The 54,604-nt window shown below is 32.6% G+C and overlaps 5 protein-coding genes across 6 annotated transcripts; 2 read left to right on the top strand and 3 right to left on the bottom strand.

Annotated features, from left to right (window-relative positions):
• Positions 1,927 to 3,878, bottom strand: LOC104772183 (piriformospora indica-insensitive protein 2). Its single transcript, XM_010496828.1, has 2 exons — positions 3,553 to 3,878; positions 1,927 to 3,049 (listed from the first exon to the last, which is right to left on the bottom strand). The coding sequence occupies exons 1-2, from the start codon at positions 3,766 to 3,768 to the stop codon at positions 1,994 to 1,996; spliced, it is 1,272 nt and encodes a 423-aa protein (XP_010495130.1). The 5' UTR covers positions 3,769 to 3,878; the 3' UTR covers positions 1,927 to 1,993.
• Positions 4,181 to 9,287, bottom strand: LOC104772171 (protein CROWDED NUCLEI 2-like). Its single transcript, XM_019243431.1, is given in 10 exon segments — positions 4,181 to 4,592; positions 4,733 to 4,910; positions 5,148 to 6,402; positions 6,405 to 7,053; positions 7,348 to 7,431; positions 7,519 to 7,581; positions 7,583 to 7,790; positions 7,875 to 8,128; positions 8,336 to 8,545; positions 8,848 to 9,287. Coding segments are annotated over 10 exon segments (3,462 nt in total). The 5' UTR covers positions 9,178 to 9,287; the 3' UTR covers positions 4,181 to 4,361.
• LOC104772140 (probable phospholipid-transporting ATPase 11) lies at positions 11,112 to 16,319 on the top strand. 2 transcript variants are annotated; one of them, XM_010496788.1, is made up of 12 exons: positions 11,112 to 11,585; positions 11,671 to 12,120; positions 12,196 to 12,754; positions 13,142 to 13,481; positions 13,563 to 13,673; positions 13,775 to 14,051; positions 14,160 to 14,248; positions 14,371 to 14,479; positions 14,571 to 14,786; positions 14,869 to 15,093; positions 15,180 to 15,371; positions 15,469 to 16,319. In XM_010496788.1, the coding sequence occupies exons 1-12, from the start codon at positions 11,190 to 11,192 to the stop codon at positions 16,117 to 16,119; spliced, it is 3,615 nt and encodes a 1,204-aa protein (XP_010495090.1). In that variant the 5' UTR covers positions 11,112 to 11,189; the 3' UTR covers positions 16,120 to 16,319. The 2 variants fall into 2 exon arrangements, with proteins under 2 accessions (XP_010495090.1, XP_010495097.1); XM_010496795.1 differs by lacking the exon at positions 13,142 to 13,481 and having other exon boundaries at positions 12,196 to 13,094.
• On the top strand, positions 23,442 to 23,984 carry LOC104778705 (uncharacterized protein At4g04775-like). Its single transcript, XM_010503149.1, has 2 exons — positions 23,442 to 23,603; positions 23,682 to 23,984. Exons 1-2 carry the CDS (start codon positions 23,442 to 23,444, stop codon positions 23,982 to 23,984), a joined length of 465 nt encoding a protein of 154 aa, XP_010501451.1.
• LOC104778704 lies at positions 24,275 to 26,228 on the bottom strand. Its single transcript, XM_010503148.1, has 6 exons — positions 25,795 to 26,228; positions 25,508 to 25,743; positions 25,280 to 25,363; positions 25,088 to 25,207; positions 24,441 to 24,988; positions 24,275 to 24,343 (listed from the first exon to the last, which is right to left on the bottom strand). Exons 1-6 carry the CDS (start codon positions 26,226 to 26,228, stop codon positions 24,275 to 24,277), a joined length of 1,491 nt encoding a protein of 496 aa, XP_010501450.1.

Here is a 54,604-nt window from a genome sequence, read left to right as displayed (position 1 = left end):
AAACCGAACCGAACCGAAATTCTTCAAATACCCGAATGGTTAGTAAAAATCTATATCCAAACTAACCGAAACCGAACCGAACCGAACCGACAATTAAATGGTTAACCGAAATATCCGAAAACCTAGAAGATATCAAATATTATATACTTAATATTATGCAAAACTATAAAATAAACTTAAAATATAAATTATTTCTAGATTCAAAACAATTAAATATTTTAAATAATCAATATATGTAAATGTTATTATTTTGAATTTACAAAGTTAAATACTATTTTGTAAAATTGAATCAATATTTTTCCCTTTTTTGTATTTTTGTTATTGTATATTTGGTTAATTTTGGTTATATTCGGTTAGTTTTGGTTATATTTGGTTTATTTGGTTAATGTTAATATAATTTATGTTAGTTATGGTTATTTATTTAAATAACCAAACCGAAACCGAACCGAAAGAAACCGAACCGAACTAAACCGAAATTTCATAAATATCCAAATGGTTATTATATTACTATATCCAAAATAACCGAAACCGAATACAACCGAACCGAAACCGAATGGTTAACCGAATGCCCAGGCCTAAGTTCCACACACACAAAACATATCTCGTTTCGTTTTTTCGTTGATTAAATTTGTGATGGATAATTTATCAAAAAAAACATTTGTGATGGAAATGACAAATGAGATACGACAAGATATATAAAAAACCAAAAGTCATGTTTGAGATCTTCCGGATTCTACTAAAGACCAAAAAGGAGGACATTAAAACAATATCTTATTTTAATTATGCATGTATTAGTATTCATATGTAATATACTAATACTTCATTTTTTTTTAAAAACACTATTATCTCAGATATAAATGTGAAAATCTCACTTCTTTGCTACCTTGCTACATCATCCACAAACAAAGATTTCTAACTTTTTCCTAGTTCATTTGTTATCTACCTCTTTCTCTATAATCATGGACATCGATGAATAACTAAGGACTAGGTAGGAGGAGCCTAGGATTAACAAGATTTATGTATTTTCGATTTATAACCAATGTATTAAGTGGACTGGTCCGATAGTTCAAACTTGGAATTCCAAAACACCACCAAGTCGATCAAAACTGTTTTTAAAGATCGGTGTATTGAAAAATGAACAAGAGATGGCCTACGATGTCTCAAACAACAAATCAACTGTTTGATTTCATTGGACTCTTTGTAACGTTTGAGAAGTGTTTCTGTGAATTTTTTATTTGTTTGTTGACATTATCTCGTTGGAAGAAAAACATTCAGACACACTATTCGTCCCATCAAACCAACAAGTTAGTAAATTTCCATATTTAGTTGTGTTCCTTTGTTTTGTTTTTGTTTTTGTCCACAATTCTAGAACATTTTGGGCTTCTTTCCAGGTGCCTTCACATTATGTGTTCTTCTTTCCCATAACACTGCATATGATTATCTTATCTCACGTTTATTTATATAATATATAAATGATCGATCGTCTCTTTATGAGACATGGCGAGAGCAATTATTCGTGTCAAGTCTAAGTCTATATGTTGGCATCTTGCTCGTACTTTACTCCGTAGCACTGTATTAAATAGTTTCCTACAAACCTTTTTTGTTTTCTTTGTTTAAGAGCTTCATAGTGATTCATCATCCTTCTTCTCTAAAAAATGCATACACAAATATGAAACTTTAAATTTATCAAATCATCGTTAAGGCCCATGAGCGTCGTGCTAATAACGCGAAACCTGCATGGGCCAATTTTTCAAATTTTATTTAACACCTCAAAATCGGCCTAATAAGACTTTTTTTTTTTGGAGGTCGTCCACATTCATAACGTTATACCATTACAATAAAAGAAATTTCGATGAGATTGATAAATATTCTTACATATTTACCAAAATGAAAATTAACATAAAAATGTAGATAGCTTGAGGAATCATGACTTCAACTCATCTTTCTAGTTTCACGTTTGTTGAATCGCCAAAGTTGTCTTCTTCATACTATTCTAAGTGCATGGCTTCACCCCAAGAGGAAGTACATGTTTATGAGATTCTGAGATCACCATCTCAAATGGTTGGCAAAGATTTGGATTCTTTGAAGCTTTGAATCTTCTTCCCATCTTCTCATAGAACTTTCTAGAGAAACTAAGCTCACCTGTTAAGTTGTTTCCATCCATGTATAGAGCACCAAGACAAGGCAAAGCCTCAAGCTTCTTTGATGGAACATAACCGGTTAGATTGTTGTTGTTCAGACCAAGAAACCTCAAGCTTTTCAGGTTGGTTAGACCAGATGGAATCTCACCTCTCAACCCCATTTTGGATAAATCCAAAACTACCAAATTTTTCATCTTTTCCCACTTTGTTTCCATCATATCCTCTTCACCCATTGGATTGTTTGATAACACCAACTCCGTTAGTGATTGAATCTTTTCAATGTTATTGGACAGCCCACCATAGATTCTGTTCTTCCTCAGATCCAAAAGTGTCAAATTCTTCAATAGCTCTAGTTCTTGTGGTAACTTCCCTTCTATGAGGTTATTACTTAGGTCAAGCTTGAGCAATGAAACCAAATCTCCAACAGATGAAGGCAATGTCCCTGAGAAAGAGTTGCGGCTCAAATCCAAGATCAAGAGGTCTTGTAACCCACTGAAACAGTTTGGTATCATTCCCGCGAATGAGTTCCCTGCGAACACAAGCTGCTTTAAACTCTTTAGGTTGCAGATACTCGCCGGTAGTTCTCCATCGAACCTATTTCCGAGAACCACCAAAGACTTCAGCTTCGTGAGATTGCCAATTGTATCAGGAAACTTCCCAATGAGACCGGGATTAGATCTAAACTCAAGTGATTCTAAGTTGGATGCAAAGTTTATCCAGCCCATTTTAGCTATCACCATGGGAGAGATAAAGCAGTTGAAGAAGGAGAGAGATCTTAAGTGCTTGAGCTCAAATAACTCTGGCCTTATCTGAAGACTTGAGGAGCAAGCAAGTGAGTTATCATAAACAAGCCCTAAACTTAAACCTGTGACATACCACAAGTCATTGTAGATGTCACACGAAACACCCTGGAACCAAAACAAAAATGTTTATTGTTTTTTTTTCAATGTTTGGATTTTCGGAGGAGCACTTAGCTGCAAATTAAAAAAATGATTGGTGGGCCAATGAACATATAATTGTAACAACCATTGAAACATTTAAAGAAACCCCAAAAAAGAGATGTTACATGAAAATAGGATTCACTTTGTTGCTTTGAAGCTTTAAACTTCACTATCCGATTATGGAAATTTTTCAAAGGGGACAAAGCATTTTGAAGAGTTATTTGAGACAGCTAGAAAACAAAATCTTTACACAGCATTTCACAATCTTTTTCGAAGTTAAGTTTGAATGATTCAACAACATCTAAAGCTCAAAAGTTTCTACATCATCATAAGCTCAAAAGTTTCTACAACATCATAAGCTCAAGCTCTTCACTATCTTCAAGAGTCTATGACAATTAAGGACTTAACCATACAAAACATGAATGTAAAGAAACGAAACAAAGGGTTTTAGGAAAGATTGCAATAAAAACCTGAATTGGAGTCCAACCACAAGGATCAGGATAGAGAGCAGATCCGTTCCAAGAATCACCAACAAATCCTTGAATCGCAGAGTACAAGGCTTCTCGTTCTCTTTTGTCCATTGGAGCTTCTTGAGAGTCAGTTACTTCAGGTAATGATTCATCTCCGGTACACCTGAATAACAGAGATAGTAAGAGAACAGAGTAAAAGAACGTTTGCCACAACATTGTTTGTTCCCACAGAGAACAAGAACAGGAGAAACAGAGCGTGTGATGTATATTGTCCTCTTTCTATTTGGGTTTTGGGTTGGTTCTTGTTATTATTTATTGAAAGGAGAGCAAGAGGTCGTTGGGAATCAATAGCTTTTCTCATTACAATTCAAATGGTTAAAAAGTAAAAGAAGAGAAATTTGGTTACATGTTCCTCTTTTGTCACATAAAGTAAAGGTTTCATTTGTTCCCATAACCATACATACATGCACATATGGAACTTTCAATACATATAACATACAATATGTATATGTAATAGAGCATGCAGAGAAGCACAAATATCAAAGCGTTATTGAATTTAATGTTGACAAAGATTTTTCTTTTAATGTTCTGCTTTTCTGAAACTAATCCTTTGACATTTATTTATTCGTAATCAATAATATCCTTCAGGATTCTGGCTTTTATGTTCTGTCAATACGAAGTACATCATTTAAACACACGCCTCTGCTTCTAATTCTCTAACTTCAGTACTGCACCCCCTACCAAAAGGTTTTCTTTGGATCCACGAAGCTACAAATGGTTTTACAAAATAAATGTGAAAGTAACATCTCCTAGATCATCCAAATCTTCTTTCTTATGGATCCTTCACCGGGTCTTGGTGATTCATCATCATCATCTTGAACTTCATCTTCTTCTTCATCTCCATCTTCATGTTCCTCATTTACTGTTCTCCGGTTCTGACCATCTTCATGGCTCATCGTGATATTAGCTATTGGTTCCGCATTTGCAACTGAAACACCCCCATTGTTATCAGCAGTAATAACATCTGCCAATGTTTCAGCCTACCATAGATATAACCAAATTATTAAGCACATATAATTGTTTTTCCTTGTGCTAAATTTATCGGCAAGGTTTTGGTCATCCAAAACAGTTTTGGCAAGACGCACGTTGTAAAACTCTTAAAAAGGGAAGTCTTTCTTACCATCACAACTCTCTCCACCTTAACTTCTGAAGTTTGTAATCTTCTAGCTCGAAGTGACTCCACCACCGATTCACAAGTTTCTTCCACATTGTCCTTTGATGGCGCAGAGGGAACAATGTCTGCATCATCTTCACCACCAAATGCCGTATCTTCAACATCTGCTGGATCTTGGTCTACACTGTTCACTCATAAGATTTTAGGCAATCAATGAACAAAATTAAGACACAACAATGTGAATAATAAAGGCTATACTACACGTATATTATATAATAGTGATGTTGGACTATACTTTTTTACCTACCGAGCTAAACTAATGCAAGGGTCCTTTACTCTCTATCTCGACATATCCTAATTAAAATCATGTGAAGCTACAGTAAAGCCTTAAAACTCAATGTCACAATGTTAGGTAACTTACGTCCTGTTCCGCCTCAGATTGTAGCGTCTTTGGCCAGGGGTTTGTGGTAAGACACCAACTGTCTGTTGTCTCTTGCGTTGTCCACCCGTAGCAGTATCCTCAATATGCTGTCTTTTCCTTCCACCTCCACCTGTTGTCTTCTCGCTAGTAACAGACACACGACCACTCAATTCATCTTTAAATGATTCTTCAGGGCCTGCATGCTTGACCGAACTTTTATGATTCAAAGGAGCTTTGGTTTTTCTAGGTCTGCCACGTCCGTGCCTCGCACTTTGAAGCTCAGACAGCTGAGAACCCTCAGAAATTTCTTGTACTCTACTGTCTGTATATTCCTCATCCTCCTCCGGAATTGAGCTACTAGATGGAAGTGGTTGAAGATCAATTGGCGGAGGCTTTTCACATTTTGTTTTCATATTAACTGCCACTGAGGAAGATGGACGCTGGTCAGACTTGCTTGTGTTAATCCCATGTTCAGCTCTTTTACTTGGTGAGAAAATTATTGAAGTGCATTTCTGCAGTATCGACATGTTGGGCCTTCTAGATCCCCCACTTCCAGAGGCATCCCCGTCTTGAGATTTCTTAATATTACAAGAGTCAGACGCATCAGAGCTCCCTGGAAGATCACTCAGAACTCTACTAGGTGGTAGTATAGCTTCTTCTTCATTATATGGTAGTTGGAGATCAGAGAGTACAAAATCATTCGCCAGTTGCCCACAATTCCCACATACCTTGAGCTTTTGAACAAATGCTAGAAAGCGAGATCTTTCACGGGCAAACACTTCCCTACGTTTCTTGAGGTTGATGCTGAGTGTACTAAGTTCAGTGATGTCATTATGCATCTCTAATTGCTGCTCTTTCAGTTTCTTTTCGTGCTTTGCAATCTCTTTACTATCCTTTTGGAGAGCACTTCTTTTGGACACCATTTCTTCCATCTCCCTATTCAAAGCCTGCTTCTGGTGATTGATATCACTAAGCTCTTTCATTCTTTTGTCCTCGAACTCAGTCAGTCTGGTTTGTAGATCTTCCTCGTCTTGTTCTTTCCTTTTCTGAAGTTCAATTTCAAGATTCCTTCTCATCATTTCAAGATCCTCAATCACCTTAGATTGCTCAAGTTTGGCTTTTTCATGTAAAGTTGAGCGTTCATGTTTCATATTGGCTTCAAATGATGCCCTCTGCAGTCTAATATCATCCAATTCCTGCATTATCTGTACCCTCAAAGCACTCTCTTCTTTTTCCAATCTTTCTCCTTCCAGCTGAACCTCTCAAACTTTGCTTTTTCTTCAGACATTCTTAGTTGCTCTTTCCTGTATTCTGCTTGCTTTTCGTCCAATATTTCCCACTCCTTTTCAAATCTCTCTTTCTCTTGCTTCAGATTTTCAACTTCCTTAGAAAGAAACTCCTCATGGAGTCTACATTTCTCTATCTGGGACTTGAGTTCGGACTGCAGTCTCAAGTATTCTTCCCTCTCTTCTTTCTTGATTTCAAGACTTTTGCATTCTTCTTGGATCCATTCCTCCTTTTTCATCATCTCAGATCGGATTTTTTCAGTTTCTTGCTGTAAGTCTTCCAGACTATCCTTATCAGAAAGCAACTGTTGCTTTTCCAAACTTAACTTTTTCTCCTCAGCTTGTATGATTTTTTCTTTTTCTTTGATAGTTTTTGACTTTGCTTCGAGGTCCATCTCCTTTTCATTCACTCGGTCAAACTTCTTATTCATTGCTTGACTCCTTTTCTGGAGCTTCTCCTCACTGTGATCAATTTCAACTTTCTTTCGTTCAAGTTCTTCTATCTTCCTTTGGAGTTCCTTGTCGAGAGATTTTCTTCTTTCCTCACATTCCAGTTCAAATTCCAGCATCTTAGCAGCCAATGCCTCTTTCTGATCATCAATAAGCTTTTGAATTTCTGTCTGTTCAAAGAAACCAAACCAAAGCTTTAATAATTATAAATTCCGAAACAACGAAATCTATTTACATGATTCTTAATTCAAAGCCATGAACTGAATAGGTGCATTGTTGTTAATAGAAGATTATATACAAGCCGTCACTCAAACTTGTTCATCACCAGATATGCAGTGTTCCTACAAATATGGACTAAATAGAGAAAGAAGGCTTGATATCACATTATTATGTTCATTATTCTTTTATATTTCCACTACATAAACAGTGTTCAACAAAAATAAAAAGCATACCCTTAGACTTACCCCTTCTCTAGCAATGAGCTTCTCATCAAATGCTTGTAACTCCTTTTCCTTTTTCACTAGCACACTGTGGCGTATGTGAGCTTCCTAGGGTAAACACAACCATAAGCAAGTCATATAAGAATAATACATAAGATTAAAGAAGCCATTTTCACATAGTTATAATAAACTCACATTCTCTTTTGTAGTCAATTCTTCTAATCGTTTAGCTATGTCCTCTTCGCTTTCCTTACACTTAAGACATAGACAAATGAACCTTTTTATTGGATTCTTCAAGTTCCTTTTCTTTTAGCTTCAGTTTGTTTTCTTTTTCATTAATCTTTTCCTCTCTTTGATTCAGGCTTCTTTTTTGCTCAGACATTGATTCTTCCTTTTGTTGAAGCTTTTTCTCCCATTCATGAAGGTACTCTCTTTGCTTGTGGAAAGTCCCTTCATATGGTTCTCGCCTGTGGTGCAATAACAATAACATACACGTAAGACTCACAAAAATAATTGAGCTTTTCAGAAGTATATCTAATATTTTTATTTACTCTTTAGCAAATGAAACACGCTCTTGTTGCAGAACACTTTCACGAGTCTCCACTTCCTTCAATCTCATTTCCAGCTCGGAGCGCTTTCTAGTGGCCTCTGCGAGTTTGCTTTCAGCAGAGTAAATCTTGTTTTCCACGTCTGAAGATCTCCCGTTAACACTAGCAACCAGAGCGTTTGCTTCAGCTAATTTAGCTTCAGAAGTGAGCCTTGTCTCGCTATTCTCTTCTTGAACTTCACGAAGAGCCTTTTCAAGCTGCAAAAAAAAAAAAAAAAATACAGAAAAAAATAGATAAATCTCTAAGAAATTCAGAACACAAATGTAGTAACACACTACCTCAGAACAAAGAGTCTAATGTTTTAAGGAAGCTAAGCAGAAAAGAGGAAACCCAGACATCAATGTGACAAAGAACAAACATTAAAAAAAAAAAAAATCCATAATGTGAAATCCAAAGTATCATACCTCTTCCACACATTGCTTTTCAAGACTCAAGGCTTTTCTCAAGTTTTCTTCACGTTGTTCGATAGTCGTCAACGCATAGAGATGTGACGACTGTTCCCTTTTAAGGATTTCTTGAGCTTCTTGGAATGCCTGAATTAGCTGTTCATGCTTCGAAGCCCACTCTTTGTTCTCCATGAGAAGAAGCCCCATATTGTGCTGGTAGCCATATAACTGCACAGAAGAAACAATGCTAAAAGATTGAAGCCTTTATAGTTGTGTATTTATAAAAAAGTGATAAAAAAAAAAGGAGAAAAAACACTCATTTCAACTCTCGGACAGCTAAAGGTTACCAATTGCCTCATAAACCCCACGAGAGCAGCATATCAACCCAATTTACATATCTACATTATCAGTTTTAACCCAAATGTTCTACTTGCAGCTATGGTCCTATGGATTCTCAAAGAAATAAAGCAAACCCAGCAACAGAATAATATCAAATCATACAAAATAAAGGATTCATAAAAAAAGGTTACCTCTTTTTCGAGCGTCGAGACCTTTTCAAGAAGAGCTTCTCTATCTTTCTCCTCCATCGAAGCCTCATTCAACAAACCCACCTCCCTAAACCTTCTCCAATCACCCATATCCGTCGTATCATCAACCTGAACTCGAGGAACGACTTCTCCGGTGAGTGATCCAATCGGAAGCGGCGGAAGAGTCGACATTACTAGGTCATCGCTGAAAGCAACCGCTTTTCCTTTTCTATCAGCGGTCCTTGGGTTAGTAACACCGCCGATTTTGTGCTTCTCGCTTCTCGGCGTCGTCATCGCCGGTGACATCCACGGTTTCTTCTGTGGCGTGAACATAGTTTGAAATTGAAACTAACAACAACAACAACAACAATTTGGAACCCTAATTTCCCAAATTGAAAAAAAAAAAAATCTCTCTTTTCTTCTGTCTGACAACACAACGGCTTTATGAAACTTTAAATCCCGATTAAAAAACAAAAATAATAGTAAAGTAAAATCGAATAGTGAAAATTGTAAATAGTCGTCGGTTAATGGGTAAAAATGGTAAATACAGCCGCGAAGAATACGGATTTTGTTATCATTTACGATGTTGTTATTGGGCCTAAAAAATAGTTTTATGTAAATCTGAGCTAGAGCCCAATATAATTACTAACCCATAGAAGCTCAATATTATATGATGTACTACCTACCAGTCTAGCACGTTAGAGTTGAAAGATAATTAAAAAAGATGACCACTTGACCGCAACGGACGGCTGATGTGATCATGTGAAAGTGAAATTTTGTTTGTCTTGTCTTTGTTACGTTATCTGAAATTAAATATTCTTTTATGCATCATTATTGTCAAAAAGATTATGACTATTACTATTAAATTACAAGTTAGTTAAATGTTCCGTTGCTCTGTCACACATGAGATGAGATGATGTGTTTGAATAGTCGCGCAGCCATATGATAATGAGAGAAGTAGGTGAGAGAAGTATTTGCTGTGCAGATGTGTGACTATATTAATCGCATGAACATATCGTGGTAATATGTAATTAATTATTTTAAAACAATATCAGATCTGATCACATGTATGTAAATCATGGACTGTGTAGCGTAATAATATGATGTTTAACTATGGTTAATCAGCTCTTTTTAAACTATGATTTAAGTTCATGATCGGTTACTTGAGTTATAATTAAATTGAGACTATGGAAACAATAGTAGTATATTATTATTTGTTTAATAAATTATCACTAACTAAAACATGCAAAATAACCTAATATTATTTGTTGTGCAGCTCAACAAGTTCGGCACACTGCTGGAGCTAGATTACAAAATTGTTTAGCCAAACTTTAATCATTCATTGATATTAAATATTTAAAATTAATCCGCATTATACCAAACTGGCTATAGATTATGAGGTGGAAACTAATTTTCACATGTGTTGCTAAAGAAAGAGGGTCAGAAGATCAATTTAATAATCAGGAGATCGAACCAGAGATAGCCTTCTTATCTGGCGAGGATCACTGAATATCAATTATTTTTAGTTTGATTGATAATAACAGTAAACAAAAATATACTAATACCAGTCTAATTCTTACGTTTAAGATTAGAATCAATCAATTTAAACATCAAATTTAATTCACTAATCTTCTTTAGAACATTAACATTAAGAGGAAGACACCAGTATACATTTCCTCTCTTCTTGACTCTTCTCTTTTCCAAGAAGTTTTCAAAAGAAATATTTATTAGTAACCATCCATCAACGACTTACGACTTCGTCGACGGCTCATTCACACACATTCGTTCCTAAATTTCTTGAACAAGGAAACAAAAATAGCAAAAATCGACAACTATAGTTTGAAATCATTATTGATTCTTCTCAAGACTTTACAGTTTGAAATCATCATTGATTTTACTTTTTTCATTTTTGCCAACTATACATTGTTTACAAACCTATTTTTTTTTTTGTTAGTTACATTTTCACTGAAATAAAAAAATTACTCAATTCCTTCGTACCAAGAACATATATATATATTTTTTTAATTCAACAATAGAAAACTCCGTCAAATAAAATAAAATAATACGTTGAAAGTCGTCGTTCAAAGTTGGGTTATTAATATATTTTTATTTCCATAAACAAAAAAACAAAAATACACTCGTTCCTCTTCCTTTCCATAAACTAAAATCCAATGTATATAAAAAATCACACATCAAAATTACACATTTCTCTTTCAAATTCTTCTTACAAAAAAAATCTTAATTCTTTCATTCTTTTTTCCTTTTTCCACTCTCTAAATTTTTTTTTTACATAAGATTTTTTTTCATTTTCAGACACAGAGAAGAAACAAACAACAACACAAAGTATGACAAAGCGTCGCGGGAGAAGAAGATTACATCTAAGCAATATATACGCATTCAAAGGTCGTAAATCTAGTTTTCAAGAAGACCATTCTCAGATTGGAGGACCTGGTTTCTCACGCGTCGTTTACTGTAACGAACCTAACTCTCCGGCGGCTGAACGACGCAACTACGCCGGAAACTATGTCCGGTCTACTAAATACACCGCGGCTTCTTTCATACCCAAATCACTCTTCGAACAGTTCCGTCGCGTCGCTAATTTCTACTTCCTTGTCATCGGAGCCTTATCCTTGACTTCTATCTCTCCTTATAGCCCCGTTAGTTCTCTGTTACCTCTCGCCTTCGTCATCGCCGTGAGTATGGTTAAAGAAGCTATCGAAGATTGGGGTCGTAAAAAACAGGTCTTTAATCAAAATCTTCAAACTCTTTGTAAAAATTAAAACTTTAAACTTTTTTTAATTAAAGTTTTGATTTTTACTGATTTAGGATATAGAAGTGAATAACCGGAAAGTGAAGGTTCACGACGGGAATGGAATATTCCGGCAAGAAGAGTGGAGGAATCTTAAAGTCGGAGATATAGTGAGAGTTGATAAAGACGAGTTTTTTCCGGCGGATCTTTTGCTTTTATCGTCGAGCAACGAAGATTCGATTTGTTACGTAGAGACGATGAACCTTGACGGAGAAACCAATCTGAAAGTGAAACAAGGTTTAGAAGCGACTTCATCTGTTTTACATGAAGATTCAGATTTCAAGGAGCTAAAAGGTGTTGTGAGATGTGAAGATCCAAATGCAGATCTCTATACCTTTGTTGGAACTTTACATCTGGAACAACAGAGATTACCATTGTCGATTCAACAGCTTCTTCTTCGTGATTCCAAGCTTAGAAACACAGAGTATGTTTATGGAGCTGTTGTCTTCACTGGACATGACACAAAGGTATTAACTTTAAAGATCTCTTCTTTACTTTGTTTCAGTTAAGATTTGTGCTGAGTTTGAAAATTTTGAAAACAGGTGATTCAAAATTCAACTGATCCACCATCTAAGAGAAGCAGAATCGAGAGGAAGATGGACAAAATCATCTACGTGATGTTCGGTGTTGTGTTTTTGATGTCTTTTATTGGTTCGATTGTATTTGGTGTTGAGACGAGAGAAGATAGAGTGAAGTCTGGAGGAAGAACTGAGAGATGGTACTTGAGACCAGACGATGCTGATATCTTCTTTGATCCAGACAGAGCTTTTCTGGCTTCGGTTTACCATTTCTTCACCGCGGTTATGCTCTACAGTAACTTCATTCCCATTTCGCTTTATGTCTCTATCGAAATCGTTAAGGTTCTTCAGAGCGTTTTCATCAACAATGACATTCTTATGTACTACGAGGAGAACGATAAACCTGCACACGCTAGGACATCTAATCTCAACGAAGAGCTTGGGATGGTTGATACGATTCTATCTGATAAAACCGGTACATTGACTTGTAACTCCATGGAGTTTATCAAATGTTCTATAGCGGGAACTGCGTATGGACGTGGTATAACTGAAGTTGAAAGATCCATGGCTATGAGAAGTAATGGTTCGACTTTGGTTGGTGATGAGTTGGATGTTGTGGTGGACCGGTCTGGTCCTAAGATCAAAGGGTTTAATTTCGAGGATGAGAGGGTTATGAAAGGGAATTGGGTTAAGCAGCGAGATGCAGTGGTTTTGCAGAAGTTTTTCAGGTTGTTAGCTGTTTGTCACACGGCTATACCTGAAACTGATGAAGCCACTGGGGCTGTCTCTTACGAAGCTGAGTCTCCTGATGAAGCTGCGTTTGTTGTTGCGGCTAGAGAGTTCGGGTTTGAGTTCTTTAGCAGGACGCAAAACGGGATTTCTTTCCGTGAATTGGATCTTGCATCAGGGAAAACAGTTGAAAGGTTTGTTTTNACTGAAGTTGAAAGATCCATGGCTATGAGAAGTAATGGTTCGACTTTGGTTGGTGATGAGTTGGATGTTGTGGTGGACCGGTCTGGTCCTAAGATCAAAGGGTTTAATTTCGAGGATGAGAGGGTTATGAAAGGGAATTGGGTTAAGCAGCGAGATGCAGCGGTTTTGCAGAAGTTTTTCAGGTTGTTAGCTGTTTGTCACACGGCTATACCTGAAACTGATGAAGCCACTGGGGCTGTCTCTTACGAAGCTGAGTCTCCTGATGAAGCTGCGTTTGTTGTCGCGGCTCGTGAGTTCGGGTTTGAGTTCTTTAGCAGGACACAAAACGGGATTTCTTTCCGTGAATTGGATCTTACATCAGGGAAAACAGTTGAAAGGTTTGTTTTGTGTTTCTTATAATGAGACTTCTTGACAGTTTCTTGATGTAAAAAAACTAACATTCCTCTGTTTTTTTACAGGGTGTATCGGTTATTAAACGTTCTTGAGTTTAACAGCGCGAGGAAGAGAATGTCTGTTATTGTGCGTGATGAAGATGGGAAGCTTCTGTTACTGTCCAAAGGAGCTGACAAGTAAGTTTTAACTGACCATCTTGAGAGATTATTATACATTCTTAGGCTTTTTTTTGTTGAGGTCTATTGACTTTTGTGGAATCTTGTGTTATTGTGTGCAGTGTAATGTTTGAAAGACTTGCAAAGAACGGGCGTTATTTCGAAGAGAAAACTCGAGAGCATGTTAATGAATACGCAGATGCAGGGCTAAGGACATTGATACTTGCATACCGCGAGGTTGATGAGAATGAGTACATAGAATTTAGCAAGAACTTCAATGAAGCTAAGAACTCTGTGACAGCGGATCGTGAGAGCTTGATCGATGAAATCACGGAACGAATGGAACGAGATTTAATTCTCCTCGGTGCTACTGCTGTTGAGGACAAACTTCAAAATGGGGTATTGCTCTTTTAAGACTAAAGTTCTTAACAGATTTTTTTAAAAATGTTTTGGTATTTAGGTCGAGTATAGGAGGACTATAACAGGTTTAACTTGATTGTGGTTTAGGTTCCGGATTGTATCGACAAGCTAGCTCAAGCAGGGATCAAGATTTGGGTTCTAACCGGAGACAAAATGGAGACTGCAATCAATATCGGGTAAGACTAAGTAACAGAAGGGATAAAGATTTTTGTTTTTTTGTTCGTATGTCTGAATCTATACATTGTTCTTAGTGTGTTTGTTACACATTTTCTTACATTTTTTTACGGAATCTCTGCAGATTTGCTTGTAGTTTACTAAGACAAGAGATGAAGCAGATCATCATAAATCTTGAGACACCACACATCAAAGCATTGGAGAAAGCTGGAGAGAAAGATGCAATTGAACAGGTAATTTTTATATTTGTAATTCAAACAGTAATATGTCTTCACTATCTTTTTAATCGAGGAGATTGATATATGGACCGACTGATGTTTATAGGCATCGAGAGAAAGCGTGGTGAGGCAAATGGAAGAAGGGAAAGCTCTACTCACAGCATCAAGCAGCTCGAGCTCTCAAGAGGCCTTTGCGTTGATCATTGATGGGAAGTCGCTAACTTATGCCCTTGAAGATGATTTCAAGAAGAAGTTTCTTGATTTAGCCACAGGATGTGCCTCTGTTATTTGCTGCAGATCATCACCTAAACAAAAGGCACTGGTAATGTCTTTTCCCACGGAAATGGTTTTTTTTTACTGGCTCTAGTATTGCGGATTTATTAATAGAAGATTTTTGCTTTCAGGTTACGCGGTTGGTCAAATCTGGAACCGGCAAGACAACTTTAGCTATTGGAGATGGAGCAAATGATGTTGGAATGCTTCAAGAAGCGGATATTGGTGTTGGAATCAGCGGTGTTGAGGGAATGCAAGCGGTTATGTCTAGCGATATAGCCATTGCTCAATTCCGTTACTTAGAGCGACTCTTGCTTGTCCATGGTCACTGGTGTTACAGCAGGATCTCATCAATGGTATACAATTTCTCTCTCTCAGAAACATTCTCCAAATAAACTCTATGCATTTTTCTCTAACCTGGCTTCTGTTTTGGCTCTTGCAGATTTGTTACTTCTTCTACAAGAACATAACTTTTGGTGTCACAGTGTTCTTATACGAAGCCTACACATCCTTCTCTGCTCAACCCGCATATAACGACTGGTTTTTATCGCTTTTCAACGTCTTCTTCTCTTCACTTCCCGTCATTGCTCTTGGAGTTTTCGATCAAGATGTCTCAGCTCGCTATTGTTACAAGGTATATCCAAGCATTACCCTCCATAAACCCTACACAGAATCAAAAATTCCTCTGATACACATCACTGAGTGAAGTTCGTTTTCCGTTTTATTTGCAGTTCCCATTGCTATACCAAGAAGGAGTAAATAATCTTCTTTTCAGCTGGAAGAGAATCATCGGATGGATGTTCAACGGAGTCTTTACTGCGCTAGCCATTTTCTTCCTTTGCAAGGAATCTCTAAAGCACCAACTCTACAACCCTAATGGCAAAACTGTCGGCAGAGAAATCCTCGGCGGGACAATGTACACTTGCCTAGTCTGGATCGTCAATCTCCAAATGGCTTTAGCCATAAGCTACTTCACTTGGGTCCAACACATTGTAATATGGGGCTCAGTTGCTTTGTGGTACATCTTCCTCATGATCTATGGAGCCATGGCTCCTAGCTTCTCCACAGATGCTTATAAAGTCTTCATCGAAGCCCTAGCTCCAGCTCCATCATACTGGCTCACCACTCTCTTCGTGATGTTCTTCGCTTTGATCCCTTACTTCGTCTTCAAGTCAGTTCAAATGAGATTCTTCCCGGGATACCATCAGATGATTCAGTGGATTCGGTACGAAGGTCATTCTAATGATCCCGAGTTTGTGGAAATGGTTAGACAGAGATCGATTCGGCCCACGACTGTTGGTTTCACGGCTAGAAGAGCCGCAAGTGTACGGCGGTCCGGTAGGTTTCATGAACAGCTAAACAAGAATTTTATCGCTTTCTGAAGAGAGGTAAAATAGAAGTTTCTCAGTGTTTGTGCATATGTACTTCAGTACTTGTATATATATATCAGGGGAAAGTTAGGGTTCTTTTTTATATGTTGTAATTGCTTGCCAAAAAAGGCAGATTAAAGGGTTCGCTACACTCATATTTATTTGTACGTAACATGTTTTTTAAAATGTCGATTACGATTTGTTATTCTATTTATAAGTTCATTGTATATATAATTGATACTACACCTTTTGCTAATACTACATTTACATATACATGCTAAACAAAAGGAAAGTAATATTTTACACTGCCGATCACTACTGAGACGCTTGTTTACAATACACAACCAAACAAAATAACAAATTCGATGTATAATTATAGATTAGAATAATGTAGACAAAAAAAAAAATGGGAGATTCTCAAAAATAACACAAAAAAAGTTTTTTTTCCAAACTTAGTAAAACATCTCTAAAATTCTAAAAATAGCACTAATTAATCTTTTAAAATTAAATTCTAAATTCAAAATACTAAATCCTACCCCTCAAAACTATATTCTAAATGTGAAGTTGAGAACCCAAACATAAAAAACAAAATTCTAAAAATTAATTTTAAATATTTTAATGTATTAAATTATGTTATTTTTGGAAATTTATGAAATGTATGCTATAGTTATCAATATAATTTGTTTTAGTGCTATTTTAAGGTATTTCTCAAAAAAAAAATTATAGATTAGAATATTGCAAGTAGGCAAGTATTGATCAGCGAAAGTTATAGATTAGAATATTGCAAGTAGGCAAGTATTGATCAGCGTTATTCTTTTCGTCTTATGTATTTTATATCTTGTGTGTATAAAACTATAGTGTACTATTAAGTGCTATTGAGTTCGTTTTTTTGGAGAGACAGTCAGAAAGAAAAGAAAATACGAGAGAGAAAGAGCAAAATAGGATCATCAGTTTTCGAAATACTTATTCTCTGGCTACCACGTCACTCTCGATCGTATCAACATGCAAAAATTAAGTTGGACATTTTTTCGCATGATTGTCAGTAGGCTAATTTTTGTCCATTTTCTTAAGGACTCATTATGCAAAAATTTAATCAAAATTGTGATTTTCCCAAATTACAAGCCGTAGCTCCATCTATAGTCCATCAACTTGTTGGAATTGGCAAAATCACCTCGATGGAGAGTAAAAGTTGTAGTTTAGATAAGTCCAACTTTGTGAGTGCTTGTAAATCATAGACATGATTATACCCCAAACATGTCTTATAACAAGTGCAATAAAACTTAAACAAAAAAATAAAAATAACAAGTGCAATAAAAATCCTAATTAAGTGATGTTAGATAGATTGAGTCAATATTGTTTTTGATAACGTGATCTTAAGTATCATTGTTAAATGTATTGGAACTATCAAGGATAACCTCGTTCACGAAAAAAATCCAATTACTTGAGTCTAATTAACTCCTTGGCTACAAGAAAGGAAAACACATGTGGAAAGAAGTCGGTCTAAGATGCGTGAGAATAGATAGGGACTCAGAGGAATGATGGTACTCGAGTCAGAACGGAATTAGTATAATCCCATATCACTTTTTGGGTAAAATTTGCATTTTGGATAAAAAGAGTTCAGGTAAAAAAGCTTAAGTTTGTTTCCAAACAAAAGCAATGACAATATATACTAATTTCCTTAGTTTAATTACCATCCTGGATGTGTAGTGGACATTAGTCAATACACACTAACAAGTGATGCTTAATTCCACGCAATCAGTTTAACATGTCATGTCACTTGGGCTTTGTAAGCAATTGTTATATAAGAAGTGGTATAGTATATATAATGTGTTTGGATGAGTGTCTAGGTTTCAACTTTCAAGAGCACCTATTCTTGATCTGGACCTGGACTTCAAATTTATTCTCGATCAAGGTGAATTTGTCATTCCAATTAGAGGGTCTCCTTCTTCAAAAACATAATTAAAATAAGGCCATGATTGTATTAGTAGTTTTTGGGTAAATTTTGATTTTTGTTTTTCTAAAAACCAGTTTTACAGCCTTTCAAGATTTTACAAAATTGGATTCTCTGAAAAATGGGGAATCAAGTTTTTGAAAGATTTAATCCATTTTCAAATAAAAACCAAAAATCCTTTTATATTGGTTTCTCATTCTCTTCTCCACGTGATTCTTTTTCTTTCATTTTTCAATGTTTATTTATTTATTTATTTTTTTTTTAAATTTTTTTAGCAGAAACCAAAAACCAAATATTTAAAAACCAAAAACTAAAATCTAAAAACCAAAAGCTAAAACCTAATTTAAAAACCATTCCATTCATGGCCTAAAAATAAGTAGAGGCTCTAAAGACGGGCAGGGTTGTAGTTTAACATGTCATGTACACTTGGGTTTTTTTGTAAGCACTTGTTATTTACACTTTTGGGTTGTTCACAGTACGCCACAATGTTTACAAAAAAAAAATGCAAACAAAAATAATATAACGGTAATTGCAATTTGCTTTGCTTACGGGGACTTGAGGTAAATTCCAAAAGATAACCAAAAAAATGAAATTGACATGTATGGGGTTTTATTTGCAAACCTGAACTCTTTGCACGTCATTGTCAACATTTCAGTCATTATGTGTTATTATAAGAAAATCAGAGGAAGTTTCGCTTTTGATTTTATTAAAGTTAATTTTTTAAGAAAAAATTATAAATAAATGATCTTTTTTCTAAAAATTTAGCCATATACACTTTTTTTTATAAAAGTTTGGTTAAATAGGTTTTATTAATCGAAAATAGCCAATTATACCCTTAATTATTTTTTCAGATAAATTTTGTTGTTTTGGGGCTCCATCAAGTGGGCCTAATTTATTGTTTTGGGTTTTGACAAATTAAGAAAAATTTCACTTTGTCGAGACAAAGTAAGAAACTAATTACGGTAAAATTTTTTTTCTAAAAGGGCTAATCGAGACAAAACCCTTCCGCCGTATCTCACCATCGTCACCATCTCGTCGTCACCATCTCACCGTCGTCTCTCACCGTCGTCACCATCTAACCGTCGTCTCTCACCATCGTCACCATCTCATCGTCGTCTCTCTCCATCTTGACCATCTCACCGTCGTCTTTCTCCATCGTCACCATCTCTCTCCATCTTCACCATCTTCCGCCGATTCGATTTCTTCACCGTCTTCCGCCGTCTATCCATCTTCACTGTCTTCCACCTTCTATCCATCTGCTTCTTACTCGTTTTGGTGGTCTCCTCTTCACTATATCAAGCTCAATCCAGTTGAATTTTTCTTCTCCATTGCTCCTTGTCGATCAAATTGGGTATGTTAATTGTGTTTTTTTTTTTCATGTTTAAATTTTGTCCTTGTTTAATCTCGATTTCAATCTAGAATTGTCTAATGATAAGTAAATTATTAAATTTTCAGTTTGGATTTCTCTTAACCATGACTCCATGTTTATCGAATTTGGTATGTTTAATTGTGGAATTTTTTTGGGAAATTTTAATTTTTATCCTTTTGTAATCTCTTTTTCAATCCAGAATTCAAATGAACATCAAAGTTGTTTATAGAACATCATAGTTTTAGATCCGTTTAGCATATTGACCATATAATTCTTGATTTTTTTTTGCATGTTGATTATTATTTTTTGTATTCTATTGACTTTAAAGGAAAAATTGTGTACCAGGATTGATGAAACAAGATCGATAAAGCTAGTTAACAAGAACAAGAGTGATCCGTTTAGTATTCTATTTTTTTTTTCAAGTTTCTGTTAGCAGCTAAATGATTAGTAGTCATAGTTTTCTTGTTCTTAAATCATACTTTTAGTAATCTGTTTTTTTTTTGTTTTGTAAAATTGAAGTCTCATATCTTTGTTGATTTATTTCAGTTTTGGCTAATTTATACTAATTCATTTTTTACTTTTTTCGGCAGGAATGGAAAAGAAGTACCCTAAACGGCTTATGGAAGATGGAAGCGAGCCACAAGTTGGGCAGATAAATAACACTTGTCGAATGTCAATCTTACACAAAATCAAGAAGGCATTACCAGAAGAGTATGAGATAGTGAAGGGTGATCCAGTTTTCGCATCTGTATTTGCATTGTATGAGAATGGTCTTGGGTACTCAGCTCGGTTGATACACAGCATCATGTGTAGGCAGTTGGTGACTAAGAGAAGACATGAGCTGTGGTTTGTGTTTGGTAAGAAGCCGCTTAGATTCTCAATGCAAGAATTCCATGCAGTTACTGGTCTTAAGTACTCAGCCGATTTCAGTCATGATTCAGAGAGTTGGACAGATGATAATGGGTTTTGGAGCAAATTGTTGAAGAGAGGTGGTATCATTACCATTCAAAACTTGATGAAGACCCACCTTGAAGCAGCTCCATCATGGAGAAAACAAGAAGATAGAATTCGGTTTGTGTATGTTTGTGTGATTGCTGGGTTGGTAGTGGCTAAGGATGAGAAGAAAGCTATACCACATTCATACATCAAGCTGGTCATGGATCTAGAGAAGGTTAGGACTTATCCTTGGGGTCTTGTAGCTTTTGACCATTTAGTTAGCTCTATAGTGGAAGCAAGAAAGAAACTGAAGAACCCCATTAGTTACATCCTCAATGGTTTCTCATATGCTCTTCAAGTTTGGGTTATGGAAGCCATTCCTCTTATTGGACAACTTATGGGAGAGAAGATTGACACAGAGATTACACTTAGCCGAATCTCTAATTGGAAAGGTGCTGCTAAAGTATCATATGATGAGCTCCTCCTTTTAGAGAAATCAATTGGAAACAAGGTCAGTTGACTTCTTCTTTTTTCTTTTAAGTTTAAATTCGAATACATTGAGTTTTTTTTTTAATTGGTTTCTTTGTTTTTGTTTTGTCAGGATGTTGTTTATTCATGCATTTCCTCCACTGGAAACTTTGATATATTGCAGTCCATTGAATTTTTGAGGGGTGATGAAATTGAAGATTGTGAAGTGGACAACTTGGAAGCTTTGATCAGATCTGACTATGATTTTGGAGATCATATTTGGGAGAGTGTCGAAGGATATGGTGTGGAAGATGATAACATTGAGGATGCTGGTGTGGAACAATCTCAGACTGTTGGAGGGGACAATGAAGTTTCGGTTGGAGAGGAGAGTGGTCAGAAGCAAGCTGATATCCCAGAAGTGTCTAGCTTAAAGAAGAGGAAGAAGAAGCTAGTTGACCATGGAGCAGAGACACGGAAAAGAATGGTCTTAAATCAGATAGCATCAACTTCACATTGTTCTTGTGGAGATGATATGAAGCGGTTCTTTAAGGAGTTGATTGACTCTTCTTTCAAGAGCTTCACAGAGACCTTTGGAGAACGATTGCTAACTTTGGAGAAAGATGTATCAGATATCAAGGCCTTGATATCCAGACCAGCAGCAGTGGATCCTAAGCCAGCAGTAGTGGATCCTAAGCCACCAGTAGTGGATCCTAGTCCATCACGAGTGAAGCCCAAAACTTCGGTACGTAAGAAGTAGCTCAAAGCCTTGTTCGATTGTAATATGTTGTGTGGTCTTTCCTTTTTCTTGTATCCTTGTTTGTATGTGTATGTTGTAAACATAATTTATGTGTTGTAACTTATGTGTTGTAAACTTATGTGTCATAATTTTTAAGTGTTGTAACTTTAACTAAAGCCTTTCATAATTTTTTGTTTTTTTTGACAGGTTGAACTGTTTGATTTAGATAATCTGTTGATAGACCTCAATGTAGATACACAAGACTATCTAAAGAACACAGTAGGACACTTATCTCAAAAGTCTGTTGTGTCCGGATTTGATCCTACACTGAGTCCCAAAGATGCGGGTAAAGATGAACCGGATGCGGTGTTGACTTTCGTTTCTGATGATCTATGGAATGCTTTTGAAGAGTGGAGTAGGATCCACTACGAGTACGTGATTCAAACATTTTTATATACATGTTATGATTTATCAATTTTTTTTTTTTTAATCTTACAATTGTTTTACTTTTACAGAAGCATTCAACTGGGTCCAACTTTACTTGATCGAGAATTGTTTGAGCGAGTCATGATGGGTGGCAAATGGCTTGGAAACGAGGTACGTGTCAATCTTTTGAAATATTATATTTTATATTCTTAAAGTATGACAAACTTAAGTCTTTAAATATTTACAGGAAATGGATGCAACGATGTATATTTTTCGGGAGCATACATCTTTAGGCCGCCTAGAGTTGGATCGTGTAGGTTTCATGAATTGTCAGTTTAGCGAGCACGTCAAGGCCGACTACAATAAGTTTAGATCGACAGGACGAACCCACACTTGGAATCACCTCTTGTTAGAGTATGCCAAAGGTGAACTGCCATCTCATGGAAAGACAGGAAAAAGTTGGGCTGTAGATTTGGAAAGAATTTATGCACCGGTCTTCATTAACGGTAATCACTGGATCTCAGTTTGCATTAACTTCAGACTAAGAACAATTGAAGTCTTCGACTGTAATCAATACCAAAACAGAAGACACGTTGAGCCATTCGATAATGTCATCCCTCGTCTTGTGAAGGAGATTCACAAAAAGGTTGATGGAAAAGCTCCCTTGTTGACTCCATACGAGATCATCCAGGTTCGTATGCCACCTAAATTAAATCGGTCAAGTTGTGATTGTGGAGTTTATGCCCTGAAGTATATCGAGTGTCACATGCGTGATCTATCTTATGAGTTGATTGACGATGAAAACATCAAGCAAGCTCGTTTGAAGTTGGCAGTCGATCTTTGGTCAGCAGCAAAGGATCCTGTGCTAGTGGAACGAATGAAAACTTATGTGCGTCCAGTGTATGCGGCTGAGTTTGTAGACCTTGCCTAATTTTTAAGTGTCTTTATGATTGTTTTGTAAATGATGGTTTTTGATGCTTTTGCTTGTTAGACTAATATCAGACTCATTAGTATTAATCCTCGATGGTGTTGATTTAGGACTGACTAATATGAGACTCAATAACATAAGGTCATAAGCATAAGAACACAAAGAACACAAAAACATATCCGATTTAAATGTTAACATAACAACACAAAAACATATCCGATTTGCCATAATTTAAACATATCAGATTTAAACCAGCTATTGACCCAAATTTAAATGTTGACCCGATGTAAGCATACCGATGACCCGGTTTTTAATTCAATATTAAGGAAAAAAAATTAGGGATCTTCTTTTCCAATAATTGATCTTCCTCTCCAATACTCTCTTCTTCTTCTTTCCCGATACTTTCTTCTTCTTAAAATTAGGGATCTTCTTTTCCAATAATTGATCTTCCTCTCCAATACTCTCTTCTTCTTCTTTCCCGATACTTTCTTCTTCTTCATCGTAAAAACTGATAGGAGCCATGAGCCAACGTTCTTCGGCTGGATCGTCAGGGTTACCGTCGAGAAGTTCTCAGGTTGGAGTTCCGTGTAGATGCTGGTGTGGTGGAGAGATTAGAACCTACACCTCAAAGACGGAAGAGAATCCCTGTAGGAGATTTTACAGATGTGTTGTTGGTGTGAAGGTAATTTACTTTTATCAGTCCTTATTCATCACAATAGCTGAAATTTATTAAATATTGTTATCGAAACAATGATTTTAGGAGAAGAAGGAGAAACACATGTTCCGTTGGGTTGATGATGCTGTTCTAGAGGAGATTAGGATGGTTGAAAGCAAACAAAACCAACTCTTAGAGGACCTAAAAAAGATGGTAACAAACAATGTGGAGCTCCAAAAGGAGATGGTGAAGGAGATGGAAGAAAAGATGGAGAAGAATATGATTGAGATCATCAGGCAAGAGCTAATGGTTGCGAAAGAGAGTATGGAGAAGTCGAACAAGCAGAGGATTTGTGTACTATTCGTATTGGCAGTTTCAATGGCCTGGCTTTATAAGAAGATGATATGATGTCTTTGCTTTCTGTATTTTGTTGTTATGCTTAACACTTTTTGTTAGTCTTGTTTTTTGTACTCTGGTTTTAATGAAAGTTTGATTGAAAGAAAACACCATCAAGGAATTTCAAAACACATGAGTACTTCAAATGTCTTAAATCAACACCATCAACGAATTTCAAAACAAATGAGTCTATTAATCGAAAATAAAAACCATCAAACACCATCATTCATCACAAAGCAGCTGCCGTGAAATCAAAAATTCAAAAACAGGAATCTTAAGTTGATGCACAAACCATTGTTATATCACGATATCACAGGTCGTTCTGTTATGCCCTTCTTTGCCACACCGCGCACACTTATGTCTCTTTGACCCTTGTGAGTTTTGTGATGATTTTATCTTGTCTTCAGCGGATTCATATCTTCTTTTTCTTCGCCGTCCTGGATGTCTTCTTGTTTTTGGTGGTCGAACTTTTGCATCTTCAACATACTGTGGGACTCGCCATTCTTCTTCAGGAACACCTATTGGATTAACAGTTTCCTCATATTGCGATCTCCATGCAGTAGTGGTATACACATCATCAGCATAAGGATATAGATCCTTGCCTATATCAAAAGCTCCTTTTATAGCATGTCTACAAGGGAGTTTTTGGATGCTGAACTTTCCACATGAACAAGTCCTTCTTTCTAAGTCAACAATGTAGTCTACTCCATTACCTTTAACCTGGATCTGCGATCTGCTCATCAAATAACCGTTCATGAATTTACCTTTTTCTATTCTTCTTGAAATCTTTTTCTCCACCTCAACAGTTAAAGGATTTTTATGCTTTGCACTTAACTCTCTACTCTCATAAAACCAGCGTGTCATCATTTCTCTGATGCTGTCTAACAAAGGAATTATTGGATACTCTCTGGGTGTCCTCAAAGCAGCATTGATTGATTCAGCTGCATTGTTGGTGTTAATATCATACCTATAACCCGGAAAATGACAGCGAGCCCATTTTGTCACATCGGCTTCCTCTAGATAACTTCCAATAGCAGGACTAATATTGTTAATTTGCCCAAACTCTTTCTCAAACTCAGCAACTCTATAAGCTTTTGATGCTTTTGCAACCTTACCAGCGACACCTCTTCCCTTATGATATGTTATCACATTGCTAAGCAAGTGGTGGATGCAAATACCATGTTTAGCCAATGGATAGATGTTTCCAATTGATTTAGCAATCGATGTATGTCTATCTGACACAAATGATAAACCTTCTTCATCAGCTATAACCATCTTAAGTTGCATAAAAAACCACTCCCATGAACAATCATTCTCAGAATCAGCAATTCCAAATGCGATTGGATACAAATTGGAGTTACCATCTACAGCTGTAGCAACTAGGAGAACCCCTTTGTATTTATTCTTCAAAAATGTACCATCAACTACTATCACTTTCCGCATTGACTTGTAGAACCCTCTTGTTGATTGACCAAAAGAAATAAATAGATATTTAAATCTTCCATCAAAGTCAATTTTATAATTCGTGAACGTACCAGGATTCGCTTCTTGTAGCATGTGCAAGTATTTTGGAATCTTAGCATAACTTTTCTCAGGAATTCCTCTAACTTCGTTAACTGCATACTCCCGAGACTCCCAAGCTTGGTGATATGTTAGCTCGCAGCCGTACCTTGAACGAATAATATTAACTATATCATTCGGTTTAGGACCTTCCTTCACGCCCTCATAGCTTTGCTTAATGAGATGTCCAATTGTTCTTGCAGATGGAGTCCTACAAAATGAGTTTTTTTTTGAAGGGGCACATGTATGGTTACCCACAAACTTGTTGATTTTGAAATATGTAGACGCTTGTAAACACTCAGCCCGGAGACGCCAATTACAAGCACTATCAATGCAGCGTATACACCACCATCTCTTATCAGATTTTGTAATCCTATAGTCGCAGTTATATTTCATTGCATACATTTCCATAGTAGCCTGTAAAGCTTCCTTACTGCTGAAATATTCACCATTTTTTACCATTGAATCTTCCAACTTTAAACCAGCAGCATCACCAAGATTAGCATCAGTAGGCTTTTCTAATACATCATTAGTCGGCTTAGGTGAATTCCTTGAAATAATACCTACTGATTTTCCCACATCAACTTCCACATTACAACCATCGCTACTATCAACTGGCAACTTATTCAGATCGAACTGGACTTTACTCCTATCGCCATCAACTACTCTTTTGAATGTAACACACAACCGAATCATGTTTATCTTTTTCAGATATGCAAGAAAATTTTTCATACCTCTATCATTTGTCAATACAACAGGAGGACAATCAACTTTAACCTCTGTGGGTAGATAACTGAATTCCACATCAAACATATTTTGCTCTATTTCATAGTCTTCTGAAACCATCACCTTCAACTCTTCAAGAGATGTAGTGGGTTGCAAAGTCAGTAATCTAGCACGTTTTTCTTCATCATCAATAAATCTCCACTCCTTCTTGGCATCCAGTGTCCATACACCACAAGTAACATAGATTTGCATCATAAACAGGTAAGTGAAAGCTTTTGTGGAAGGTGGAAGAGATGGTGACCGATCACGTTAAGGTATAATGTCGATTTTTCTTAATTTGTTTAGCTTCTAAATAATTTAGAATATGTATTCTAGAATATATTAGAACAAATCTAAACAATAATTACGAAATCTTAACCATAAATTAAGAATATTTAAAAAATATTTAAAAAATATTCACTTTCCTTATTTAATTTATTTTCTTTCTATTTTAAGGGTATTCTAAGGTTTACAGATTACAAATTCTAAAATTTCTATGATATATCTTCTACTTCTTTTAGTATATAGGGTAAAACGTAGAAAACGAATTCTGAATTGAAGTAGAATGAAGAAAAACGTAGAATTCATATTCTTAATTTTGTAGAACAGACAAAATTCAGAATCTGAAATTTTTAGAACAAATTTTCCGTCTAAACTTCGTAGAACATGTACAAACTGTAGAATGAACAATCTAAATGTTTCAGAAAGAGAAAAAATCGTAGAAAGTCTATTCTAAACAATTTAGACCAGAAATCAGCAAATTACAAACTGATTTTTGACATCCAAAACTTTTTTTTTTCAAATTTTTTTTTACACAGTTGTATACTAACATGGGTTTTCTGTTTGTTGATTGGTTCAAACTCCTAAAAACTTCACTATTTCTATTAGTAGGGGCATTTTCGTCACAATTGACAATCTTAAAAAAAAGTGTAGATGGCCAAATTTTTAGAAAAAGATCCTTTATTTATGGCCAGAGTGTAATATATATAGGATCATGGATGTTTAATCACTGGTTAATATATAGGATATGCATTATTGGTTCACATTGATTCATTACTTGAATAAAATAACGTTTTTCTTGTTGAGTTGATCACTATAATAGTAAAGGATATATTCAGTGAGATGGTGTCTCTTAATTGTATTGTCCCTCTTTATAATTTTTACACGATTAAATTACTCTTATCGTTATATTACTTTCATAACGTAATAATGTGTTTTGCTTCCTATGCTCATGACATCATGTTCAATTTTTGTGTGTGAACATATTATAAAAGTCAAGAGACATTAATTATTCGTAGTGGTAACTTTATTAGAGTAACAAAAAAGAGAATGGTAAAAAATAGAGAATAGAAGAAGAAGAAGTGTGAATGCATGTAAAAAACCCATGTATCATTACTATTTTTTTTTTGTATTTTATGCGTCATCACTTGCAGAACCCAAGTTGAGTAATCAGAAAAATATCCAAAATTGATCAGTGTGGGTGAAACTTTTAAGAAGTCGCTCTGTTTGATGTATATATCACATAATTTCTTGCATTTTCTTCTTCATTGCTTATCGTTCTCTCTATTCTAGCTCTCTAGCTTCCTCACACGCTTTTTTTTTGGAAAACACAAGAAGGAAAAAATGTCTTCAACGTGGAACGATCAGATGATCTTGGCCTACTACCGATCTGCGGCAAAACACGGAGAGAACATGATACAAAGGATTGCTCAAGATCTCCAAGTAGCTGAAAGTGAAGTACAAAGAGAAGCACAAAAGCTCCGAAACCCTAAGAAGAAGAAGAACAAGGACGGAAAGGGGAAGAAAAAAGCTTGAAGAACAAGTAAGGTTTATGAAACCACCATGCTTTATCTATCGTTTATAAGGTAAGAAAAACTCTGGTTTTATGGCTAAAAAAAGTTTCGACTGATCATGATATTATATATATAAGGTTTGTATATGAAGGCTTTAATTATGGTTTGATTTGAATACCCGTACTTAATTATTATGGATTGTATTATGGTTTATGGTTTATGAATGAAGAAGACTGGTACTTTATGATTGTATATGCCTTGGGGGGGGGGTTCCGTTTGATATTTTTAATTACTCGCATACTTTATGGTTTATGATACAGTAAAACCTCTGTAAATTAATACTCTATAAATTAATAAACACTATAAATTAATAAATTTTGCTGGTCCCAAGTCGGGCCAGTGTAAAAATTAACAATATTCGATAAGATAATAAGATAATATTTTTTTCGAAATCTCTTTATAAAATATGGTCCCAATAATATCATAAATTAATAATTATGTAAATTTATATATATATATATACTGATATAATAGTGTATGTTTCTCTTAAAGCTCAATTCTATAGAACAATTGTAATGTTGTATTTTCAACCTATAATGATATCTCTAAAATATTTTATAACATGTCATACAAATAATTAAAATTTAAAGTTTTAATTTTTAGATATGCATCATTTACAATTTGATAATTTGACAGATTATTAAAATAGGAGAATTGATATTATTATTCATAGATTTGAATTTATGTGTCTCATGTGTATAAGTCAATTTGTCTATAATATTTGTAATTTATTGTAAATAGTGCTTTCTAAATATTACAAGTTCAATTCCTAAACCATAAAATTTATAACATCCGAAAGTTTAATCTTATTTTGCTATAATTGTTCCAATTCATAATTTTTTAAAAAATAAACAATTAAAAATATATCTATAAATTAATAATTATTAATTTACACTATAAAATAATTATTATTAATTTATAGATAAATTAATATCACTATAAATTAATAAAATGTCTTAGTCCCAACATTATTAATTTATAGAGGTTTTACTGTACTTTCATTTAGTTTTTACTATATGGTTTTCTTGGAGTTTTCATATATGCAGCTCTTGTTAATTAATTTCATCTTACTACGATCGACTTAATTACAAGTTAAAGCCTTCTTCACATAATATAGTATCAAAACAAATGAAAAATTAGGGTTTTTTTTTGTTCTGCTCCAATTGAGAGTGAAATTCAGAGGATTTGCTTTAGAAAATTGGGTTTGCATTCATATAACTTGCCGGAATTGTGAAGTCCGACGACGTTGAAGTCGGCGTTTTTCTACAGTCCAAACCGATGAACGAACACGGACCACGGAGACGGAGGTGTGGTGGCCAAACCAGATTCGAGACCAAAAGTAAATTCCTACGCTATTACAGTCCAAAGTCAAAAAGTTGTCAGCTTTAATTTTTTGCTCACGCATATAATTAAGAAGTCTCTCTATAATGCAAGGCCGCTGTATTTGGCTTTTGATGAGGTTACTGATAAAAAGCTTGAAGATTTTATTTGCCACTAAAGAGAGAGATAGAGACGACTCTTTTATTATTTAGTAAGGTTCTGAAGTTTCTCGACTTCTCTTAGTAAGGTTCCTAATTAGTTACATACTTACATTCAACTTACTTTACGTTGTGCTTCTTTTTATTGGATCTATATGTTAAGGAAGAATAGCTCCCGGAACACCCATCCCATTAGGCTTTATATAGTCATGTTATGTAATCTTCATGGTGAAGAATCATTGATCCTAGATTTCTACAGCTTTTCTTGGGTCATGAACTGGTGGGCTTTACATTATGCTATATCAGCCCGTACGAGTAAGCCAAGCAAGAAGGACAGGCTCCCTTGATCTTCTCTGTGGCATCTTTTGCATTCATCCCAAATGATCAAAGATGCAATGAAAAAAAAAGTAGTAGTTTTGAACAGGGTCCCTTTGCACATGTTAGGCTAGCTGAGAATATATAAGCACTCGAGAACATCACATCTATATATATATATATATATATATATATATATATATATATATATATATATATATATATATATATATATATATATATATATCTTTGGTATTATGTTTGATTATACAACCAATTCTTGATGGAAAAAAAATATCAAACACAACTAAATATATAACGGAAATCAAAAGAAAAGAAGGATAAGAATGAATGATGGAAACCACAAATGTTTGTCTCTTGCAAGAGTAGGATTTTTTTAGATATGAGAGATCAAAGTCGGAATATAAGCAACTTTTCTGTAACCAGAAGGATGTCGGAAAACTAAACGGAGAGACTTTGTTAGGGGATCATATTTTACCAGACTACGAGATAAGCGATGTGAGAGTAGGATCTTCTTGTTCTTGCATACCGCTACGGGTGTGGATGGAACCATATCCTTCTGGCTCCAATTAAATTGATCACGACTCTCAACCCGAGAAGAAGGACAAGAAACCAAGTCTATGCTAAACATCTTCTCCCATGTGTTTTCTAATGGTTTCAACTTCCAAAACCTCTTGGATCATCGTTTGGTGCTCCCTTTTTGACACACGCAAACTATTATCCAGAGTGCACATGTCAATACTATGAGGATCTGAACCAGCAATCGCCGGATTAATCTTAGGCAGTAACCGGAATGTTTCGGTATGAATATCAAAAGCAACTATTTCCATTCTTGCATTATATGGTTCCGTGAACCAATAGATCGACCCGTTTGCAGATGCCGGCTTTTGGTCATGAAATATCCGATGACTTGGAGTGCAAGACAAGTACCTCCAGGCATTTAACCTAAAGTCAAAAACCTCGCACTTTGTAACTCCCTCGTTTGGACTCGAGATATCAGCATTGTATTTATTAGAATTATATAACCACACTAATTTGTAATCCATGGCCTTCACGAATGCTAGATGAAGGATTGATTTCACTTCTACATTCCATTCACGGTCAGGGAGGTTTAACTTGTGGTTCAAAATCTGAATCTCAGCCGGAGGTAGCTGGCGGAACCACTGTGTAGCCGGATTAACTACATATAAAGAATGTGATCTTGGTGAATGGATGCAGAAAAGGCCATCGCAGCTTTCCGAAATGAAGACAAAGTGGAGGAACCCTTGAGGGAAATTAAGACGAGTAAAGGATAGAAGAGAAGCCGATTCCAAGCAGAATGACCTAAAACCAATGTCGGTGTCTGGACGAAGCCCTGGTCCTCTTAAGGGGTTTTCTTCGCTGACGACCATGACCTTGGGATGATCCACGGAGGCTTGCTTAGCGATCTTCAAGTGTCTCTCTTCAAAACTTCGAGACTCGATCGTCGATCTCCATTGTTTTGAGAGAGACTTGAGTCGGATTATGGCTTTCACGGGAAACCTTAAAAAAATTTCCTCTAGGATGTTTGGTAAGGAAGATGGAGCCTTCACTCGCTTCTCTCTGGAATGTTTAATCTCTAGCTAATGGAATAATACAAAAAGTCTTTCGTATGTCAAAACAAAAATCTTGTTCATCGAATTAATATAGCCCAAGAGTATATAAAAATCTCTTATAATTAATTCTCAAGATCGCGTCACACTTGGAAATAAATTAATATCAATTCATAAATGAAACTAAATCAACCATTTATATATCTAGATCCCTCAATCATAATCGAATCCACTTTTCCATAAGTAAGGTTTTATATTTGGCTAAGTTTTAGTAAGTAATGGGCAAGAAATACCATATTTCTATATTAAATATATATGCATGCATGTATTCCATTTTTTTTTAACTCATATATATGATCTCGAGCAAATTTAAACCTCAAGATTCACTTTTTTTTGAAAAAAATATTATTTCATAAAAAGTACACAATCTCCACCGCTTTTGAAGATTGTGGAAAAATAACAAATTTTAGGAAACAATAGATCAGACACGCATTAAAATTTGATATACTATATCTTTCTTTTAATTTCTAGTAGTTTCGTTCTACCTTTTTTTTTGTGTTATTTTTGTTTAAAATTTGGTTCCACCGCTTTGGATAATTATTAGTGTCAAGATTAATTATGTATATTTGGCAAATATTTCTCCCAACAGTCACGGCTTTTGACGTACGTAGGAGTAGCTTTTTAAAGCTAAGATATTAACCATTGTTTTATATTGGCTCTCATCAAGTTCGGTCGCAAAAGAGTTTTCATCTGGTGGCTTATTTGTTTTGATAGATTTTATACTATCTATCTCTCGGCTTCGTTCCTGGGAGGCGATCGATGAAGGTTAATACTTAATAGATGTCTCTTGGTCATTGTCCTCATGGAACCTCTACATAGATAGACAATGTGGTGTTGTTGATAAAAATGATTAACGTAGATATTATCTGAATTAGACCAGTGTTGTAAGTTGGTCCCACCGAGAGTAGTTTTGTTATGTTTGTGTCCACTTGTCATATGTTAGTTGGCTTTCTTTTAGCTACCTGAAAAAAAAACACAGCTCTATGTTTTTAATTTCTTATAACATCGATTTATTAATTTTTGCATTTGTTCATAACTTCATCATATAGAGAATTTTTTTTTTTTATCAAATTCAAATAAAAGTTTTATCGGTAAAAAAGTGAATCTCAAAATGTAAGTTAATAATGAAATCTATACTAGTATTTTTGCAGCACTTTTTGCTTAAAAATATATTTTTGAGAACATTTACCAATGAATGCTATTAAATACTTATATTCATATCCAAACAAATTTGCTTAACTCTCTCCACTATCCTTATAAGCAAACACAGTTAAAATTTTTTTAATATCCATATATATAATATTCTACAATTAACATAATTTTTAGAAATTTTATTCCAGATTAAAAAAAAATTCTCCTATCATCTCTTTTTGATTTGAAAATTTAAATGTAGGAAATCATCATATAATACATAAATTTAATAAAAATGTATATTTTTCTACATATATTGTGATTTGAATTTTTTTAAATGAACATATATTATTCAATTAATAAAAAATGTATGGTCAACATACATACTGTATATAGTAAATTTATTGTATATAGTAAATTATAAAATTTTAATAAGTTTATTATTTATAAATAATATATCTATACTTAACAAAAAAAAAATTATGAATATTTAAACATATTAAATTTTCAAAATAACACAAACAAGATATATTACATGACAATATTGAATTGATAATACTAAAAAATAAAATATCATTAATATTATATTTAATATGGATTAAATTCTTATTAACTATTTTAACAACACTAATATAAAATATATCGAATCATGATTTAATTAAGATTGTATTAAACAAAAATTGTTGTGTGGTATACCACATATAATATATAAACGTTGTGGTCATTATTTAACGCATATATCAACGTAGTCTAGTGGTAATGTGTTTGGTTTTAATCACCAATAAATTCGGTTTCGAATCCATGCTAGTGTCGTTTTGGTATTATAAATGTGTGTGATTGGAAATTAACGGCCGTCGACCTCTGTTAAGTAGTGAGCTGAAATCCACCAATAATTTTTGACACTGATTTTATCTATCATGTATTTTTATTCCAACCGAAAACTATTATGTATTAAACATCTAAATTAAAATAACTTAAGTTTTTTTAAAGTTTTTTTCCGATAATTAAAGAGATAGCTATCAATAATCCATGTGTTTTCCATAAAAAAATTTCTCAAGAAATGGAGGATATCTTTGGATTACTAGTGCATGGCATCGACATGATTGGTTCAATTTCCGGCTGATATTTACATCCACAATGAGCGGTATCTTGTGCACTCTATATTTTTCCGCGCCAATTTTTTTTTTGCTATATATTGTATCATTTTATTTAATTATAGGTTTGGTCCAAAGATACATAGGTGCAAATAAAGAAAATTTGCGTTATATTTTTAGATTTCTATTAATATTATCAATAAGTAAACTAATAACAACAAATGTCAAATATCTTATGATATATTTGATCTTAAAAATATATATTGTGAAAGATCTACATCTCCATCTATACATCAAAGTATGCCTCCGCTGAATTGAGAGAGATTTGAGCTCGCACCAGTGACGTAGACCCATAGATCATGGAGCAAATAGGGTGGGTAGGCCCAACTGGTCAAAAAGCAAAACATGAGCCATATATAAGCAAAACACTTTTTCTTTATATACAAATTATAGACTTGAAATTTGAGACGTTAAACCAAAGTAATGTTTATTAGCTTTATTAAGGTCCTCAACAATCAACTCTAACATCATATTCTCCCCATTTTTCATTAAGAATTGAGGTATTTGAACATCATATTCTCCCCATATTTCATAAGCTTTGAGGTATTTGAGGATCAGTTTTATCATCCCGCCCAAAGCCAGCCCTTGAGCCAAACATGTCAAACATATACTTGCGAGCGAAAATAATATACAACAAACTCATTCACTAGAGAGTTTGGACCATATAGCTATATTTTTTTTTACTACAAAATAATAACTATAAATTATTACAAATTAGTAACAAAAATTTAGTTAAAATATATTGTAGCTAATTGGTTACTAAATGTAGCTATATAATGATAAATAGTAACAAATATTATTTGTAGGAGAATGCTACACATTTAGCGATATAACTAGGAGAGTTACCCGCACATAGTTATACGCACGCTTGTGCGGGCAAGAATTAAATAGAAAAAAAAAATCTAAATTAATTGTCCAAATTTTTAAAGTAAAGTTTTGTTATTTTTAATAATGTTGAAAATTCGTTATTAATTTTGTATCTAAAACTCTAAATTAATAGTTAATAAGATGTTTATTATAGTTGTCTATAATATATATATATATATATATATATATATATATATAAACTTTTAATTAAGATTTGGAAGCCCATTTGTAAATTTTAAAATATTTAATGAACCCAATACATTTGTTAGGGATAATTTAAATTAGGTTGAATAATGAGTTGGGCCAAAATATTTCATAGTTTCGTGTAGACGATTGAGATAATTTAAGAAAGCAACCCATAAAAGGGTTTCTAGTACTTGTTCATACAAACATTCAAAATAATTTTAAAGTTTGCATATACAAAAAACGTTTTCAAACTAATGTGCCTTCAGATTAAGCCCATGAAGATTAATCTTGATGCTCCATGATATGATTTATGTAATAACGTCCAGCAAATTCAGAGCTACAAATATTAAAACACATTCATAAGTTAAACCCTAGCATGGTACACTACTTGATATTAGTGAACATTAAAAACTTACATTGCCTTGTGATGCTTAAGTCCTTTAAACTCCGGTTTTATAAAGATCTTGGAGGAAGCCAATGTGTTTACAATACACGGTTCACCTAGGGATGTTTAAAGTGTTATAAAAGTTTGGTAAATAAGTATACAACCTAGACTTTAGAATTTGTTAAATCTAGTAAGTGTTATTAATAGTACATACCTTCATACTCTCCAACCTTCCAGAAACGCAGTACACAAAACACCGGTTAAGTTTGATATGTGAGATGGCATCCAGATGACTCCCATGAAGATATGAAAAGGTTAGCATAGTAATTTATTGCACGACACTTTAGAGTTTCATTCCTACAGATGAAGATACTTGTTACATTCTTTAATAAAGCCAAACTTATAAGTCTTAGAATCAGTAAAGGTGGAATAAATGTGTCTTACCTGCCATTTAATAGTGTCAAAATAACTTCATTACCACCATTTCCATTTCCATTTCCATGATTTCTTCTGTCCTCCACAGCTACTACACATCCGCAAACATCTATTTTTGGCAAAAAGACAGGAATTATCTTTACAATGACTGTCTCCAAAGCTTTTTAACATTCACATGTAAGTATTTTGCTAAAAAGTTCATTTTGTACTTTTCTATTGGAGGGACCAATACACAAAGTTCCAAAATTCCTAAAAAAATTGCTAGATTAATCAATACAAAGATAGCAATAACCATATTCATGTAGTCTAACTTAATCAAATTACAAAAAAAATAGAAAAACGTACCGAAAGAGATGTGATGATTGATTCTTCCACGATATATATCATCCAAATCTTCGAATCGGAAGTAATTTTTGGAGTTGATTGATTCGAGCAGGGTCATGGTTGAATCATCCGTAAACTTGATCTGAAAAGGATGATGAGTATTCCTTTCCCCGAATGTTGGATTGATGATTTTGAAAGACCTAATATCATACCATTCACCTTCATCAATATACTTCCGCAGCTTTTTAAGTGTAGTTGGCACAAAGGCCACCTCAATTGTGTCACCCTACAAAGTTTGATAATCATTGTGTAAGTAATCTAATATATAATCACTGTAAAAATTCCAAATATAAGTAGAATTGACATTCGATTAGCTTCTCTAACCTTTTCGTCCACCAGAAGAAGAATACGTTTTGTGATGAATTGCCTGACATGCCAAGAATTTAAAACCTTGGCGTGGATATACCAGTTCGTTCTTCCCGGATGAAGATCAGAAATGTAATCGATTTTATCAAATTAGGTTTTCTTTACTGTTTCTTCTCTGTTATCGAATACGAAAAGGGGCTTCTAGATTTGTAAGAATACAATCAGTCACGATTAAACGTTGCGTTTTAAACGTTTTAGTGTCTCATCTTTTTTTTAAACTATTTTATGTTATTTCTATAATTATAATATCAGAACAAAGACAAAGTTTATAGTTAATATATATGATACAAATTTAGAATTTAAATGTGTTTGCGAATTGGTAGTTAATATATAGACTTTATGATACAGCTAACAATTATATATTTTCAAACAACATTGTTAATACTAATAACAAAAATGGTTTTATTCAGTATGAAAATCTATATCCTAATTTCATAGAATCTTATCATCTGAGAATTATGGCAAATTTAAAATGTTGAATCAATATTTTTTGGTTAAATTTTCAAAACATCTTTGATCTTTTATATTTGCAGTAGTTCATATGCTAAGACATTTTTTTTTTGTAACATTTCATATTTAATTAATTTTTCATTTTTTTAATAATAAGATGAATAGATAATAAAACATTTATAGTAATTCTCTATATTTACAAAATATAGATTGAAATTTTTAAATCCAATTTCAAAGTTTTATTGGAATGTTATAGTCCATTTTAAAATTTAAGTCCAATTTACATCATTAATTTTGTTTTAAGCAACCCATAAATGTTATTTCTTTAAGAACATTGTACTTCTTACTACAAAAATTGTACTTGTTACTACAAACATTTAAATCTATTTTTAATTTTGCATTTACAAAAAGTTCATTAATCCACCGTTACTTCATTTCTGATTCCATACTTTATGGCTGAGTCCCTGATCTCTCACCTTAATGCTCCATATAATTGTTTACGTAATAACGTCCAGCAAACAGTCAGGATTAAATGTTGCGTTGCGTCTTAATTGTTTTAATGTCTAATTTACCTATTTTGAATGATTAACATTTTAAATATTTATTATTATGAATATAATTACAGATTTAAGGTAGTTTTTATAGTCAGTAGATATGATGTAAAATAATTTTTAAAATGTAGCTAAGAGTTTGTAATTAAATATTCATTTTATGACACAGCAAAACTATATATTTGCAAATAACATTGTTGTAACTAAATTAAAAAGTAATATGGAAATTGTAATAATATGTACTTAGACCATTTACAATGTATCTATCAATTTTTTATAATTAAAAATGAATAAATAGAAATTAAAAAATGGTTTTCTCCAATGAGAAAGTCTATATCTGCCTTTTAAAAGAAGTAATGTTATTACCAAAAATAGTTAAAATGTTTAGAATCTCTAAAATTTCTTTATTTTAAGAGAGTAAATGAAGTTCAAATCTAAATAACCAAAACAATTTTCCAATTACAATCCATAGTTATACAGTCTCAAAAACCTCTTTGAAAACAACATTAAGTGTTTTATTCTGGCATTTCTCATCTTTATCTGTAATTAACACCTTCAATCCTTTTCTGGTTGTGACTCGTGAGAAGGCAACATAAAGTTGTCCATGTGTGAAAAGCGGTTTCGGTAGAAACAATCCAACATGTTCTAGAGTCTGACCTTGACTCTTGTTTATAGTAATTGCAAATGCCACGGTAACAGGAAACTGTCGTCGCCTCATACGAAAGGGAAACTTTGCATCAGGTGGACTAACATACATTCTAAGGATAAGTACTCTATCACCAACCTTTTTTCCTGTCACGATTCTTGCTTCGATTACATGATTGGCCATTTGAGTAATAATTAGCCTCGTATCGTTACACAAACCTCCCTTAGGATCTATATTCCTTAGCAACATGACAAGTGCTCCTATTCTCAACGTCAAAACATGGCTTGACAGTCCAGAAACTTGTATACTGTTTAGGAATTTCTGGGTGTAGATCATATCATCACGTCCGCTTGTATCCGACGTTTCAATACTATCAGAGCTAAGATATCGTCTTTCCTCACCTGTATATATGAAAATTTTAGTAATTTTAATATTAGCATTTTTTTTTTTTTTTTAAAATCTTCATATCCTATTTTATTTGCATACCTGGGAGCTTGATAAGCATAAATTGGTTTATCTTATCAACATCATCATTTCTTGGACTTAGAATAGCTCGTTCACTAAAGAAATTTGGATCAGTCCTTCTTGCAAAATGTTCACCGTAGATTTCTTTAACTATTGCTTCAATAGGATTTCCATTTGTATTAATTAATAAATCATCCGGAATTTCTATCTCTACATCCCCACTATCTGACTCGTTGATTTTACCATCCCGATATCAAGAAGCCACTTTGAAAATATAGCGAGAGCACCCGCATCCATACTATTACGTGCCTTGCGAAGTCTCAAATTTTCAGTAAGTTTAAGAACTTTACAACTATTCCAAAGAACAGATGAGTTGATAGATGCTAAAACTGTCGCTAAAACTGAGACATCAGACATTGCATACCTAACAAAGTAGAATTTAAGTAAGAAAATTATAGTTTTGAAATGTATATGAGACTATAAATTAAACAATATCTTCGTAAACAGAGATCCTCCAAAACAGAAGAGTACACATAATTGGTTCATTAGCATAGGTAGGGGAAGAAATTAGTTTTTTCCGCTTCTCAAGAAATGCAGTACAAACCGAACCAACAGCAACACATTCAATCTCTTGGCCACTTTCAAAAATAATCAAGAATTATTTTAATAATAATCAAATGTATTTTTAATATTATCAAAAGTTTTGAATATTCTCTTACTTGTGTTCAAGGATGGTGAATGTCACAACTTCATTCTCTGAAATGTAGCCATTTTGATGTTCAAGGAAATCAATTGTCTGAGGATCGTTTACATGAACCACCATTCCTAAGGCATCTAACATAAAAGATAATTCCAATGGTAAACCAAAAAAAAAAATACAAAAACGTCATCATTTTAAAGTAGAATATCATCACATAAGGATGGATTTATTAAGATGGATATATAAAAAAGGAAGGATTTATTAAGATGACTTAAGTATAAAAACTTACCTACACAACGGTTCTTCTCGTAAGGCGTCGAATTATGCATTCTCAATGCATCATAATGAAGAATAAAATTGTCAGTACTTCGCGGATTAATTGGAATCATTTTTGTTTTATCATGGATTAGGATCTCAAACGGATGGTTTGAGTTTCGGAATAATTGTTGACCTTCAATCACTAAAAACCGAGAAATCTTGTACCAGTCTCCTTTGTTGATTTTTTCATAGTATTTTTCTACATAAAGTTGCGCATCTATCTTGGCATTGATCCTATTTCCCTATAATAGAAACACAATATAGCATTTCATTGATTTATTTTTGTTGTCTATCTCATTTGGTATTTGAAAAATAACAGCAAAATGGGAAGAGGAAGAAGACTTACCCTCTCGTCTACCAAAATCAAACTTTGATAAAAAGGCTGTCCTTGAATAAAATGAGGTGGCCATTCTCTAAGAATTTTTACAGCAACTTTCGGATTTCGTAACGTAGGATTCAGATCTTTTAAGTACAACACCATCCCGATTGCTTTTTTTTTTCTCGTGTAATTAGAAGCAAGATAAAGTTGCAGATAGAAGTTTCAAATATTACAATATTTTGTTGTTGTAGTTCATATATTCATAGAACAAAGAAGATAAGGATTATAAAAATCAGAGTTATAGATTTGTGTGGATTGTATTAAAACCCGTGGTCTAAACAGGGAAAGCTGCATGAGTCTCTGTTCGATAAAAATGAACAATGTTTTCGTATTTTCAGAATACTTTATTTTTAAAATTTAATCTGGACGGTTGAAACTCTAAATTTCAGATTGCAGGTCTAGCTTTTTTTTTTTCAACTTGCATGCTGACATCTTTTAATTAGCATGCACTGAGCTATCATTTTTTGTTACGATTTTTGTTGAAACTTTATTGGAAACCTAAAAGTCTTTATCTTCTTATTTTTTCTAAGTATTTTATATGTAAAAAAATTTATCAAATTTTTGTTAAAAGAAATTTAATGCTTTATTTAACCATAAATAGTTATATGTAAATAAATTAAAACCTTCATTTATATTAAAGCAAGAATTTAAAATAATCCATCTACTATTTAAATATAAAATAATCAAAACCCCCTAAAATCCCTAATAAGCCATAAAAATGAGAGTGTCAGTCTTATATTTGCGAGTCCTCTTCCTTGGTCTCCTATTAAACCATTAAGTAGTACATGAAAGAAGTTTAGAAACAAATTTAGTTTTCATCTAATATATAGCATGAACAGAGATGATATTCATACAATTCCATCATTTTTGCCACCTCTGAAATATGCGGATTGAGTTTTATTCGCGTACAAACTGTAGAAGATATACTTCTTTTTCCTGCAAAGTTATAACAGAATTAATTCTTTGAATTTTCGATCAACAGAACTGTGCAATATTAATAATCAAATTAAATGTATACCTTAGAAATCTTCAATAACACCCCATCGAATAACACAAATTAAACAATCACCCCGGAATGATTTTAAAGCATCGTAGAATTTTGCAGTCGTTGTTTCGAATAATTCACACCTTATTAGGGTTCCACTAAAATTTCAAGAATTTAAATTGTATGTTTCAATGTAGTGGCTCAAGATTATGATTATGTATAATATATATATATATATATATATATATATATATGAGTATTATAATTTACCTGAAATCACGAAGATCAAAAGAGATTTTGTGGTTAATTGAGTAATCCTCTGCTCTAGAATTTATTTTAAGATTTTCTTCAGTACTTTGCAGCTCATCGTCCTCTTCATCCTCATCTAAATCTTGGACCTATTTATCGTCATTATGATCATCGTTACCACTATCATCTGATTGATATTCACCCTCATCATCAGTTTCTTCTTCAGTATCATCCTCTTCTTCATCCATTGTATCATAACAAACATCATCTTCCTCATCGCTTCCTTCTTGTATATAATCATCATCGTCCTGATCTCCAACATCACTGTCATCATCAGATTCTTCAAAGTTTGTGCAATCTCATTCAGAGTGATCATGAAAAGTAATGTTTTTCTTTTGCTCTGAACCATATCGAGTACAATAATTAAATAACATACGAATGTTATCACTTTGTGTTACGTCCACATGTTTCTTATTATTTTCCAACCCCTTGATTTCCTTTTTTTGTTGTAATTTTCTGAAATTACATCTGAATTCGCCAACATTTACAACCTCACCAATGACGTCTGTATAAAATTTAAATTAGTTCAAATGCAAAGTATTACAAATAATAATTGAAATTAATTTCAAAATAACAAAAATAATTCCTCACCGACTAAGTAATCTTCACATTGGGTACCATCATGAATGAGATTGAAATCGACAAAATCATAGAAATCTTCTCCTCCAACAATTGAATTCTCTTTGATTTTGGTATTGTATAAATAACAATTTTATAACGATGTGTAGTAGCTAAACATGAACCATTCTGTTCAACAATTTTAAAGTCTTCGAAATCAAGCCAATCACCAACCTTGAACTTTGAGACAAAACGATCATAAACATTTCCACGAAACGAGCATTGGACCTTTACACCCTAATAAAACATAGTATTAATTATTGTCGCATAATATAATTTTATAAGTCAAAACAATATTCTCAAAACTTGAAAATATAACTTTAAGGTATGATTGCATATACATTTTATTTTTGGATTATATAATGAGATTATGATTAGAATAAACTAAATACCTTTATATCAGATAAAATCATCTCCAAACTCGGACCTTTCTCTTCCCACAGACACAAGACCTCCACACGAATTTTCCATTCGTATTTTGAAGAATTCAATCGCGAAACATCATCGAAAAGGCTATACCTAACCATTGTTTTTTTTGTTTTCTGCTTTCTTTTTTAATTTAGGTTAAAAGCCAAGGAGAGTCGAATAGACATATATATATATATATATATATTTAATTTAATAAATATATTATTTACATTTTTTTTGTAAGTGATATTTAAGAATATATGTTTAGTGAATCATTTTACTAATTTGTATAGATCTCCAGGCATCATATCTCTACACTTTCTTTATTTTAGAGATAAATAGTTAACTTCTTAATGTTTATCATTATGACTTTAAATGCTTATTTTACATTTTCTATTTTTACATTAATCGCGATAATATACGTATTCTATTCTGTTATGAATATAGAATACTTCTTAAATTTATCCACCCTACATTACATAAGGTAAAATAATTAATTTTAATGATTTTATCATAACATTTATAATTATTCTTATTTTTAATTAACAACCTTACATCAACTTAACAATAATCTTCAAATTTTTGAACGAAATATTATCACATTTTTTGAAAATAATAATTATCATTTCAGCGATTAATTAATTTATTCAAAGTTTGATAATGATCAAGAACTTTATAATCCGTTCGATTGTGGTGTTAATAATTGTATTCAACGATTTTTATATTTGGTCGATATTATAAACATACCAGATTATCATTAATAAAATAATTAGACTTTCAAAATATTATTATTTCGTAAAATATTCATCCATTTAAAACAATTTTTAAAAAACAACAATTATAAAATCTCAGAACAGTCATCCTATTATTCTCTAATTTTTGTTCTTCTACTCTCTTCATGCCAGAATATTTGCTACGACACCAATCATTTCTTCTTCCATATGCAGTCTATTTTTTTTTAAATAACAATGTCATATATTAGATCTAATTGTAAAAATTAATGAGAATATTTTTAGATAATTACCGTGTATCTTAAATGGAAAAGAAACGGCTTAGATTCTTTGCGATTAATAGCTTCTCTGCATATATCACAAAATGTGAGGGTTAGGGTAAAAAGATTGAACATAAACGCTTGTACCATGTTGTTATTAAAGTATCAATATCAGTGCGACTTTTAAACATATATTGTTACCGTGTTAATACCAAATTAAGCAATTAGTAACAAACGTTGGAACATGTTTAAAACAAAGAAGTAGAGTCAAGCATCCTTTTTAACATAAACCACTACCGAATAATAGCCGAAACACGTTGTATTGCTGACACTGAATCTCTAATCTGTTGATAAATCAAACTAATGATGTTATATCCAAAAAAAAATTAGATAATTTTAAACAATAACAAAATCATTTATTTAAGAGTATACCATAAATGTTGGGATATTATTAACACCATTAATATTCTTCCTGCAACAATAATCAATAACTGCAAATATTAATATGATTTTCTGAATCAGATATATAATATTAATAGTATTTCTTATAAAAGTTAAAACAATACCTGTTTTTCACCATACGATCATCGTTAGATTCATCTAAATAATGTTTAAATTTTAATCATTTATTTTATATTTTTAAATAAAGCATTAGAAATAGTTACAAATATTAACAAAAGAATTACAAAACTAACAACATACCTTTTATCAATGATGAATATGCAGAATTCAAATAAGAATCTTCAATAGTCCTCGCAACCTCTACCTATCGATTTATGTTTATTTATTAGAGCCACAAACACATGAATAAAATTCAATAACGATGATAGAATAGTATACTATTTAAATTACCAAACATATCTCATTAATATTAGCATCTTCAAAAGCTTTCCTGCAACTATAAAAAGGATCATTTTAATTTAGCATCATCAAGGTATAAAGAATTAAGTTTTACGTATACCAAAAAATAAAATACCTAGATCTCTTGTGCGGGAACATAGAACTAAGATTACAAACCATCTACTAACTCACCTGAAACATAAGAATTAGTATAATTAGTTTTTACAAAACTTTAAATAAATCAAGAAACATATACAATATAATATAAGAAGTAAAGAAACCATACATAGAGTTTTGGTAATGCTCGAACTTGCGTTCCAAACAAATACTACAGAAAGAGGATATGAATCATTAGAACACGAACACGAATACGGAAAACCATATAAAGGATCATCAAGACTATAATACATATATAATTTCAAGAACATGAGAGAAATTTAGAGTTTTTTTTTTTTAAGATTTCGAATTATGGAGAATGGTTAGGGTTATACCTATTTATATATTAGTTAACAACCTAGAATTTTAAGGTTTCGAATAGGTCTGTATATTTTGTTTGGGTTTTATATAAATCCCATTATTTTAGGTTTTAGGGTTTTTTAATTTATAAAATCACGTTTTGACGATTATATAGATTATATATTTTATAAATTTAATCTTATATAATTTTTTTAATTAATTTAAAGGGTAAAAATGTCCACTTTTGAATCTCATTAATGGCAAATTAATAATCTTAAGTCTGAGAATGAATGTGGTGCGTTTCAGCAACCTAAATAAAGAGAAAAAGCTTCTCCGAAATATTTTTAAGGGTATTTTTTACTAAGGACAAACGATGTCTTTTTTGTGAGATTGGCTGTGAGCCATCTAGACTTCTTCATCTAATTGTAACATTGTGACACACAGCACTAGATGTAGCAATTTCGTAGCAAAAATATGGTAAAATAATATCAACTTTTAAAAATAAATACTAATATTTAGTTATAAATTACTTGTAACTAACGTCACAACTTGCGATAAAAAAAAGCATAGCGAAAATATCTACAATTTAGTAGTGTAACTTGAGATTTTTTTGCTCTAAAGTAGTGACAAAATCATTTGTATCTTGGTGTGACGAAAGTTTTTTTTTCTGTTACAAATACATATGTATAACAGCAATATAGTAGTGATTGTCTAATCAAACAAGTTGCACAATTATCTACGAATATAAGATAATAATATATGGACCGACTGATGTTTATAGGCATCAAGAGAAAGCGTGGTGAGGCAAATGGAAGAAGGTAAAGCTCTACTCACAGCATCAAGCAGCGCAAGCTCTCAAGAGGCCTTTGCGTTGATCATTGATGGGAAGTCACTAACTTATGCCCTAGAAGACGATTTCAAGAAGAAGTTTCTTGATTTAGCCACATGATGTGCCTCTGTTATTTGCTGCAGATCATCTGTCTTTTCCCACGGAAATGGTTTTTCTTTCACTGGCTCTAGTATTGCGGTTTCGGGATTTATTAACAGAAGATATTTGTTTTCAGGTTACGCGGTTGGTCAAATCTGGAACCGGCAAGACAACTTTAGCTATTGGAGATGGAGCAAATGATGTTGGAATGCTTCAAGAAGCGGATATTGGTGTTGGAATCAGCGGTGTTGAAGGAATGCAAGCGGTTATGTCTAGCGATATAGCTATTGCTCAATTCCGTTACTTAGAGCGACTCTTGCTCGTCCATGGTCACTGGTGTTACAGCAGAATCTCGTCAATGGTAATATGGTATATATGCAAGAATTTTATCGCTTTCTGAAGACAACAAGTGAAATAGAAGTGTCTCAGTGTTTCAGTCTTGTATATAAAAGCTATCATGGGAAAGGTAGGGTTCTTTTTTACATGTTGTAATTGCTTGCCAAAAAATTAAGGCAGTTAAAAGGGTTCGCTACACGCCTATATACACTCATATTTATTTGTACGTAACATTTTTTTTTAAAATGTCGATTCGATTTGTTATTCTATTTATTTAATTGTATCTATAATATTGATAATACACCTTTTGCTACTGAGATGCTTGTTTACAATACACAAAATAATTTTTAAAAAATTCTATGTATACTTATAGATTAGAATATTAATTGCAAATTTGCAAGTTGGCAAGTATTGATCATCGTTATTATTTTCGTCTTAGGTATTTTTTATCTTGTGTGTACTACAAACTACCTGAATTAAGTAAGAACAGGATGGGAAGAGAAAAGTGCTATTGAGTTCGTTAGAAAGAAAAAGAAAATACGAGAGAGGAAGAGCAAAATAGGATCATCAGTTTTCGAAATACTTATTCTCTGGCTACCACGTCACTCTCGATCGTATCAACATGCAAAAATTAAGTTGGACAATGCAAAAATTTCTTTAAAATTGTGATTTTCCCAAACTACAAGCTCTAGCTCCATCTTTAGTCCCTCAACTTGTTGGAATTAACAAAATCACCTCGATGGAGAATAAAAGTTGTAGTTTAGATAAGTCCAACTTTGTGAGTGCTTGTAAATCATAGACATGAATCTCAAACATGTCTTATAACAAGTGCAATAAAACTTTAACAAAAAAAATAAAAATAATAAGTGCAATAAAAATCCTAATTACCATCCTGGATGTGTGGACAGTGGACATTAGTCAATACTCAATACACACTAACAACTGATGCTTAATTCCCCGCAATCAGTTTAACATGTCATGTCACTTAATTGGGTTTTGTAAGCAATTGTTATATAAGAAGTATATATATTGTGTTTGGATACGTGTCTAGGTTTCAACTTTCATGAGCACTTATTCTCGATCTTGACTTCAAATTTATTCTCGATCAAGGTGAATTTGTCATTCCAATTAGAGGGTCTCCTTCTTCAAAAACCTAGTTAAATTAATAATAAGTAGAGGCTCTAAAGACGGGCAGGGTTGTAGTTTAACATGTCATGTACACTTGGGTTTTTTTGTAAGGACTTGTTATTTACACTTTTGGGTTGTGCACAGTACACTTGGGTTGTAATTTTGGGAAAATATATAATTACGCACGCCACAATATGTTTACAAAAAAAAAATGCAAACAAAAATAATATAACGGTAATTGCAATTTGCTTTGCTTACGGGGACTTGAGGTAAATTCCAAAGATAAGAAAAAATGAAATTGACATGTATGGGGTTTTAATTGCAAACCCGAACTCTTTGCACGTCATTGTCAACATGTCATCATGTGTTATTATAAGAAAATCAGGGGAAGTTTCGCTTTTGATTTTATTAAAGTTAAAAATTTTAACAGAGTGGATCATATGGATGTTTAATCACTTGTTAATATCTAGGATATATGCATTATTGATTCATTACTTGAATAAAATAACGTTTGTCTTGTCGAGTTGAATTGAAATGGAGATCGGTCTGATCACTATATTCAGTGAGATGATGTCTCTTAGTTAGATATATAGTCGGTATATCGTTATATTAAAGAGAGAATAGACGAATATTTTAAATGGTAAACTACAAATTTACCATCATTGGTTATGAGCATACATAATATGTAAACTTAGTAAGAAATCTGTAGAAATCACTGATTTGATTATTTTATCAAACCATATAATAATTACCATGATTGTAGTATTTATATAATCAAGTTGAAAGTTTTCATAAAATCATAACACGTGAAGTCGCGATGATACCAAAATATAAGATCTTGACACGTGTTTGACTCTATGAAATTTGTTAATATATTAAAAGTTGTCAATTTACTTTAGTAGAAATTATGAATATGTTTTGATAAATGGAAAATCTATTATTAGCTAAATAAAAATGGGGACGAAACCTTAGTAAAGGAAAAATATTCAACAGCTAGCCATATTTCACCAAGACCACAGTTTACCATTTTAGGCAAATTTAGACAATGGTGTCTTAAATACACACAAAAATAATGAATAACTTCCAAACAATAACGTGAACTATTGGGATTATAGAGAGCCAAATCCTCTCTCAATCTTTGACTTAGGCGTCATCGGTCTAGTTCTCGTCTTAGTAAATTCAACAACACAAAAGTGACTGTATTCACGAAATGAATCAAAGTGGAACAATAATCCGTGGTTCATCCATATTAGTGATATCATGAATTCATATGTATTCGAGTTTCTACTGATCGCCTCTCGTTAAAAATTTATCTCAAACAAAAATTCACAAAAATGAAAAAGATGAAAGAAAAAAAAACCGTAAATCATTAATATACTAGAAAGTAGCACACGCGATGCGTGGGTTATGTATGCATTATTAATTTGAAATAAAAAATAAAATTTAATTTTAATTGTATTTGAAATGTACATGTAATTGTTACTATATGTATTGAAAATTATTTTTTTATAATATTACGGTTTAACTATAATATTTTAATATATGTTTGTTATATGATGCTTTATAAAAGAGTCATTTTGAGATAGAGGAAAACAGTTAAAGTAGGTAGTATTGTTGAAAATATTTAAACAATATGTTACTATAACAATATGTCTCTTTTTTAAGTTACCGCAAAATTAAATTAATTTGGTATTTTTGTTAAGTAATTAAGATAAATTATATTTATTTACACTTTTGTTTTTTGTTTTTGGAATAAATTGATCAGTAGTCTAAAAAAAAAATTGTAAGACCTTACTATATAATTACATTGATAGATAATTTAACGTTGTTCTATACATTTATTTTACTTTCATCATCTAAAAATAGTACTTAATAACAAATAATTTTAAAAGAAATATCTTCTCCTGTAATCCATTTTCAATAATATCAGATACTAAACATACTAAACATTATAATTGATGCAGCGTGCATCATACTTCCGCCTTGTGACACACTTACGTTGATGTTGTGTTGCGTGTGCTGTAAGGCTCGTTATACGTTTTGTTTTTGGATTTGTTTTCCTTTGGTTTAGGATAAACTCGAATCAAAATTCTTGAATTTAGGATTAGGATGTATCTTTTAGTTTGACCTTAAATAGAGTCACAAATCTCTGTATCATAATTATTGATTTGAAGTCTAATAAAAAAACCAAAAGAAAGGCAATATTAATTTCCAAAAGAGCTTGTGTCAAGCCCTGAGAGGAGGACTCTCGTTTTGTTCTTTTTCGTTCTGTTCCACCTTCGTCGACCCGTTCTTCCCCCTCACCTACGATGACGAACAAACACTCTGTTTTTGTCCAAACAAAACAGAGCCGTCGCCTTTTCACCCCTTTTAAGCTTCCGCCCCTACACCAATAATACTAAACATTATCTCTCCATCACTCTTGAATTAACTTGCCTCAACGTTTTATGTTTTGTGAATGATTTCATAAAATATAATATTTAACTTTATAAATTTTATACTATGGAGTATTGATGTACCATTTTTTCCAGTTTTTTTTATGACTCACTTTACCTCTGTATAATTAACTTTGATTTTGCTCGGTCCAAACGTTTTTAAGTGCCTTTGATATGCCTTCATCTTCATAGATAGTGATTCTCCACAATCCAGCCTGGCCAATATTGTTATATGAAATTAAATCCCTTTTCATCCAACAAAATGAAAATGTTGCCACAAATCATATTCCGACCTTATTTCCATTTATCATTGATTTTTTTTTTTAACATATTATCGCAAAGGCCTGATTCATAGCCAGCCCCTACTAAGCGAGATAACGTGACATAGTGGAATCAAACTCCGGTGGGATCAGTCACAGAGTTGGTGTTGTAACCACTTGACTAAAAAAACTTTCCATCATTGAAAATTTTAAAATTTATGTGGGACTGTATTAAATGGTTATATTAGACAATACTCCCTCTGTTCCTGATTATTCCTTATTTTTTTGTGCAACATTTGTTTTTCTCTAGAAAATGGATTAATAAAGAATGGATGGAGTAGATTTTAGAGAGAAAAATATATTATGACTATTATAATATACATATTATTTGATAGCTTTTAAACATAATATAAATTTGTGGTCTAAGGTTGTTTAGTCTACTTGTCCTCCGGAACTGGATTGGCTCCTTTCTTGATAAGATGTAAAAACAAACACATAAATCTAAAATAAAGACGTTTAACTAATCCTCAGGAAAGTTAAAATAATGGCTACATATATAAAAACCAAGAGTAAATTTTGATTAAAAAATAAATAAAGGAATTCAGATTAAAATTTGGTTAATCATTGTTTTTAATAATCTACCTTCTTGTATCTTGAGAAGACTTTAGCTGAGCCTTTTAATATCTATTGATTCTATTTCATGGCTTCTATATAATAGATTTCTGCTAGTTTCACTAAGCTATAAATCTACAAAAATAAAAAAATAATAAATAACATATCAAATTGTAATCTGATCGTTAACAAATTTGGTTAAGAAAATGGGAAACAAAATTATTTTACAAAATGTACCTTGTCAATGCATCTATATAACTATTCTACCAAAAATAAATGCGTCTACGTAACTATAAAAGTTGGAAAATACATGAAATACATCTTGATCATGGAGAGAAAGGGTATATATATTTTGGTTAATTATAAGGACCCCTTGCTAGACATTAAACCTTTGTTTGGATCATCTAGGATTGGAGAAGGGTACCATCATAATCAAGAAACATGACGATCTTGTTTCCTTTTGCAGCTAGCATTGGTGATATATGTTATAACAGGTCTAGAATTTGAGAGTAAATTTGAGTCTAAGTATTTAAGTAAATGTCTACCTATTTAAATGTTAGATAGATGTTACTCTTAGGTTCAAGAGAATTTATTAACAGTTACAAATTTGGTAATTATGGAATTTGGTGTCATAACTTTTGTAACATAAACTAGGATTTAACCTGCAGTACACCGCGGGACAATATTTTTAATTTTAAAAATTTAAAATTTAAATTGTATTTATTTGTTATTTTATTATTGTTTTATTGATTTAAAAAATATAAAATTTTACAGGTATTTGATATTCAAAGTATAGGATTTTTGTGGTGTTTTCAAGGTTTTAAACTGTGTAGTATATGTATAGTCTAGTAATACATTTATCTCCTGGTACACATCTAAAAGTGTTTTAAAAAAACAATTCCACTTAACTCCCTATATAAGATTAATGCCAACCCGTCTCACCAAAATCAAAATAAATTTTTGCGTAAAAAAAATAATCAAAATAAGTTTTTTTATCAAGTTTAATTATGTTAATTGTTTTACCAAATTAGCATACTTATATAGTTTATAATTTTTCCATGTCAATATATATAGTTTATAATAATTAATAGAAATTTTAAGTTTTTTGGTAATTCCTCAAAAAATAAAAAAAGAAACCAAATTATATGGGGGTTTTCAACATATTTAATGTGACATTTTATCATTGGATTTTCGGTTTAGGAAATTTATTAATGTTAATATAATTATGGATATTTTAAACTTTTATTATGGAAAATTTGTTGTATATCATTTAAATTTGAGAGATTTTAGCTTCCATAAAAATAGTTTTGGAGATTTAATGGGTTAAAACTTTAATGGATAGAGTTGTTTTTGGAAAAATCGGAATGTATAGATGTTGTTAAGATTTTATGGCAATAAATGTAACAAATGTTGGTCAATTTAAGAAAGTTTAGTATTTGAGTTTCTCTGCAATGTTATTTATCGAATTGTTTTAGGGGTTAATGTTGTAAAAAAAATTAAATAATTAAAACTTAAAGGGCATAAACCAAAATGTACTTCAAAAATGTTAATATAGATATTTGAAAACGGAAATCTTTTCATTAGAATAAATACATTTCAATGGATGGTTATTGAAATTATAACTCTCTTTAATGCATGGAGAAAGCAATTTGTAACCCACTACATGATATTAAATATAAAATTTTAATATATTTTCCATATAAGAAATAATCAAACTTAATGATTTAATTAATATTATTTTAAATATGTCACTTACAATTTTCTAATGAAATAAATATATATAAAATCAAGAAAGTCAACATATATGAAATATATTATATATATATATATATATGATTTGAACACGACAACAATTCTGAAGTGCGCTTGACAAGAACGATTTTCTGTTGATATGTGTATTGATATAAAAGGAAAAGCTATTGTTTTGTAATTTATCATAATTTAATAGGATTTTAGTGGAAGTGTGGAGCTGACTAACTTTATTGCCTACTCAATTAATGAAAGAAAATATTTTATGATTTAAAACGTGTAAAAATTAAGGTTTATAAAATTATTTATTATGTCGATAATCTGATTTTGTTTGACAAAAGAACTTAATATATAAAAGTGGATTTAAAAATATATGTCAATTGTACTAACATTAAGAAGAAAAATATGATTATTTGAAATTAGAAATGATATAAATTTGTTTTAAAATAATAAAATGAAAATAATCTGATTTTGTTTGACAAAAAAACTTAATATATAAAAGTGGATTTAAAAATATATGTCAATTGTACCAACATTAAGAAGAGAAATATAATTATTTAAAATTAGAAATGATATAAATTTGTTTTAAAAGAATAAAATGAAAATAAAGAATAACACATGTCACTAAAAAAGAATGTCAAATGTCGTATTGCAAACCAAAGTTAAAAAAAAACCTTCTCATGTTATATAACCAAAGTTAAAAAAAACCCTTTCTCATGTTATATAAGATCTCATTTCTTTTAAAACTGGCCTTCCTTTGAGCGGTCTACATATATGGAGATGCGTGTTACAGAACACAGACATTTATGCACAGTATATATAGTACTCATAAGTTAGATTAATTTTTTCATCTAACTTATTTTTCCGTGTATAAAAACTAGTTTACTTAATTATATTAATAATATGTTTGTACCACTTGTTATAATTATATTACCTGAATTCAGAATGGGGCCGGGAGAGACAAATATACTACCTCCTCATCTTATAACAAGTGCTACAAAAAATCCCAATTAATTAAGTGGCCATGAGATGTTATTAATAAACCGATGGTGTGGCAAATATGACGAGAGGAGCTTTCACTCGCTTCTCGTTTCTAAATCTTCTTTTCCTTATTATTCTTCGCTTTATCTTTCTTTGTGACGATGAAGCCATCTCTACTCGCTTCTCTGGATTGTTTATCTCTGAAGGACTAATACTAAAAGTCTTCCGTATTTCAAAACAAAAATCTTGTTCTTCGAATAAATATAGCCAAACAATATATATAAAAATCTCTTAAAATTAATTCTCAAGATCGCGTCACACTTAATTGGAAATAAATATCAATTCATAAATGAAACTAAATCAAATCATTTACATACCTAGGTCCCTCAATCATAATATCGAATCCAATTTCCATAAGTAAGGTTTTATATGTGGCTAAGCTTTACTACGTAATGGGCAAGAAATACCATATATCACTATGCATGCATGCATGCCATTTTCTTAACTCGTACATATGATCTCGAGCAAATTTAAACCTCAATTTTCACTTTTTGTTTTTTTTTTCTTTCTTATTTCATAAAAAGTACACAATCTCCACCGCCTTTGAATATTGAGGAAAATTAATAAATTGTAGGAAACAAAAGATGTGTCACGCAATAAAATTTCATGTTTTCTCTCTTCTCTTAAGTTGGACGTAGTAGTTTCGCTCTAGCTTGAGCGGTCTAGATATATGGGAGATGCGTGTTACAGAACACAACATTTATGCACATACTCATCATAAGTTAGACCGTCCATCAGCAACGGTCAACCTCTTATTTTGGGGTTTAGAAAAATAAAATGTTAATATTTTTATGTAATTACATTATTGAATTAAATTTTGGCTAAAGAAAAAAAGGTTAAACCACTCATATAGAGACAAGTGTATAAAAAAGGATTAATACAACTACGCATTATTAATTAACGTAGCTTCGTGTTGTTGTTTCTCGCTTCACCTCCAAATCCAATCGTCTATAAATATCTCTTATACAATCATATGATCTTGTACATCTTGGAATATCTCTTACACTCACTACCATAATTTTTAAATCACAAAAAGAAAGTAATTATAAGATGTCAAGCTCCTCTGGATGGAACGACAAGATGATTGAGAAGTACTTCGCAGCGGTAGGGAGGTTTGGCGATGCCAACAAGATAAAACTGATTGCACAATACATGAATGTTTCCGAAAGCGAAGTTCAAAGGGAAGCCCACAAGATCAACAATCCGGAGAAAAAGGGGAAGAAGAAGAATAAGGGCAAAGATAAGTAAGAAGAATAAGAAGAATCGTCGAATTTCCATGAATTACATGTACGTACAAGCTTATATATATTTATAGAATTATAGTGGGTTTTGATTATATAAAAGGATGTGTGTGATCGAATAAGGGTAAATAGTTTATTAAGTTAAATGAAATGTGTGTGTGATGAAGTTCTTGTAAATAGTTTATTAAGTTAAATGAAATGTGTGTGTGGTTATTATTATGATTTCTCGAAGTTTTTTTTTTTTTTTTTTTTTTT

Source organism: Camelina sativa, chromosome 3 (genome assembly GCF_000633955.1).
Source record: "Camelina sativa cultivar DH55 chromosome 3, Cs, whole genome shotgun sequence".
NCBI classification, from domain to species: domain Eukaryota; kingdom Viridiplantae; phylum Streptophyta; class Magnoliopsida; order Brassicales; family Brassicaceae; genus Camelina; species Camelina sativa.
The sequence above is the reverse complement of the archived record's forward strand: the minus strand, read 5'-3'. Positions and strand labels throughout refer to the sequence as shown.

Coding starts and splice junctions, on each gene's coding strand:
- LOC104772183 (XM_010496828.1), bottom strand. CDS start 3,768: ATGTTGTGGCAAACGTTCTTTTACTCTGTTCTCTTACTATCTCTGTTA. Junction 3,050..3,552: donor GTGGTTGGACTCCAATTCAG/GTTTTTATTGCA, acceptor TTTTGGTTCCAG/GGTGTTTCGTGTGACATCTA.
- LOC104772140 (XM_010496788.1), top strand. CDS start 11,190: ATGACAAAGCGTCGCGGGAGAAGAAGATTACATCTAAGCAATATATAC. Junction 12,121..12,195: donor TCACTGGACATGACACAAAG/GTATTAACTTTA, acceptor TTTTGAAAACAG/GTGATTCAAAATTCAACTGA. Junction 13,482..13,562: donor TCAGGGAAAACAGTTGAAAG/GTTTGTTTTGTG, acceptor GTTTTTTTACAG/GGTGTATCGGTTATTAAACG.
- LOC104778705 (XM_010503149.1), top strand. CDS start 23,442: ATGAGCCAACGTTCTTCGGCTGGATCGTCAGGGTTACCGTCGAGAAGT. Junction 23,604..23,681: donor GATGTGTTGTTGGTGTGAAG/GTAATTTACTTT, acceptor CAATGATTTTAG/GAGAAGAAGGAGAAACACAT.
- LOC104778704 (XM_010503148.1), bottom strand. CDS start 26,228: ATGATTCGGTTGTGTGTTACATTCAAAAGAGTAGTTGATGGCGATAGG. Junction 25,744..25,794: donor ACATATTTCAAAATCAACAA/GTTTGTGGGTAA, acceptor CTCATTTTGTAG/GACTCCATCTGCAAGAACAA. Junction 25,208..25,279: donor TGCTGATTCTGAGAATGATT/GTTCATGGGAGT, acceptor CATTTGTGTCAG/ATAGACATACATCGATTGCT.